General features: G+C 34.2%; 3 protein-coding genes and 1 long non-coding RNA gene across 4 annotated transcripts in view; 3 read left to right on the top strand and 1 right to left on the bottom strand.

Annotated features, from left to right (window-relative positions):
• The window catches only part of LOC128220583 (uncharacterized), a 3705-nt gene extending 2958 nt beyond the window's left edge, over nucleotides 1-747 (top strand). The window contains exon 3 of the long non-coding RNA XR_008258818.1: nucleotides 1-747. This exon is cut by the window's left edge and continues 1839 nt beyond it. This is a non-coding gene — a long non-coding RNA (uncharacterized LOC128220583).
• A 504-nt stretch (nucleotides 748-1251) lies between these two features.
• On the bottom strand, nucleotides 1252-4962 carry LOC128220291 (putative nuclease HARBI1). Its single transcript, XM_052928636.1, has 3 exons — nucleotides 4427-4962; nucleotides 3110-3207; nucleotides 1252-2826 (listed from the first exon to the last, which is right to left on the bottom strand). The coding sequence occupies exons 1-3, from the start codon at nucleotides 4960-4962 to the stop codon at nucleotides 2696-2698; spliced, it is 765 nt and encodes a 254-aa protein (XP_052784596.1). The 3' UTR covers nucleotides 1252-2695.
• A 21269-nt stretch (nucleotides 4963-26231) lies between these two features.
• On the top strand, nucleotides 26232-34032 carry LOC128220292 (uncharacterized). Its single transcript, XM_052928637.1, has 3 exons — nucleotides 26232-26363; nucleotides 32584-32620; nucleotides 32881-34032. The coding sequence occupies exons 1-3, from the start codon at nucleotides 26276-26278 to the stop codon at nucleotides 33119-33121; spliced, it is 366 nt and encodes a 121-aa protein (XP_052784597.1). The 5' UTR covers nucleotides 26232-26275; the 3' UTR covers nucleotides 33122-34032.
• Nucleotides 34033-43476: 9444 nt separating this feature from the next.
• On the top strand, nucleotides 43477-49370 carry LOC128220290 (monocarboxylate transporter 9-like). The gene is made up of 6 exons (XM_052928634.1): nucleotides 43477-43888; nucleotides 46465-46712; nucleotides 47005-47148; nucleotides 47543-48334; nucleotides 48809-48859; nucleotides 48993-49370. The coding sequence occupies exons 2-6, from the start codon at nucleotides 46514-46516 to the stop codon at nucleotides 49277-49279; spliced, it is 1473 nt and encodes a 490-aa protein (XP_052784594.1). The 5' UTR covers nucleotides 43477-43888; nucleotides 46465-46513; the 3' UTR covers nucleotides 49280-49370.
• The last annotated feature ends 22719 nt before the right edge of the window (nucleotides 49371-72089 follow it).

The raw sequence follows: 72089 nt of genomic DNA, 5'->3' as shown, positions 1-72089 counted from the left end.
TGGACCGAGTTAATCCCAGTTATTTAAAACAAATAGCTTCTGAGTGTGTTCCTGTAAACATCACAGGATCCTCACATGCTATTATTAAGTGTATACACACAGCTGAGACAGGGATAGAAATATTTATTTTTTTAATTTATAAGTTTGCTTTTTTGACCTCATACTAGCCCAAATTGATAAATTATTTGGACGAAACATTGAATTGGCTGATGTTGATGAACTTTTGGTTCATCCCCAATTGATCTTATAAACCCTGATATAATATTGATAATTATAAACCCTGATATAATATTGATAATTATCGCGAGATAAAGAGGCGCTTCATTTGAAGTGTTAATTGGGCTCAATTTCAGACCTATTCTGATTATGAAATAAGATACTGGACTATAACTTTTAATCATAGACCAGTTATAAAAACGCACAAAAGAGAACATTCCGTTTTCATATACAAATGTACCTTGTTCTTTTTTCTTTCCTGTAATTGAACTTCTGGTGTTAAGGCCTATTAGTCTATGACAGGTGTGGTTGTCTGTTGATGCATAATTTAAACCAGCTATGATAACAACATCATATGAATACACCACTGTCAGCATTTTTTGCTGCTACACCTAATGAACCTCCAATAGCTTTAATCTTATATTAGCTGACATTTATAAGTCATATTCAACATTTAATTGTTTAAATGTTTTTAATTACATTTTTCCTTTGAAATTCATTAAAACATTTACAACCTCACAATAAAATTTATTTACGTATGCACTACAGTGTTCATGTTTTATGGTTTGCATCTTACCAAAGCCAAAATAGATGTTGTCTTATCCTATTAGTTGTTGCCCAGTTTTTAGCTCGACTATTCGAAGAGTAAGGAGGGCTATACTACTCGCCCAAGTGTTGCCGTCAGCTTAAGCCTCTGGTTTAAGTTTAAGGGCGATTCACTCACCTCTTGCCACGCATATTACAGTTATACTACCAGTTTTAACACTCCTGCTGCCAGCTTTATGCAGTACCGTCCCTCAGCACTTTCAGTGTTTGATTTTTAGAACAACAGTATTGTTAATATTCAATAATACACTGCAAATGTGAGTAAAAACATTTTACCTAATTATCAATCAGTCCTTTACAGAGATTCAACAATTGGAATAAACATATCATTATGATGATCAGCCAAAGTTAAAGCATAAGGCAAGGATGAATTTTTACCATAAAAGTCTGTATTTCATTTCAAACATATGATAAATATGCACTCTTACTCCCAAATACAATTTAGGACGATTATAAATATTGTTTTAATATTCCAAAAAGGTTGTATAAATGTCAAAAACATTCTTCTGAAGGATACGGAGTTTAATTTGAAAGAAATGAGCATAGACATGGTATTTCTACCTTAAAGGGCTATAGTAGACCACAGTAAATCTGTTAGCATTCACAAATAATTTAATATTTTTGCACTTTCTGCTATTAAACACACGGATACAATCTTGTTATCAGTTATTAATAGTTTTAATCAATGCAAACTGAGTAACAAGTTAAAAGCTGTTATAAATGTGTATGTATCGATTTTGAGTAAGAGTTTCAATTCAAAGCTGCACTTTCAGATTGTACGTTTTGACAACATTTTTATTTTTTGTCTAGGAACGAGCCAATTTTTGCGAAGTCCATCGAAACCCGTTATAAAAAATTGCGGACAAAAAATTAGATCGCAGACTTTTACAGTTAATTGAAAAAAATGATGTTAATATATGCAATTTTCTTAAACCGTAATGGTTTGATTCATAAAACGACAATTTTCGAACGGAATATGAAAATCTGCTGATTTTTTGTCAGTAGTCTTTTATCACTAGTTTGCAAATGATATCTAGTACGCCAAAAATTGCTCTTGCCAGGACAAAAAAAAAATAAGTTGTAAAAATGGTGAATCTGTGAGAGTGCAGCTTTAAGGCATGAAACCATTAACACTATAGGATCATGATTAAATATTTTTTATGAGCTGAAATATGTCTGTAAAATATGGGCTCTGATCCCCTTGCCATCCATCGGTCCATAGCTCCTTCCAAGAATCGAAAGGTTGTACAGGACTGCACAAGCAACAATCACTCTGTAGACCTTTGCAGGCTTCATTCGAATCTGCAATAAGAATTATGAATGAAATACATTGTAAAAACTAATTTTTGTATGTATTCTATTCTTAAATGACTTGAAGCTATGAAGACTTTCTTAGATGAATATGAAAAGAGATCAATTAAAAATTATCTCGGTCTATTTTGTTAAAACTATATAATATAACATCCTAGTTTAAGGAATGTTTGCCATGATAATCCCCTACTGTGCATCTTCTGCTAATTGGGCTGGTGTCACAGTAGGGGCCGATTTCCTGTGTATTCGTTTATTAGCTCAGGGCCATTTAGGGTACATTTGTTTGATTTTTTTCTAAACAAACTAAGCCAAAGCAGTACTTTCCAATGTCTGCTAGATGGAACAACAGATGAACTGGAAAAATACAGTATGTGTCCCTATGATGTTAGTTCATAAATACATTTATCAGCCTGCATCAATTCATACTTCTTGCCTAGGAAAAGCCCAATGATCATCTTGATAGGTCACTTACAACTGCAAAACTAAACAAGTTTACTTGATGATTGCCATAACACCATTAGTGAATACCCTTATTCATTAGAAAACATCTTAACTTGGTTGCTTATGCATATGATATTTTATATTTCTCTCCGTGTAGAACATGAAATTTCCTTTTCCATTCTCCGAAAACTATTTCAATGATGTTTCTGGTTTTGACGTGAGCCTTGTCGAATCTTTCCTCACTGCCGTTTCCTGTCAATATAAGTCATTATTAAGGGATCATTTTTATTTCATTTTCATTTGTTTTGTTCATTGTACAACAAAGAATAATCACAGCTGAATGTATAAACAGAGGTTTGCTAATTAAAATATACAATTGAACTTTAATCATTAATGTTGATGATAAAGCAGTTTGCCAGACCTTGATGTTTTGACAAAATGCAATAATATCAACAAAATTATAAAAGTTATTCCCCCAATGAATATTAAAATTGATTTAAAAATAGCTTCTTAGCCAGGGCTAACTTGTATATACCTTGGTGATTCACTTCCATGTGTTTGCATATACTGGAGGTCCTCCACACGTGGGCATCATGACATGACCCTGGCAAACGTGCACTGATGCTTGTGATACTGCCTGCAGTTCAAAAACGAAAAATCAAAATACATTCAAAAGCTTCCTTATTTTGTGATTTGTAATGATTTAAACATGGTTGTATTAGCGTATGCCTTGGTATGCCCCTGAAGCCTTTTCCCTTAATTTCTTAAACATATATCTAGCACTATTTACAGGAAAAGCAGTAGTAAGAATAACACTAGTAATGGATTAGTAATGCACCAGTCAATTGTTACCACATTTTTACCTTTCAGGTGGCCCCGCAGTGCCGGGTGAATGCTGTGGTTTTGTCTTCGCTTTAAATATAGCGGGGAGTTTGCCTTACCTAGGCTCCCTGGGGTGCGGGGGCATTTGGCGGGGATTTTATCATCACTTCATGCCCGCAGGGCGAAGATTTTACCCGGGGTTGGCTGGACCGAAAGTCAAAGTCCCCGCTACTCCCCGGACCTGGGGGGCCGTGGTTACAATTGACTGGTGTATAAAGGCCCAGTCAATTGTAACCACCGCCTCTCCCATGTATGGGGTAATAAAAGGGATAGCGGGGTAGCCCAGCTGTGCTAAGTAAATTCATTGGTTTTGATTTCGCGCTGATAACGGGGAATGAGCAGTACCGAAGATGTCCTGCCGGGGCGTTCGGCAGGGAATTTTTCAGCAGTTTATCACCGCAGAGCAGATTTGACTTTATCAGGATTGGCCGAATTGAAAGTCAAGGTCCCCAATACTCCCATGACCTGGAGCGGGGGAGGGCGTGATTACAATTGACAGTTTGACTTGTGCATAATAATTATTTAGTATTTTGACGGTTTTAATCAACCCCTTCTCGAGAATATCTAAGTCATTAAAAGATAGGTAAAAATATTTGTAAACATCCAGTGAGATTAAATAAGACTGCAACTTTATTGTATATAAACGAACTATGTAACTTGAATAAATGTGTACATAGATCTTCATGTACAATATGTACATTTATGTCGATTATGTTGTGTTGATGTTTCAGCAAACCGTGTCAATGAAGACATAAACTTATCTCCCGATATATAACATTATCAATATAATTACAAATACTGTACTGTACCGTACTATGATATTGGAAGCTAACAATCCTTTAGTTTTTACTGTGTAAACCTTGCTACAATAAAATGAATAGTAAATCGACCGAGTTATGTTTTCCGTTTTAAACAAGGAGGTCAAGGTTGTTTTCGTTCGACGGTTACATACAACTATAGAAAAATAAACAAGACTCTATGGTCACAGGAAGCTTGAACATTGATACTATGTCTTCGTTTTCGATTTACATAGGCACCCTCATCCAACCCTCCGGGAGATTGTATATGGATATGCGTTCCATCTATGCACCCAACGACCGAGGGAAAGTTTGTTCGGGCATAAACTGCCGACTTTGCTGCTTGGAGGTCGGCGGCTTCAGTAGGGAATTTGATGGCCCTGTCCCGTAAATCGAAAAGTGCGTTCGTCACGTCAGTCACTCTCCTCGAAACTGTTGCAATGTCCACACCAAATGTGTCTCCAATAACCTGTAGAAAAGCACCTGAGGCGTAAAACCTCAGGGCTATCATAACCTGCTGCAGAACAGTCAAAGAATTTTGCGTCGGACGTTTCAGTCTGTCAGTCAAAAGGTCCACAAGTCTGTCGATGTTGTCGTTTGAGAATCTGTATCTTCGACATACTTCTTCGTTATCAAAGTCCGTAAACTGTCTGTCAACCCGTCCAAAGTGTCGAGGGCGTCGGTAAAGAGCGTTCATAAGGTCGGCCATCTTGATTCCGGTAACTCACACGGTAAATAATTTACCCACCTCTGGGAGGAGGGTAAATATTACCGCGGTAAATAGCCTGGTAAAATCCCGAACTTTTGTATGCAATTTATTACCAACAATATACCAGAAATGTTACCACTGGTAAAATATTACCCTGGGCAAATCTGTTTATACAATTAGCTGCTGAACAACAAAAGAGACAGCATATATTCATCTGACTCATGGAACAGAATTATTAGAAGTATCAAATAAAAGATAATAAATGTTACGAAGACAATTTGACACAAAATTGCTTCATAATACTTTTAATTTTATTTCTGTCTTTTCCAGACTGCCGAACTTATCATTGAAGCATTCAACCACCTGAATTGATTTGACTACTCCTGTGACACATTCCTATACATAAAAAGGTGTTTCAGTTCAATACGATAAAAAAATTATCTCAGCCAAAATGTTAAATTTTTATTTCACAAAAGAAGATACCACATGTGTTTTATCTCGAAGGCTTTGGTATTAAACTGAAAACAAACATTGCACCGAAAACTGACATATTGTTAAGCTTTAGTTCACTTGATATCAAACAATCATTGATTGGGTTTGGTTTTATTTTCGGTCATAGTTTAGGAATGAAGTCTCACTTCTTCATTTATATGTTGGGGAAATTCGGGGCCTTATTTTTCATCCCTTGTGATTTTGTATTTCATTACAAGCAACCGCACTGTGTTGAATACACCTGTTGTTATCTATCGTATAATAAAATGTACATACTAAGTAAGCCTAATTTATTTAAACAATCTTATAACTGCTATAATGGAACTTGTTTATTTTAATTTATGTTTATAGTTTACATCAACACAACGTCAAAGTTATTTTGCGCTTGATTTTTTCCTGTACAGGGTGTAACCTAATACGCATGTACAAACATGAAATAGTGTTAAATTAACTTAGCCCAGAAGAAGCTAAACGTAACTCAACTATGCAAAAAGCATGTCCTAATACCTCACTTTTCTTCAAAATAATCCCATTTGCTCATACCAATGGAAATATTGTTTAAAAATAAAAGTGTAAGTAAGGCTATTTTGTTAAAAAAAATATTTAAAAGAATTACTTCTAAGTAATGATATGATAAAAATTAGCAAAACAATGCCTTATGTTTTGCATTAAGAAGGTCACGTGATATGCAAAAACTTTAAGGACGTTGTACGCGCTTAATTTAGACTATACCTTGTGTTTTATGGCATGTTTTTATTGCGATAAATTCATTTTTTTATGAAACTGGGGGTAAATGTCAAGAAGTTAAAGATACTGCGACTGGCTTGCTCACTCAGCATTTTTTGTCGGGCCACAAGCACTAAATAACTTGGAACACGATGATAGAGTTTTGTTTAGATTAAAATGTAGTATAATTGAATTAATGCGAATATTGTTTACACTAATTGGATTTTTCACAGTTCAAGTTCACAGAAAGGGGTTTACAATTCTAATCTTAAAATCAATGTGTTTAGACTCAAGTTTTGCATACATATATATTTTATTTTGTACATACATATATGTTTTATTTGTGATGATATTTTGTCATATCTAAGATGTAGAAATTCCAGTAACAAAACATATAGTTGAACATCAAGCTGTTCAAATATATGTTTTATTTGTGATGATATTTTGTCATATCTAAGATGTGGAAATTCCAGTAACAATACATATAGTTGAACATCAAGCTGTTCAAAACTACAGGCATGGTTCAATTGAAAATCTGATTTTTGCTCATTGACAAGTAAATTAATTAAATTTGCATTTAATTTAACTACCTTTTTATCCAAATAAAACTCAGAAACAAATATTTATTTTTTAAAATGAAGTTTAATTTCTGAATAAAGGTCTATCATTGTGCTCGAATATTTTCAGAGCTTGAACTCTCAATATGTATAATATCTGGCCTTGCCTTGAGCGGCCTGGCTCGACACAAAATGCTGAGTGAGCAGGCCGGGCAAGGCCAGGCCAGACCAGGTTTCAGAACATGCCAATTGTTATCACTACCAGTGAGCTTTTTTAAATGATTGATCCGATTACCGATGTTTTAGGCCATACCAAAAGTGTTATATATGATATATGTCAATGGCCTATTTCAAAACAGATCCTTTGCGTGAAGTTAAATTATCTTCGGATCATATTTTTATATCAATTTAAAAAAAACACTCTAAACATTAGCCAATATCAAAGTTAAAAACATATTGTAGAAAATGGAAAAGCAAATTCTTGTTGTAAGTTGTTATGCATCTTTAGATTTAAGATTATTGAAGTAATTACTTAGTTTCTTTATTGAAACAGTATCCCGTCTCGGTTTAAAACAAAATACAGATTAACCTACAGGGACCTTTTTACTAACCAAACAATAGCAACTACCCTGTTTAAAACGTGTAAGTTTAAGGTCAAAAGGACATTGAATAAGAGACTCAACAATTAGCAAACAGTACATTCAAACCACATTCAGCAAAATCTCTGTAAAGATTCTTATTGCACCTTCAAACGGTCCACGAAACTTTATCTCAATGATGCTTTGAATTAATTTAGGACAACTAAATTGTGTTGGATAGTTGAACAAATTTCATGATCGATTTTCGAATCGTAACGGACAAGCCTAATTGTGTATCGGGTTTGCAACAGTTTATATGATAAAAATAATACTAGGTAAGTGCCGTGGAAATTTCTTCATCCACGGCACTAACCTAATTTTATATTCATTCTGTTACTTTGTTAATTAAACACGACAAATTACCTTGAAATTATCAAGAACATTTTAAAAATGTGGACGACTGTTTATTCCCATGTTGACATCGGCACGCAAGGTACCAGTATTTAAATGAGCCCCACATATCGTTCTTAATGCTGTTAAATTTCATTCAAAACGTTTAAAGTCAAAGTATTTTCATTTTAATAGTTATTACATCAGTTTAAATTCTAAACATAAACGTTTTTGAATGTGAATAAACTCGGATTAGTTACCAAAAACTATCTTATCATGTTACAAAACTTATTCCGCAAGTCACAGACTACAAGCACAGGTCAAAATTAATGGAATTTAATGAATTTCATTGAATGTTGCCCATTCTTTAAGCATTCTGAAGCATTATTTGAGCTTTTCCTCTGACATTTCAGAATAGAAAAGAAGTTCGTTTCGTGACAGATGACCAACTGACTGTAGATAAACATAACGTGGTATTCTGTATTAAAAACAAAATAATGTCTCGGCCCATCGATATTAGACTGATTTGTATGCGAGTGACACGATAAATAAGCCTACTTAACATACATGCCGAAATCAAATCAAATTTTTCAATGTCCTTCGTACGTGTATTTCACATAAGCCCAGAATGTTGATTGGCAGAATAATTAATAAAAAACAATGTCATTTTGTTGTACTTAAACAGATCCATCGACGGTATTATGTTCATACATGTATGAACATGTTTATGTTCAATATATACTTTTAAACTATTTTAATTATTGTTAAAGTTTATGCATGCAGTTTCATTTGCTTTATTTTGATTTAAACAAACAGTTTTCGTTTTTGTTTATATGGTTTAAAAACAAAAATACCTACCGACAGAGACACAGGATTGGTTATGTTGATATATGATATATATATTATGTTATACATGATTTCACGCCAGAAAAAAAGTCATGTTCCATTTCTTAAATGAGATAATATTCATATACTGAATTTAAAATAAACTCCGCATGGCCTAACTGAAATCGCGGGGGATCGCCTCTCTTAACGTCTTGTTTTCATTCAATAGTGGACTTTCAAAAGAATACATCCATGAGTATGATGTTGACCCATACTTTAATTGGTTACTGCCTTGTAGTGTTAAGTCTTCACAGTGAGTTTCTAGTATAATATTATGTTGTTTTCTTTTTATCGTGTTTTGTTATTTTTTCAAATGTTATGTTTATATTATAATACTTAAGGTCCAACTTATATATACACAATAAGCTTATTTTGTTGGTGACTTATTAGTGACTCGGATTTTCAGAACATTTATGTGCAACTTTTTATTTATTTATGTCAATATTTGCGTTGGAAAGTTTCCTTTAGGTTTGTGTAATATATGTCTCATCAAAATAACCATTGCGGACTTAAATATATCATGCACTATTCGTAAAAGTAGCTTGTTTGCAACTTTAGCACAGCACAACGAGATAACTTCATTGCGTCCTGTTTCCTGCTGTTCAGTTTGCATTCGGGGGTTGTGGTTTGTTGATGTTAAAAGCACTAAATTTCAATGAAAACTTTTACAAATGTCATCATTTCACATATTTATAGTAGGTATCGTTTTTTAATAACACTTTTAAACAGAACGTTTAACATAAGTGAGAATTATACGAAACGTAGTAAACATTGTTGTGCCGTACATATTTCGACTTCATTATTTTCTGTCACTCACTCAAATAAGACACTCATAGTTGAATACGTAATCATACATGCATGACCTTTATTTGTGATAAGTTGTGTGTTTTATATAAAATAAAGTTAATGTCATTTGTACAAGGATGTTTAATACGAAATTCATAGAATAAAATAACAAGCCTTTAATCCAATTATCCTTCGATTCAAAAAAACCTTTCTGGATCACGCTTTATACTCATTGAAAATTAAGTAAATATTGATAAGAGTGTTAGTTGTCTGCGCTTCAGAATGATTTTTAAGCATTTTAGAATTTCCTTAAAGATCAGTTAGCCCTAGTTCAAATAAACATTCATATGTTTGTATTGATGTAAAGATATGCTTGGAGTAAAGTTTTTCCAATAAATTTTGTCTATGAGATTCACCATTACTAGTTAAAATATTTTTATACAAAATATTAATAATTAATCAAATAAATTGATTAACTATTTACACCGACTCTTTTACTGACTCCTCTTTTCTTCCTCTTAGGAACGATGCGAAGGCAAAAAGCGTCCTCCGTAAGATTTTATGGCTTATATCTTAAAATTGTCCCTAATTAGACAGATTTGCTGAACATATCTAGCGATATACATATAATAATAATGGCGAAACTATTAAACAAAACGATGTTACGAAATAAAGTTAAAATTTGATCTAACAGTTTAACACTTATTATTAATGTAAATGAGATCTCTTATTCTATAAACAGGATACTACATATATATAAGCGATCGTACGAGCATAACTTTAAAGGAGGCGTTGAGAAAATATCATTAATGCATATACTATCTTAAACATTGCTTTGTTTTCGTTAAGTTCTCAAGCCGCCGACGCTGCCATGGAAGGTAGCTCGCTTGGGGGATCACTGTTGGACCTCGGGGCTAACTCCGCTTCCCCTGAAGGAGTACCAGTATGGGGCATCGTCTTGATTTGCCTCGGATCTTTGATCGCTATCGGATGTATCATTTACTTAGTCTACAGGTTCTGCAATCCTGAAGATGACGATAATTCAGACGACAACAAATCGAACGGATATGACAAGAATAAAACAATGATGAGTTAACTGACAATGTAAAGTGTTATTAAATATATCTCTGCATATTGATAATTTGAGAAATAAACACTATAGTGATATTTTCAACCAGGTCAATGACTTGAATGCTTATTAAAGACTTAAATGTCAAATAATCCACGTATACTGGTTAAATTTCTAGAACGTGCCTTTTTGATTAGAAAAAAATGCAATGTACATACAGATTTAAAAAAAAAACCCAAAAAACCTTATTACTCATAATATACTAGTATAATGTTTAAACAATGAAGTTCAAACTTATGCTATTGTTATATATTCTTTATTTGTGATTTTCAAAAATTAATAAATGTCTGTTTTACATAAGTATGTATTTTTAACCAAAATGAACAAAGGCATACTCAATAGCATATGTTTGTATAGGCAGTGTTCTGCAACCTCTATAAAAAGAATCTCATCTGATGTGGCATAATCAATCGAGTGCTTTAACGTCATACCTATAAGTCAACAGTTTTATTGAAATGATCAAGATATATATTTTTTAGCCGCCAACTGAAACACTTTATGATCGACATTCTTTGGTGATTTTAATTTTGATTAAAAATAATACTTTGATTTTTTAGTAACTATGATCTATTTATTTCATTGGTTTGTTTAAAAGTCTGTGTAAATAACATAAATCGGTTTAACAAATTATGTCAGACGTAACTAACTTTTATAAGACAATTAGGATACATACTTGTCAGGAAAGGAAACATTATATTTTGCCGTTTATTGGAGAGATATGTATTTCAACAAAGACCTAAAACTGTGTTATCGCCGGACGACTGGATTATTGATCACTTTCTTCACAGACACATTTCCAGACTTACTTCAACGTCTATGGGGAAGAGAAACACTAGGATATTCTTTCCTGGGTTTAGCCAGCGGACACACCTTGCAGAATGGAACATGCACATGCTTTGTTTTGTGCTAACTGAACTTTGTGCCGATTTTCCAGAAAATGTTTCACGCAGCATCAATGAGATAAGAAGAATACGGGATGACCTTTGTATTAGAAAAGGGGTTATGAGCGACAATGAACTTAAACAAATGGTTTCCTGCATGAAAAGAATATTCAGCTGTCTTGCTCATTATTCTGTGGAAGATGTTCAGAGAGCCATCGATCAAATAAACGTTGAGATAGATGAAGACCTTTTGGCACCTATAACCGAATCCGAACAACGAAGGTTATTTACACAACTTGCTGAGTGGCATACGGATGAGAAAGACCAAAGGGAAAGATTGAGAGAGGTTCCGATGGGTAAGTAATTAGAAACAACTATCATATCGGATTGGCATTTCCGTTATATAAGACCAGGGGTGTAGATAGCGCTCTATCATGTGGATTCATTATTGTGCTCCCTCGGAAAAGTTCGAAAACACAATCTGGTGCATTCTGGGCGTTCTGAGCTGCTTTAATTAGAAGTAGAAAATGGACAGTTTTGAGATTATGTAGTCAAGTACGCATACTGCAACTTTGGCTGATTTCTTTTTAAAATATTTGTTAGAAGCATGGGATTCAGCCGCGTACTCGCGTATAGGCAGCTAAAGACTGTTTAGGAACTTCAAGTTTCGTTACGCACTGAGTCACGCAGTGTGAAATCATATTGATTGAACATGTTATGAGTTGTTCAGTTTTGGCATTTCTGACTAATTTTGACTAAATTTCAACTGAGCTAACGCCTGCATATGCCGCTATTGCAGATGAAATTCCAACAGAGACTATCAGGTGGAAAAACTGTACACAATCCTTACCGGAGAATACAGTAAATCATAGACACGCACAATCGGAAAATATACACTAATACATTAAGTCAAGTGAAACGTCAGCGACATAACACCGTTACAATTGGGTAATAAATACTGCGTTTTGATTCGGGAGGGTTTTTATCAGGTTCGGATTTCACGAGGTTTAAGCCGAGTGAAATCACAATCTACAAAAATCAACAGGAGTCGAAATATACGTTCCCGATCAAAACGTAATACTATTACCCTTTTCCTTTATACATTACGGGTTAAATCACTTAAAAGACACATTATACATTTAATTTCAATGATAACACTATTAGTTTTATGACGTCAATTTAACATTGCGCAATAATACGATTATAATGTGACATCAGCATAATGCCTTACCTTTCAAGATATGTAAATGGCACTTAATTTACTTGTTGCCAGAGACAATACAATCACAATACAATCATAGTAAGCAAGGAATACAAGTCTTTGTAAATATTTGTCGAGTAATGTTCCTTGTAAGAAAGAAACGAGCATTTACGTCCGCTTTGCGGCGCTCTTGTATTTTATATTACAGAACTGAGAACGATTACGGATCGAATCGTGAGTGTGCGGAATACAACAAAAGTGGTTCCTCCCACAGAAGAAGCAAGTCTAAAGCTCCCAGGTAAAGAAATAGTCTTTACAAGATGCGAGCAACATATATCAGAAAATATCAAGAGTTAGAAGGAGTAACGATAATATTAGGGGAAGTGGTAGTTCTCGTGGTAGTGGAAGTTGTAATGGAAGAGGTGGTTGTGGTGATTATGGTAGCCGGACAAGCGATAATAGCATAAGTAGCTGCAGTAGACTAGCGGTAGTATCAGTATTACTGGTAATATCGGCAGTATCAGTAGTCGCGGATGTAACGGTGGAAGCGGTAGTATCGGCAGTATCAGTAGTAGCGGTAGTAATGGTATTAGCGGTATTAGTAGTGTAGTAGTAGTAGTAAAAGTAGTATAGTAGTAGTAGTAGTAGTAGTAGTAGTAGTAGTAGTAGTAGTAGTAGTAGTAGTAGTAGTAGTAGTAGAAGTAGCAGTAGCAGTAGCAATAACAGTAGTAGAAGTAACAGTAGCAGTAGCAGTATTAGTAGTAGCAGCAGTAGCAGTAGCAGTAGTAGTAAACATAATTTCTTATCTGTTTCATTTGCTAAAATAGTTTTGCAACCTAAAGCAAAAACTCCGCATCAAAGCCTTGATGTGTCAAAGCGCCTAGCTACAGCCTTCCAAGGAGCAAAGAGTACAAGTGTAGATGATGTGGATAGAGAAGTGAAAAAAATTATTGAAACTCTCATTTTAGGTAAGTGTTTTGTTCTCTTTTTTAAGATAAACAAAACGGAAAAAGCGAAAGGGTCGTAATTTTTTTCTAAATATGGAGACCCCAAAAGGCCTATACGCCTAACTTTTACCAGAATATGTAAAGTATATGACCTATTCAGAAAGTATTTAATATGATATTAAACTGCATTGGTACAATTCAAAATTAACAAATAACATACACAAGAAATGGATTTTTACTTTTACAAAATATTGTTACGCAAAACTAAATTTAAACGTTTTAGAATTTGACTTTCTCCACCCAATTTTATAATCTTTAAAGTCTAACAAATCCTTGAATTTTTCAGCTATTCTCAAGAACTGTTTAAACTGAAAGTCTATCAATACATGTTGAATGAAACTAGTTCGATTGATAGGAAGCCAAAAGTAAAACCAAAATAACGAATTGAAATGCAACGGGTATGACTTGATCTCAGTAAGATCTATTTAGAATAATATATGAATACACTCTTAACTCTTTATCTCATTTCAAAAACTTTTTTTTTCTAGCGTGAAATCATGTATGATTAACCTAAACTATAGTAAAACATCAAAATGATTTGTTATTGATTAAAGTCAACACACCTTAAGCACTTGATTGGAAATTCCTTTGATCGTCAAAGACAAAAAATACTCAGTTTAATCATAACCAATCCCGTGTCTCTGTTTGCTTCGAGCTATCTTCATTGGATACTTTAAATACATTGGAGTATTCAAATAGTTCTTTCAATAGGTCAAAGGTCAAAATCATACTGACTTTCTTTACTAGAAAATTTATGATATTTTCCGATCATTAGTTTTTCAACGATTTGCTGTATTGTTTTTAAATTTTGCATACACATTCGTCATGTTCAGGAGAACACCCATATTGATTTTAGGGTCAATAAGTCAGAGGTCAAGGACATGATCATTCCTGACAGGCGACACATCTAGTTTCTCTGAAAACGTTTTTAATTATTTTAAACAGTTGACTTAAATTTAAGATGTGATATTTAAAAATGATGAAATAACGTGGTTGTTCTGCGTTTTAAGCTTTTAAATGATTTTGGTATTTTGTAGAAAATTTGCATCTGAATAATGTCGAGAGAGGATGCATCGAACTCCATATACAATGTTCAAACATTGAGAGTTTCACTGCGTTAGTGGAAAACTCACTAAAAGATTTGAACCAGTTCAGCAGGCTATTCGCCAACAAAAAGGCTTTGATGAATACACCCAGGACATTTTTATATATAAAGATGACTTCGACAGATGTATGATTGAACTAGGTAAGTTACAAGCTGCAAACTAAATTCTTCATTCATTTTAATATTTAACAGTACGCAATGAAAAAAGTCGACAATCAAAGGCAACATGAACTCCTTATGTGTCATTTCTGATTTTTCCAGCGAGCAACATTGATGACTATTTGACGGATAATGAAATGGGTTATTTTACGTCCAGCCAACGACAGATCAATATGGAACAAAATCTGTCAACTTCCTGTAGAGAGATTACCTTAACAGTGAAAAGCAACAATACAGAAGATCTGCAAAAATTCAAGCAATTTAACGAGGATGGACGTCTCCACAAAACGTTTGAACGCCTTTCAACTGTTTTAAATACAACGTACGGGACGGATGACATTTCCCTAAATGTAGCCATGGAGCATTTACCAAATATTAAGTTAGTTTAAGATTCGTCCAAGCTAAAATGAATTTAATCTTGCTAGGAAAACAGCAGAATAAAATGAATATTATTCAGCATTTCGGTTGTTGAACTGAAGTCAGATATTATTCTAATTGTAACTTTATAATGGCGATTGCTTTCCAGATTCCTTGCATGCAATCAATATTAAATCTCTCTATATATATTATAAATTGAGAAAAGACTATTGATATTATATTGAAGTACATTTTTTTATTATTTATTGAAGATCGATAGCGATTTGCACAAAGTCACAATCTAAGGTACATAGTTATGTTCATTTCAGGATGATACACGTCGAAACTTCTACTTCAGAAGATCATAAAATTGAATTTCCAAGCGCTGCGTTTAAAATTGTTAAGTCCGGCTGGTGGCTGTACACGAAATGCCTTTGAAACAATGAATCGAGAAATAAGACTGTGTGTTGCTTAAATGATTGTCGGGAGTATACATTATGATAGATGTGTAACGTTTGTTGTCTTGTAGTATTATGGGCTTCAAGTTTGGTATTGGTCTGGCTTTGATCCTTTTACTTTTACCCAGGATCTTGGCTTAAATGAGGTCCTAAAAGTTCCATTATTGTATCAGCTCATTAGTGTATATGGATAATTTTCTTATGATATTTCATTTTGTCAACTTGTTCAAATATATTTTATCAAACGTATAATGTATCGATATATTAGGCATTTAATGGATAGATCAGAAACAGTAAAACGTATTAAGTATAGGTATAAACTCGTTTTACGTGTTCTACCTTTTCGTTTCATATAACACATAATGAGAACTTCAAACCGATAAAAATAGGTAATTTATCATAGGTGCTCAAAATGAAGTAAACATTGCGCCAGGTATACGTTATTTTTAAGGGTTATTAAACACCCATATATTATCATTGTCGATCCCCGTTGAACATTTATAACCTTAAAGATATGTTTTGGAAATAGAGAGATATAAATCATGTTCACCCATAAACGTATGGAACAGGATGTAAATTAAGTCATCTTTGATATTTGAAATCTAAAACTGAAAGAATCTTTCTTCGTACAAATGCTCCTTCACCATAAAAATTCAATCTGTCAATTTGTATCAGATGACTTCCTATTTAAATGGACAGTTAATATCATGACATATATTATTGTGTGAAAAATGTCTTTTAGTTATTTAGTTTATTATTTTTATTAGTATTGTTATTATCATAACGTTGGTGTAACCAGTATTTATTGCACAAAATATTGAACAAAATAAATTACAGAAATGCATAATACACATACCAAATAAGGAGTGATAAAATGTAAAACAGCGAGTAAATCACAGAATTAACCATAAATGGTTATACGAAGTCTCTCTGTTTTCATTGTTAGAGATATGGTGAGTACACATAATAAAACAAATAATCAGGAATGGTTTGATACACTGCTGCTGGTACGAAGTGATAGAAGTATACAAAAATGAGTATTACGCCTTTTTATGGTAGGATGCTATAATTATAGAAATATAATTTCTTACAAAAGTAGATTGAGAAATACACGGTGGTTGGTGGGCTGAACGTAATGATAGGTATAGGGGGAAGAAGGGGAGAACAAAGGGAGGTGTAGTTACTCAAAGTACTCAAGAGATTGTGAGATGAAGGTATGTCTTTGCGCTAAAGCGTTCTGTACTAGATATGTATGTTAAGGAATTGCAGCCAATTATGATGACCACCCATTGTAAAATGCAATTGCAAGCTCATATGTTAAAGATTTTGTAACACAATTCTTTATATAAGCGATTAAATCAAACAGTGCTCACATTTTATGAACATTGGGTTTCTGAAACATTTACGTTTTCTTTCGTAATGGCGTTATTCAACAATTTCACCTCTAAAATAGTTTTATGTTAACAAACTAAGAAAATAAATTTGATTTGAAATAGCTTGGCGTGCTTTAGTTGAAACTGGAAGGTATGGAACTTATCGAGGTCGCTAACAAACCTTAGGTTGGAAAAACAATAATAGCGAGTTATTCTTAGGGCCCGTATCTATACCCATTTACTTTTCACGATTTATGATCAAAATGCCTTTTAGTAAGTCGTAATGAGTCTGTAGACAACTGACATCGGTTTTCTCTTTCCCAAAACTTTTTCAGTTTATGCATATGTCAGCATTTGAACTATTTATTGCTTATCTTGAAACCACTTGAAATGAAATGTAAGCAAGTCAATTCTTTGATTTATAATTGAATATTTAAACGTTACTTTATTGATTTCCAGTTCGAATTTTAAGCTTGATTTTGAACTTAAAATCCTACCCAATGGATCTTAAATCAATTTTTAAGTATAAGACACACATACTCGAATCTATATTTTTAATGTTTGTTGACCTTGTCTAGTTTATTTTGCATTTTAACAGTTATTTATTTGGAATGGAAAGATTTATGGGATATGAACATGTTATTCAATTCCATGAATTTGCAAATTCACAATAGATGCCAAAGTCCTTGTAGTAAAAAAAAAACATTCAAAGTAAATACAAATAATACATGCTGCTGATGATGATGATTGGTGATCGTGATGATGATGATGATGATGATGAAGGGTGATCGTGATCATCATCATCATCATCATCATCATTATCATCATCATAATCATCATCATCATCATTATGTTTATGCTCAAATGGGGATTCCCGCTAGCTAAATCACTGATCCTCAGAAGCATTATGACACACATAAGATATTAAGAAAAAGTTTATACTTATTCTTACCAATATTACCCTTTATTCCCTGTAAATTTTACTAAGCTTCGATATTTTCTTGAACAGTGTATTTATATCTAACATTATTCAACAAAATGTAATATTAATTTTAATATATCTAAATAAAACAACTTTAACGTGTTGGAATAGTTATAACAATCTTCAATGTTTTTCTAGGACACAAGAGTATATCGAATAATCATCATTCATCTATTTATAATCACATTCTCTAACCGGGATGGAAACTGGTACGGGAGGCATGATTGCCAAGTTTCTTTTAGCAGTTGTTGTTTGGTATCTACATATATTAAAGTCAAAATAAGACATCCAAAATCAGTATACGTAGGGCTATTTTCAGCAATATTGGCACCAGACTGTGGCACCCAATTTTAATTAATAAAGCGCCCGCACCAACTTTTACCAAGCCGATTTGAAATGTTTTATATACGGCGTCAAAGCGCAGACAATTGATATGCAACTTTCAATTAATTATATACGGAGCATTAATTGCGTGTAAAATGTACTTAAGAGCAAAGGAAAACAATTTATATGATAACTCCGGTTTTCGATATTGTCAAAGGTCAGGAATGGCATAGAGAGGGGCAGTCCCAATTGTTATGAAGAAATTGACAAATGACAATACAAGTTTTAACAATCATATTATTTACATAAATTACAATAAATAGAGATCTTCTTATGTACTATGGTTGAATGTCACTACTGCCACACTATTACGCTGTTACCAGTCTACCACTCCACTATCTCAATCTCCCGCTAACGTAAACGTCACACAGACGTTACCCGGATGTCGACAACGGCGTCACACAGACACCACATAGACGCATCGACGTCACACAGACGCCGACCACAGGAAATACAGGCGTCACTTAGACGTCAACACTGACGTCACTCAGAGGCCAATCCAATACACGTCCCGACTCTCGACGTCCACGATAGGATATATCAACGCCCACCTAGGCGTATCCGTCCTCAGCACCAGCCTGCGTTACCGGTACAAACACGAGGTCCACTGACATCCCGCCCTGTTAGCGTCCGGAAGCCCAACTACGTTGAAAACGTCCTCTGACGTCATGAGCCCCAAAACGTCAATGTAACCGTAACGTGGCAACCATAGCAAACGATGTTCTGCTGTTTACGTATAACCTGACATTCAAAATTACGACATAAGTCATAATATTTACTATATCATTGCTTACCTAAATTATACACTTTTACTCTCAACAATCATGCAAAGCAAAACAATAAAATGTCGGTTCATTCCCCGTCAAGGCAAAACTGTGAGAATCTAAACAATTATAGTTAAACACGAATGAAAATAGCTCTCTAGATAATTATATGAGCAAATAATGCTTACAACGCTTACTTGCAATATAAAAACCTGACAATTGTACAGGAGACAATATTTAACTGTATTTACAAACCTAAATTGTAATGCAAGAATGTCTATAAAACAAATATAATGTAATGACACTTACCCTGGTATCAGGTGTTAATAATACTTAGTATTAATGCACATTCATTCCCCCAACAGCTTTTCGGCTGCATAACTGCAGACGTGGCAGTTCCGTCCGTCCACCCAGAAAATGTTACACGTCTGTCTTGGTCAAAAACCTGTTCCCAACTAACTAGAGAATTACACACCCAAAACATGTACAAATTATGATGACGTAAAAATGGTCAGAGCAGTGAAAATTGGTCAAGTGTTACCGTATCGTGTCGATACAATACTACCTAATGATTGATTTTAAATCAATGCTTAAACTAGTACAAGCAAATTGTATTAAATAATAATACCATAATATAAATGTAAAAAGAGATTTGTGACATACGCCCCACCTTAAGAAAGTGCTTGCACTTTTGTACAACAAATCCTTATTACAAACTCCCTACAGCCTCGACAACCCGTCGGCAAGAACGTTAGACTTGCCTGGAATCGCCACAATTCTGAAACGATAAGGCTGCAACAAAATGGCCCATCTCATAAGCCTAGCGTTACCTATTTTTGCCCTGTGGAGGTGTGACAAAGGCTGGTGGTCCGTCTCCAGAACGAACTCTTGTCCGTAGAGATACCTCTGAAACTTCAGTATCGCCCAGACGCACGCCAGACACTCTTTCTCCACCGTCGCGTACGACCTTTCTGCCTTATTTAACTTACGACTAGCATAAGCAACTGGTCTACGCTCATCCTCACATTGTTGGAGCAAAACAGCGCCTACTCCGACGTCACTGGCGTCAGTCTGCAAAACAAATTGCTTACCCAATTCTGGTAGCTTCAGTATTGGAAATGAACACAGCGCACGTTTGAGTTTGACAAACGCTTTCTCTTGTGCTTCGCCCCACCTAACCTTGTTAGGTAGTCCTTTCCGGGTAAGATCTGTCAATGGGGCTGCAACAGAAGAATAATGTGGCACAAACTTCTGGTAAAAACCTACAAGACCTAAAAATGCACGAACCTGTTTCTTAGTCTCCGGTCTTCGCGCTTCTTCAATGGACTTAACCTTGTCTGGTAGCAACCCAACCTGGTCCTTACCAACAACATGACCCAAACACTCTACAGACTGAAAACAAAAATAACATTTACTAGGTTTAGCAGTCAATTTGGCGTCACGCAATCTTTCAAACAGTTCTCTAAGAACCTTGAGGTTCTGTTCAAAGGTCTCGGTGTAGGCAATGATGTCATCAATGAAATTGTCGATATTTTCCATTCCATCAAGCAATTTCCTCATAATTCTAGTAAAACTAGCGCTGGCGCAAACCAAACCGAACGTCATAGTGACGAATTGGAACAGACCAATCGGTGTCTGGAAGGCTGTGAGAGGCTTGGACCGCTCCGTCAGTGGTAGTTGCCAGTATCCCTTCGTCAAATCCACCTTGGTGATGTAGCGACAGTTGGATAACAAATATGTCATCAATGTTCGGCATTGGCTCACAATCAAAGATGCTCGCTCTATTTATAGCACGAAAGTCTATACAGAAACGGTTGGTCCCGTCAGGTTTCCTTACAATCACGTAATTACTGCAATACTGATTATCTGACGGTTCAATGACTCCAAGTTGCACCATGCTTTTTACCTCTTCAATAACAGTTTGTTTCATAGCAAAAGGTACAGGATACTGTTTAGACCTTATTGGTGTGTCTGTATTCAGTTTTATGTCATGTTCACCTAAACTTGTACGCCCTGGTGAAGTAGATAGCACATCGGAAAACTCTTCCAACAGATCATTCAGACGCTCAACCTCATTTGGAGACAGTTGTTCGCTTATGTGGTAGTCTTTATCTTTTCCTGTTGACAACGTTGGCGGCTCCACTATTATGCATTGTTCCTCGTCGTTGAGTGACTCTTCACTATAGTCATCGACAACAGCAACACTTGCGACACCGTGTACTATTGCGTCCCTTTCAACATACAACTTTAGCATATTTGCATGAAATGTTTTGACCTTATTGTCCATCTGTATCTTGTAGTCTAAGCCACCTACTTTTCCAGTTACTGTATATGGTCCCCGCCATTGAAGTAAAAGCTTGTTATTCTTGGTTGGAAGTAAGACCAATACCCGATCACCAACATCCAAACGCTTAACCTTGGCTTTTCGATTGTATATGGCAGCGTACCTCTTACTGGCCTTGTCCAGATTGCTATGTGCTATTTCAGCGCTGTATTCTAGTCTGTCCTTCAGGTCAACAACATACTGGTAAACGGTTTTTACCTACTTGGTCTTGAATATCCTTGGTCCACAGCTCCCTGAGTATCTTCATAGGTCCCCTCACCGATCGACAATAGATGAGCTCGAAAGGTGTAAACCCTAAACTCTCCTGTGGAGCATCTCTGTAGGCAAACAAAACTGGTCCAAGATATCTGTCCCAGTCCTTGGGCTTTTCCAAACACAAACGCTTTAACATAAGCTTCATGCTGCCGTTGAACTTCTCAACCAGTCCGTTACAGATGGGATGGTACGGTGTTGTGGTAAGCTGTCTTATAGAAAGCAATCTACTTACCTCCTTCATAACATCTGAAGTAAACTGCGTGCCCATATCTGTCAAGAGCTCCCCTGGTACACCTAGACGGCAAAACATCTCTACCAACGCTTCAGCTACTCGTTCCGCTTCTATAGAGGGTAGAGCAACAGCATCAGGATATCGGGTGGCATAATCCATTAAGGTGAGTATATACCTGTTTCCCTTTGCAGATCTGGGCTCTATCGGACCAACAATATCTACGGCAACTCGCTGAAAAGGTGTTTCGATTAGTGGCATCTTACCTAAAGGAGCCTTAGTTACCTTTCGTTTCGGTATTGTCCTCTGGCATGCATCACAAGACTGGCAGTAGCGCTTCACGTCCGCTTGCACCCCAGGCCAGTAGAACTCTGACAGCACCTTAGCTACGGTACGTTTGACGGCTAAATGTCCAGACATAATGGAATCATGCGCAAGACTCATAACCTTTTCACGGTAATTCTTCGGTACTACCATCTGCAAGTATCTTTTGCCGTGGTCAACAGTAGGCGAAACGAACTCCCAATAAATGATACCCTTTATGATGACAAACTTGGTCTTATCGGTACCTGATTTAGTCACGTATTTTCTCACTCTTTCCAATGTCGCATCACTCTGTTGCGCTTTCATGATGTCGTCTGGTGTTGCAATGCTATCAATCAACGTTGGAGCTTTCATGCGTTTGAACTTCTGACGTTCGTTTTCATCTTTCTTCATCAGTCGAGTCTGCACCGCCGTCACTCTGGCTGCTGAGCCGCCGGTTGCTTGTAAAACTGGAGCCTTAGCATCAGGAATGTTCCCAATAATAACATCACACAGAGGGTTTTCCATACACCAAGCATCAATATCACCAGAGAAGTATGGTGTGTCTAGACTTACACGGGCAATGGAAGCCGTGACCTTAGAACCATCAGCCATCAGACAAGTCTGTGTACGATCTGTAATATCATCTATAGAAACTAGTGCCTTCTTCACAATGACTCCGCTACACCCTGTATCTCGCAACACCTTAACATGACGATTACCAAGCAATCCTTCAGCCGTTGGCATTACATTATCAGACGACGTACATAGAGCTTTTCCAAAATCAGCATTCGAGTATATACTTGTATTTGTAACCGGAAGTAAGGCAGCACAAACCTTTTCCTTTTCAGTCCCGTCCTTTTGCACTGACGCCGTTGCTGCACTCTTCTTGTTTCTATCTGGACAAATACTGTCAGTAGATATGTGACCTTGTCGCCCACAACGGTAGCAACGTCTCAAATTTCCACCCTGAGGACGTCCGACACCGTCACCTTTTCCCTTTGTATCTGCCGGTCTGTTGTCACTCTTGCCACTCTGGTTGCCTCTATGAATATGGCCTTTCTTTCCTGGTGCGTTATGCTCTGGATTACGTGACCTGTTAAAAGAAGAACACAAGGATTTTGTACTTACCGCCCGTGCTTCACGGAACTGATCAGCGAGCGTTACCATTGTAGCTACGTCTTTGGGTACATGCTCTCTGAGGAAAAGAGCCAAATCCTTAGTACATATATTTAATATTTGCTCTCGCAACAAAAGATCATGCACAGCTTCAAACGTCCTTTCAGTTTTGGATAACTCAATCCATCTGTCCGCATACCCTGATAACCTATTACTAAACTGAAGAAATGTCTCACCGTATTCAGGCAAACTGGACCGAAACTTATGTCGGAAACCATCTTCCGTCAGATCAAATCTCTTAAGTAGTGCAGTCTTAAGGACATCATAATCAAGAGAATGATCACAGGGCAACCTTGCGTAAACATCTAATGCCTTACCCTTGAGTAATGCACTCAGATTAAGAGCCCATGTAGACTTGTCCCATTTGTGAGAACTAGCATACCTCTCAAAGCGGTAAAGGTACGAATCCATCTGATCCCTGGTCTCATCAAATGACGGTAACTTAGGTGCCTTAACATAATCTGTGCGCTCCCTATGCTCAGACTTTACATCTCTTACCTCCATTTCCTTAAGTGCCTTTTCATGTGCCATTCGCTCACGTTCCATTTCCATCCGTTCACGTTCTTTATCATACTGGATACGCCGATCCTTACGCTGAATGGCCTGTTGCTCCCGCACAAAGTCCTGCAACTCCTTTCCGCTGTACCCTAACTCCTTACCCTGAGTAGTTAACTGCTCAAGACCATCCATGGTTAAACAAACACAATGGCATAAAATTAAAAAATGCTATTCCTAAAGTACACACAGTAGAGTATATTGAAATTACAGATAAAACTGTATTGTTCAAAACGAACGATAACACTTGACGACGTTTCACTAAGAATTAAATAATGACGTACCCCCGTAATAACGTAACACTCAGTAAGTATTACCGTACAGTCAACAGTCTCCGTCGTCGTGTCAGCACATGTACATACCACAGCGTTCAGTCATGCACCGATGCAGCCGTATGTAAACCATAACCACCCAAACCAACACCCATACAAACACCACCTGACTCCAGGGTTACACAGCAAAACCTTAAATCTGAAAAACCACAAAAATATGTATGTACACAAAGTAATACACATAGTGGTAAAATACATAGACATATAAATGTTACTTGTATGAAAATATTACTTAATTAATATTATTTTACTATCAATATCCCTTCATAACTCTTAGAACTATCCCACTTCTGACACCAATGTCAAAGGTCAGGAATTGCATAGAGAAGGGCAGTCCCAATTGTTATGAAGAAATTGACAAATGACAATACAAGTTTTAACAAATATATTATTTACATAAATTACAATAAATAGAGATCTTCTTATGTACTATGGTTGAATGTCACTACTGCCACACTGTTACGCTGTTACCAGTCTACCACTCCACTATCTCAATCTCCCGCTAACGTAAACGTCACACAGACCTTACCCGGATGTCGACAACGGCGTCACACAGACACCACATAGACGCATCGACGTCACACAGACGCCGACCACAGGAAATACAGGCGTCACTTAGACGTCAACACTGAAGTCACTCAGAGGCCAATCCAATACACGTCCCGACTCTCGACGTCCACGATAGGATATATCAACGCCCACCTAAGCGTATCCGTCCTCAGCACCAGCCTGCGTTACCGGTACAAACACGAGGTCCACTGACATCCCGCCCTGTTAGCGTCCGGAAGCCCAACTACGTTGAAAAAGTCCTCTGACGTCATGAGCCCCAAAACGTCAATGTAACCGTAACGTGGCAACCATAGCAAACGATGTTCTGCTGTTTACGTATAACCTGACATTCAAAATTACGACATAAGTCATAATATTTACTATATCATTGCTTACCTAAATTATACACTTTTACTCTCAACAATCATGCAAAGCAAAACAATAAAATGTCGGTTCATTCCCCGTCAAGGCAAAACTGTGAGAATCTAAACAATTATAGTTTAACACGAATGAAAATAGCTCTCTAGATAATTATATGAGCAAATAATGCTTACAACGCTTACTTGCAATATAAAAACCTGACAATTGCAAAGTACATGTACAGGAGACAATATTTAACTGTATTTACAAACCTAAATTGTAATGCAAGAATGTCTATAAAACAAATATAATGTAATGACACTTACCCTGGTATCAGGTGTTAATAATACTTAGTATTAATGCACATTCATTCCCCAACAGCTTTTCGGCTGCATAACTGCAGACGTGGCAGTTCCGTCCGTCCACCCAGAGAATGTTACACGTCTGTCTTGGTCAAAAACCTGTTCCCAACTAACTAGAGAATTACACACCCAAAACATGTACAAATTATGATGACGTAAAAATGGTCAGAGCAGTGAAAATTGGTCAAGTGTTACCGTATCGTGTCGATACAATACTACCTAATGATTGATTTTAAATCAATGTTTAAACTAGTACAAGCAAATTGTATTAAATAATAATACCATAATATAAATGTAAAAAGAGATTTGTGACAGATATATAATGGCGCTTTTGTCGGAATTTCATATTTTAGCTCATCACCCCAGTATGCCTTCAGTTTTTATTGCAGATTGGCATTTTTATTTTTTCGATTTTCTGAAACATGAGTAGGCCGTAGCCGACACGGCCTATAGGAAGCTACACCCCTTTTAGTTCGTTATTGCACTTCCATTGTCTTCATTCATATTCAAACAAATAACTGCCGGTTTGTTTGTTTTTTTGTATAAAGGCCACAATAAGATAATACTGAATGTAGAACACGCTCAGCATGAAACGGGGGTTACCCATGTTTTTACTTCTTGTTTTCATTCAATGATCGACTGTCAAAAGAATATATTCGTGAAGATGATGTTGACACATACTCTAACTGGTTACTGCACAGTGATTTTAACTCTTCACAGTGAGTTTCTATTATAATATTCTGTAGTTTTCTGTTTATGGTGTTATATTTCAAATGTTATATTTAAGGTAGGACTTACATGTAAAATAAAAATATTTCGTTATTGATTCGGATTTTTAATGCATTTGTGTGCTACATTTGATCATATTTTATGTTTAAATTTGCATCGAAACTTTTCTTTTCGGTTTGTGTATGTTGAAAGGGTCAATATGTTTGCTTGATATCTAAACACAACAATATCAATAATACAAATATTAAGATTAATGCTAATAGTAATACTAACAATAATTAAAATAATAATTGAAATAATACTAATACTTATATTACTTTTACTAATACAAATACTTCTAATAATAATGCTTCTAATAATAAGAATAATAATAATATTTCTTATATAATAAAAATGCAGGAAATAATATTATTGACTTCAAATTCTATCGCTGCACCTAAGTTATTTTTAAACAGCACTTTTAAACAGAACATAAAAGATGGTGATTCTAAAATTGTAAGTATACTTTAAAGGTGCAAGAAAAATAGACTGATTGAAATGACTTTGGGGTATTTTGATGACTGTTTTAAAAATAAAAGGCTCACATGAAGCACACGGTATAAAATCAGTTTGAGAATGCATCAACAACTTAATAATTAAATAAAAAAAGTCGTCGTATTTTTGATAGACCTCGTATAATATTTCATTATTGTCTTTATCATTAGGAAAATGATAAAATAAAATAAGTTGTCATACATGCATGATTTTTATTAGCGATAGGTGTTGTGTTTTATATACAATTAAGTTGATGTCATTTGTATAGGGATTTTATTTCAAAATTCATAGAATAAAATATTTAGCCTTTTTTCCAATAATCCTTCAATGAAATAATACCTGCTATATATCACTTGACGGCGATTACTCATTGAACATTAAGGAAAATATTGATAAGAGTATTAGGTGTCTGCGCTTCGGAATATTTAAAAGATTTTTTTAAATTCCCTTAAAGATAAGCACACTTTAGTTCATACACCCACTCATAAATGTGCATAGATAAATAATGGGATAACATGCTAGGATGACAGTATTCCCAATATATTTGTCTATAAGATACACCATGACTAGTTGAAATAAAAAAAATTATACAACAATATTAATCATCAATTGTAAAAACATGCTTAGCTATTTCCACCAACTCTTTTACTGACTCTAAATTTTCTCCCTCCTAAGAATTGTTTTTTATCTAAGCAAGTAGAAACTACCAATACCCTGTTGGTTGTTCTACAAATTAAAATATTATTGCGTACAAAATAGGGCTTTACAACTGAACAAAGATATATGTCTCCCAAGATAATTAAGGAATATTAACCGGTATCTTAACAATTTACTGGTCTTATAGCAAACTTAATTGACCAGTGATACAGGAAGCCATATATCAAAATGCGAAATTCACTTCCTTATATACTTTTAAGAAGCCGCGCTTATCTTTAATATAATTTTCTCTGAACAAGGGAGGTTTTTGCTAAAGCTTATATGACATTTCTTTTTCAATGAAACAAAGTGCGTGTAATTTCTATGAACTAATTAATTTTATTAAAATTATACTTTGTAGACCACAACTATTACAATAAAACAAAGCATGATTTAATATTATATCACCGTTTCTGTCAAAGGAACAGTAATCAATATCGGTATGCAATGAGAAACCTCGATCAACTTGCGAATGAAATTGTCAATTACAAGGTATGCACTGTGGTAAAAATGTTTTTGTAAAAGTCGTTATGCGTTTTTTTTCTCAACTTTTCATTGCATAATCACAAAGATGATAGCGATCAAATCTATTTTTTTTTATCTTTTTTATGGGTATTCAATCAATATCACACTGATAAAATAACCATATTTTAGTTCTTTTAAACTATTAGCGTAGCTTGTCGAAAATGTATGTGTAGGCAACATTCTAGGGGGTCCGAGGGCATGCCCCACTGAATTTATTTTTATTTTGAGCTATGTGGTCGTAGATGCATTTCAGCGTATATTTCGCTGTTGTAAAACATTAATGAGAGCAACAATATCATTTTATTTTTCCTTAAATTAAATTTGTATGTATCTTAGGAAAAGAAGACAGTTCGCAGAAATAAAACACTGAACATTTTATTAATTAAAAGCCACTCAATATTAATGCATGTTGATGTTAAAACCAAAGCTAAACATATTTGCATTTGCTCAATCAATGCAAAATATATTATGTCGCTTTATTTAGCACACTCGACTTTCAGGGATCATCAAAATGACTCAAGATTCCGGCATTTTTGCGGCGCAAACACATTGGTGACGCGGTCAACATCAATGATCATGCTCTTGTGGCTGTAAGTTTGGGTAAATGATGACAACCTGTCGCTTTTCATGCCGTTCGGAGGAAGTTAGATTCGTTTTATTACACAAAACGACCTTTCAAAAGATTCTGATGTAAATGGCTTGAAATGAAGAACCTCGAATATAGAAAATATGCTAGGAAACAGGTCCTTGTTGGTCTGCTTGCGGGTCTCTTTTAGACTCCATCTGACCTTTCAGCGTGCAATTTCTGTTCTTTAATGTGTCAAATGTTTTGTGGAGATCAGGGGCATTAGCAGCATACATTGATGGCAGCATGTCGTCCTGCAGAGTGTCCAGTTTTGAAGGCAACATATGTTGTGCACTGTGTCTATCATCATTTCTCAGGATACGGATTTCCATTTGCGGAACAAAATGATGAGCGAAGACATTGTACAAGGTTATTCTAAAGTAGTCAGATGGTGTTTGCAACTCAGGATTTTGTCAGTTTTATTGTAAACCAAGTCTCCTTGGCATTGATGCTTAAATGTCGAACCATGCGCTTATATCCCTTGCTTACATGTACATTCTATTCCACAAATCTTGATCAGCACTCCAGTCATTGCACAATTTGACAATGAAATTTGCTTTTTCAACAGCATGAAGAAGATCATTGTCTTCCTTCTGAAGAAGATTTGTCAGCTTTACGATAGTACCCAATATGTGTTTCACCAATACAAGTGAGATTTTGAATTCATAGCGCAGTACAGCGGCCAATACTGGCCGGCCTTCTCGTCTCTGTCTTTATTAAAAAAATCAAGTGCGTGGAAAACAACGGGGACTTGCAACGTACATATTTTGCATGCAGCGAAAGTTCACGCACGAGAGCCTTGAGCTCACGATATTTTCAAGAAATGTTGGCGACACGGTCGTTTCACTGAGCTCTGATCTTCAATATATAAAGGTTGGTCGAGATGGCGCGTTTCATTGGCTTGCCGTTTTACGAGCATTGAAATGTTCTTACAATCCGACATTCCGGCTGTAAACGTTTTTTTCCTCTCGTCCTTGCAACCAAACAAACAGCAGTTAACACAATATACCGCATCTCATGTCATCGAGTACCTAAACCAAGGTGTTTCTACCAGTTTTCGTTGTTTTTCTTGTGCTCCAAATGCCATGAAAAATAACCAAAAGTTAAAGTACTAAACATAAGATGTTTCATTCAATAGTAAACAACTAAATCGTTATAATAAATATGTACAGATGGGGATTTGAACCCCGTCCCCGCATACCAAACTACTGATTATATGAAGCATCATGACACACAAACGATAATAAGATATAGTTTATACTTATTCTGTTACGATATTACCCTAGCCCTTTAAATATTAATAAGCTTCGATATGTTCTTGTACAATGTCGCCAGATCTAACATTATTCAATAAAATGTCTCATAGTTTTAATATATTTCAGTATATCTTGATAAAACAACTCTAACGTGCTGGAATCTATAATGTGTTTCTAGGATATACTAGTACATCAAATAATCATTCATCTATTTATAATCACATTATCTGGCTGGGATTGAAACTGGTAATGGAGGCATGATTGACAAGTTCCTTCTAACAGTTGTTGTTTGGTATCTACATCTATTAAAGTCAAAGTGAGACATCCAAAATCAGGATACGTAGGACTATTTTTAGCAATATTGGCTCCAGACTGTTAACTATTTCAAATAATAAAGCGCCCGCGAACATTTACCAAGCCGATGGGAAATGTTTTATGTACGGCGTCAAAGCGCAGACAACTGATATGCAACATTCGATTAACTATATACGGAACATTAATTTCGTGTGAAAATGTATTTTACAGCAAAGAACAACATTTATATGAAAAATCCGATTTTCGATATGTTAAGGCGCATTTGTCGGAATTTCATATTTTAGCTCATCACCCCTATATGCCTTCAGTTTTTATTGCAGAACACGGCCTATAGGAAGCTACACCCCTTTTAGTTCGTTATTGTACTTCCATTTTCTTTATTCATATTCAAACAAATAACTGCCGGTTTGTTTGTTTTTTGGTTTAAAGGCCACAATACCTACCGGCAAGATACTACTGAATCTAGAACAAGCCAGTATTACCTGTATGTAATAACAAGGGGGTTCCCCATTTGTTTACTTCTTGTTTTCATTCAATGATCGACTGTCAAAAGAATATATTCGTGAAAATGATGTTGACACATACTCTAACTGGTTATTGCATAGTAATTTTGAGTCTTCACAGTGAGTTTCTAATATAATATTCTGTAGTTTTCTGTTGATTTGTTATTTATTTCAAATGTTATACTTAAGCTAGGACTTACATGTACAATAAAATATTTCGTTATTGATTCTGATTTTCAATGCATTTCTGGGCTACATTTGATCTAATTTTATGATTAAATTTGCATTGAAACGTTTCCTTTCGGTTTGTGTATGTTAAAGGGGTCAATATTTTTTCTTGATATCTAAAAACAATAATATCAATAGTACAAATATTAATACCAATGCTAATAGTTATACTAACAATAATTAAAATAATAATTGAAATAATACTAATACTAATATTACTCATACTACTAAAAATACTTCCAATAATAATACTTCTTAAATAATATTAATAATATTTTTAATAGAAATACTTCTAAATTAATAAAATAATAATAATAATAATAATAATAATAATAATAATAATAATAATAATAATAATATAAAAGACACTGTACATAAATCGCCTAATTGAAATTTGTTCTCATAATGTACCAAAATGCATTTAAGTACATAAGATTTTTACAACGGAGTAATATATTTCTTATCAAAATAACCACAGCAAAGTTACATCCATTATGCAGTATTTGTTAAATTAGCATGTTTGAACATTTAGCACAGGGCCTGGGGATTTTAGTTTTGTTGATGTAAAAAGGCAGGAAATTATATTAATGACTTCAAATTTTATCGCTGCACCTAATTTTTAAACAGCACTTTTAAACAGAACGTTTTACATAAATGAGAATTATACAACAGTTACTAATTTAAACGTTGTTGTGCCGTTCATATTTGGACGTCTGTCTTGTTCTTAATTCTCAGAAAGTTAGGTTCCAATTACTTTAATGTTTATATAATGCACCAATAATACATTTATGCAATCAGTCACAACGTTTGCATACATGTTTAGTCAACCTGATTTTATACCGTGTGCTCTGTGTGAGCCTTTAATTGTTAAAACAGTCATCAAAATACCAAAAAGTCAATTCAATCAGTCTATTTTTCTTACACTTTTTAAAGCATACCTACAATTAAAAATTCACCATCTTTTATGAGCCTGCGTCAAAAACTTAATAATTAATTATATAAAGCCGTCGTATTTTTAATAGACCTCGTATAATATTTCATTATTGTCTTTATCATTAGGAAAATGATAAAATAAAATAAGTTGTCATACATGCATGATTTTTATTAGCGATAGGTGTTGTGTTTTATATACAATTAAGTTGATGTCATTTGTATAGGGATGTTTTTTTTCGAAATTCATAGAATAAAATAATAAGCCTTTATTCCAATAATCCTTCAATGAAATAAACTGTTATATATATCACTTGACTGCGATAACTTATTGAAAATTAAGGAAAATATTCAGAAGGATTTAAAAGATTTTTAGAAGTCCTTTAAAGATAAGCACACTTTAGTGCATACACCCATTCATCAATGTGCATAGATTAATAATGGGATAACATGCTAGGATGACAGGATATTTTGTCTATAAGATAAAGCATGACTAGTTGAACATTTTTTTATTCATCAATATTAATCATTAATCGTAAAAATTGTTTAACTATTCACACCGACGTTTTTACTGACTCTTACTTTTCTCCCTTTTAAGATCTGTTACCACGATGTGAAGGCAGGAAGCGTCCTCCGTAAGATTGTATAGCTTCTATCATAAAATTGTCAGACAATTTTAATGAACCTATCCAGCGAAATGCTTACCATGATAATGGCAAAAAAGCTAATAACAATGATGTTAAGAAAGAAATATAAAATTTGATCTAACTTTTTATATATTTTTACATTGTATATATATACAAATAATCAATCATAAAAGCATAATATTGAAGGAGGCGTTGAAAAGATGCCATCATTGACTATAATTTCTTAACCATTGCTTTTTTTCATTAAGTTCCCAAGCCGCTGACGCGGCCGTGGAAGGTGGTTCGCTTGGTGGGTCACTGTTGGACCTCGGTGCTAACTCCGCTTCCCCTGAAGGTGTCCCTTTGTGGGGCATAATCTTGATAGTCATCGGTTGTTTGATTGCTGTCGGAGCAATCATTTACCTAATCTATTGGATCCGCAGTCAGAGAGATGGTGTCGATGAAGAGTCGAAAGAAGATGAGGAGAACGTACCTAACAATGCGAAGTGAGAACAAATATCTACCCTCACATTGAGTATTTTTAAGCATCTCCTATCAGTAAAGGCAATATATAGTGTAGCAAGTGACTTTAATGCGACAATAACCTATAACATCATTGATCTCCATCCCTTTCTATATGTATTCGCTACAAAAGGGAATTTCCTACAAATACTATGCCCTATGCCATTTGGAAAATTCGAGAATCAACCTCAAAACAAAGATACTTTGACGTCGAACGTGTTTTTTTTTCTATTCATGTTGTTTTAATATGTGTTGATATAAGGAGACTGCTTTAGAAAAATTATAAAATGATTTTGTAGGTAGATAAGTGTTGTGCAGATTATAAAATTACTTACAACTTAGTTTTAGTTATCAATATTGTGTTAATATTGTTTGTTAACTTATATTTACCACTAGATGAATTTCATTTTCACACCTGTTCACACCTATTGTCTGGGCCTCTATTCACTATCGCCTTGAGCCTGAGTTAAAGGCTCAGAATTAGGAAATAAAAATCAAAATATTATTGTAAAAAGGCTTAAACAAAAGGATACAGTATATGGTGAAAATGCTGTATCAGTTACAAATACATTTTGTATGCCGTTCTGCAATTTTGCGTAGTATTCAATATGCAAGAAGTATTCAAACTCAGACTGAAGACTTCAGTGAATTTGTGCCGTGCAGTGCCCTGCAGTCATTTTAAAAGATACAAGACAACTGTTTCAGCTGTCCTCTTTTGTTTTAATATTTGCGAACGTTATACAAGACGTTGTACCATATTTGAGAGTAGTTTGTTTGTTTTCGTTAAAACATTAACTCGAAATGTGAACAGGTTGCCGGATATCAACCGTGCTATAAGAAGCATGCGGATATATTTCAACGCTATTTTATTTTATGCTAGTTATTAAACATTATCCTTGACAATATGTGACAAAATCAAAGCACTCAATGCGGCAAAGCGTTCATGAAAGACGATGGATCGAACATGAACCATATGGATTGATTTTCAAGTGTGTTTCCCCTAGACCATAAGTCCGTCACTCTTCATTATTCGAAATGGATATATGTTTGAACAGCCGGTGCCCGGTGTGTGGCTCCGACTTGGGATCTGACAAGTTACTAATTGATACAGTTATAACGTCGTGGTCCGGGCTTATCAGCCGCCACTCGCCAAACCTTGCAATAGCAATTCCGCGCACCAATACACCTCATGAATAATTTTCCATTGCTGGCACTCTTATATCATGTTTGGTATCTCATAACTGTTAACTGAATAGAGGTAATAAAATGATAAAAAGAATGAATATCTCGATTTTGATTCTGAAATATAATCATCACCTTCTTTGTCATCTACATCTGTAATCTGCAACAAGTTTCAACAATATGCTGCGAAGTGAACGTATACAAAACGTATACAAAAAACATTACACAACCTACAGGTTATAAGTCACAGAGCACACAATATACCCATTGCGTCCTGTCATTTACAGTTTTTCAAATACTCTCCTTCTTTACGTACACACTTTCGATGGCGTTCAACCCCTTGCTTGAATCTATGTCCGTGTCATTTCTTCTGAGATCGTGCCACTGTTGATCTCGCAGTTGAGCGAAGGTCCTGTAGAAGAAGATAATATTGCAAAATCGAACGGGGCCTGGTCCGAACTGTAAGGTGCGTGACTGATCCTCTCGAACCCCCCAAAGTAAATCGTCATCAATATCTCGTGGCATCGAAGTGGAGGGGAAATGTCGTTGTGAAAAAGCAGATTTCCAACTTCGGCGTCCGGTCTCTTCTTATGTATGGCGTTCATCAGGCCCCTCCGTATCACATGTAAATATGAATGCCGAATTGTAATATGTGCTTGAAATGTTTACAATGGATTGTAACTTTCAGATACATCTACTGAAAAAGAAAACAGCATAATGTATTGCAAATATATATATATATATATATATATATATATATATATATATATATATATATATATATATATATATATATATATATATATATATATATATATATTCCCAGTCGATAGAATAAATGTATTTCCATAGATTATTTGGTTATTGATATTTGAATGTTTGTATAGATATTAAACATTGAAATACCTTTTAATAGTATTGTTCAATTCAAAGTGCAGTTTGGATTATTATTCTTGTATATTATGTTTTGACATTTCACGTATTAAAATTTACCCAGGTGCTAGTTGATTAGCTGTTTATGGTCCTATGATATTTATAGAGTCGGACACTATTTCTCCACCACATGATCAAACGGAACCTTGCCGTCGGCTGAAGCATGCTTGAAGGATTGCACAAAACACACTTTTGCTATAACTACAGCAACAATGAAGGACACTGATAAAAGTTCCCCGATGATTATTGTTGCAATAATGCAGTAGTATTATAGACAAGGTTATTATGATTAAGTGCACATTTCTTTTATATGGCTATATATATATATATATATATATATAAGGCCTAGTCAACTGCTAGGAGTTATGCCCTTATGGTTAAGTGCGCAATAAAATTGTAGGCTATTACCCAATGTCTAGTCAAATTATACGGGTTATGCCCTTATGAATAAGTGAACTGGAAATTTATATGGTTGTTAACAAGGCCGTATCCAATGTTATGGGCCATGCCATTATGAAATAAATGCACTGTAAATGGATATGGCTATAAACAAGGCCAGGTCCAATGTTACGGGCCATGTCATTATGAAATAAATGCACTGTAAATGGATATGGCGGTAAACAAGGTCAGGTCCAATGTTACGGGTCATACCATTATGAAATAAATGCACTGTAAATGGATATGGCTGTTAACAAGGCCAGGTCCAATGTTACGGGTCATGCCATTATGAAATAAATGCACTTTAAATGGATATGGCGGTAAACAAGGCCAGGTAAATGTGTCGGGTCATACACTATGGCAATATCTACTGTAAATTGATGTATCTGTAAACAAGGTCAAATGCAATGCTAAGGGTCATGCCATTATAACAAAAGTACTGTAAATTGATATGGCTGTAGCTAACGCCAAGACCAATGTGCCGAGTCATGCACTATGAAAATGTGTTCTGAAAATTTATATGGCGGTAACCAAGGCCAGGTCTAGTTCTACGAGTCATGCAATTATGATAAGTATTTTATAACGGATATGGTTGTTTCCAAGGCCATACCCAATGTTACGATTCGTGTCATTATGAGTCCGTACACCGTAAATTGATAATGATGTAAGCAATACCAAATATAATGGAACGGCTCAGACAATTGTGTTTTTGAATATAACAGTACTATTTTGAGCTTCAAATTTTGTAACCAATTCATGACTAAAGCGAGTAGCTTGTACATACAAATTACAGCCACTACATGGATCATAACGAATCGTTTGTGTTTTACTGAATTTTCAAATATTTGATAATTATTGAACTCAAATAATACAGTCGTACCGGCGTCACAGAGTGCAGTGCCGATTTCCCACCCGTATTATAAAGGCCTTAATCGTGATGTATCGAGAATTATGGCCCTAATTATATCGTTTATATGAATGCTGATAACATAACCTGTGACAGATGTACGCATACTGTTGTTTATCCGAAAACAGGAAATCGAAATGTATAGTGACACGTGTTGGATTACACCTTGGGAAAGACAGCGTAACAGGAGGACAAAGAAGAAATATGAGTACAAAGAAGCTTTTGACATAAATTATGTCGACATTTTACCAAGTTTAGTTTAGTTTATTTTGTATAACTCATGTCACAAAACATGACATAAAGAGTATTGAAATATATAAATATAGAACTATATAAAGAACGAGAATAGTCTCAACATTTTAAGACATATTCTATAACAATCAATTAATTCAGTGTCATCCAATATTAACATTATACCTTAAAATGAAGGAGGCATTTAAAGGGAAACAAAATGCATCAATGTATGTATCATTATGAGAATCTAACCATTATCTCTTTAATAAGCTTATAGAGTTTTTCAAAATATATACCTGAATCAGGTCTTATTTGCATTACTTGTTTAAATTTAATAGTATTTGGATGTCTAATATATTTATCATCAAGACAACTTTTTTATTTTACCAACAAATTCTTGACATTCCAACAAATAATGATATTCATCTCCTATGCTATTATCGTTACAAAATTAACATTTTCTATCGTTGTATTCTACATTATTCCAGCTTCCAATTTCCACAGGTAATTTGTTATTCCTTGTTCTGAATTTTATCATATATCGCAAGAGTTTGTAAGGTGTCTGTACAAGATAATTTTCAGTTTCAAACTTTTCTTTATACAATCTGTAATTTATACATTTTCTAGAAGTATTTATAGTAGAAAACCATTCATTAATAAAGAGATCGGACAGTTTTTGATAAACAGTTTTCTTTAACCATGATCTGTTTAAAAAGTCATGGCTCTGCCAAATTTTAATAAGACCGCATTTAATCAATATTACCTTAATATTACGAATCCACTGGAAATGGGACTTTCGTGGATTTTCGGGAAAAAATATATCTACTTAGAACAATATTATATAAAGATACAGTAAGTGTAGGTGACGGCGGGGTTATTAATTTTGACCAAAAGTCAGTCAAACGAGTATTAATGTCAATATTAAGAGGTTTAACACCAGTTTCACCATATACAATACAGTTTGGTGTACTGCACTTGACACCTAACACATATTTCAAATACTTAAGTTGCACTTTCTCGAGAATATTAATATTACCATAACCACAACATTCACATCCATATAACAAAAGAGGTTTATTTGCAATTCAATAGAAAGACAATGATATCTAGCTTTCTTCAACAAAACAAACATAGCTTTAGTGGTCTGCTTTGCGATATATTCTTTTGCTTTGAAAAACGAACCACTTCTACTAAATAACACACCTAAATATTTATATTCGTTTACTATTTCTAATTTATAATCACATAGAAGGAATTCGTGTTCAACGCGTCTTCCCTTCGAAAAAATAAGCACTTTTGTTTTAGTGGTGTTAACAGTAAGTTGCCATCTTTTACAATAATTTTCATATATGTTTAGAGCATTTAGCAGATATGTATATGATTCTGCCAATATGACTGTGTCATCTACATAGCATGTGTTTTTATAAAAATTAAATTCAAATTGTCAATTTCTAAAAAATCTAACATCATATGACGTGGTGAGGGGAATAATATTTACTGCATACCTTATGAATTACTTAAGTGCGGGAAATGTGTATTGGTTAGACAGCGAGGAGTCTATCATACTAAGACCAAGTGAAATATAGTGATGAGTTTTGGTTTTAGTTCTTGAATTTAAAAACTAAATATTAAGCAAATATCATACCACTTAGAATACCACAAACAAAGCGTATTTATTCTTGGCTTAAGCATGCACATTTCATGGTGATATAATTTATTTTTACCGTACACATGCAAGGCATGGATTTTGATCTATTAACCGTATTGTCTTTAGGAAAATTCATAATAATAATTCCGCTCAGTGTTCCAGGACAAACTGGTTTTGAAATGGGTGGTCGAAGGAATACGTAGAATATAAGTTCTCAATATTATTTATGATCATCAAGTATTATGTTTTCAAGTAAAACCCTGCTATTTTTACTCATACTTTTAAACTTGTGCTGTGCTGTTTGAAACGACAGTTCTGTTGGTTCTGTTTTCCTTTTAGCTTTAAATGTTCACAAACGCGGCATTGTAGAAAAAGGTACGTGCTCGTGAATAATTTCATCACTCAGGTAGCTGATGTTATAGAGATTTCTTGGCTTTTTTAATTCGTTGCTTGTTCGTGAATCGCGTTGTTTACCTTCCATCGGCCTTTATTTGTTTGAAGAATCACACTTGTTGGTTGACCTAACATGCCGGATCACTGTGAGTTTCAGACATGCTATGGCATCTTCTTAGGAAGTAAAAAATTTACCTTAATGTTTCATTAATCAAGGAAGTCTACAAAATTTTATAAACCAATTCAGATAATTTCTTTAATGTATTCAAAATTATTTTTTTATATCATTAACCGTTCATGCCATCTAGCACAGATAGCGCACACTCATGTGTTTTCGTTATAACGTTGAGAATTGTTAAGTCAAATCTATGTTATCAGACACGTATCAGAGGATTTGATGTTGAAAGGGGCGCAATTCGGGGGCACAACTTAGGAATTTAATACCCTCCCTCAAGGAAACGAGCAAATCGGCTCCGAACGTAACAACAGTAACACAATTCTACCCTTTTGCATATTTGAAAGTGTCCATTTTTGTACAAAACAACTTCAACATATAGACAATTGTTTGGATATCCTACAAAATAAGGAATATTAAAAATGTCACTTATGAGATTGTGCCTATGTTAATCGCGTTTGCATTTTTCACTGCAAGTATGCCACCAATATTTATGTGAAAAACTACATGAACAATCTCAGTATCCAAAAGTTTAACAATAAACCCCGTTGAATGGCACTGGGTAAACACCAAAGACATAGAACACAAAAACAAAAAATCAGGAACAAGAAACATGGAACGACAGCACAAAACTCCTAAAACAATACAGTGCATATATACCATATAAAAAAAACTAGGTGTGTTTATCAATGATTGTAAGGCACCGCCTTGGAACGGTCAGTAAAATGCAAATTTATTGGGTGTTTTAAACCAGTTTACGTACACAAACCTCACTCTTATCTCATAACACACAACATAGAGCTAAATACCTATTTACACTTATTTGTTTTTGAGCTTCACTAAAAGCATGCTACACAAACAATAAAAATAAAGCCAATGAATACTTTCTTATCCTCGGTCGGCGATCTTCACTGAAAATACGCCAAATAAACAAGAAACATAGAGCCAATAACTGATTCCTGTAATTATGTTGACCACCTTCAATTAAATGATGCCTAACAAACAAGCAACATTAAGCCTATAACATATTTTGGTTGCTAATCGGTTGATCAGCTTCATTTAAAGAATGTCACACAGACAAACGACAACAAGCTTATAACCTATTTTTTGCTAATCGGTTGGTGACCTTCATTGGATATATGTCACACAAACAAGCAACATACAACCTACCACATATTTCTGCTTATCGGTTGGCCAGCTTCCCTAAAAGATTGCAAAACAAACAAGCAACATCAAGTATATCATATATTTTTGTTAGGGATGCAAACGAATATTCGAATATTCGATCAAACGTTTTGTATTCGAATGTCAAAATCGGTATTCGAATATTCGAAAAAAAAGTAATAATACTAATTCTCAATAAAGAGAATAAAAAACCTTCTGCCTACAACACTGCTGTTATTTATAAAGTCCGTTTGTTTTGTTTTTACAAAGATTGGCCCTAATGCCAGAGGTGTGAATGTGATGACAATACACTAAACACGTGTCACATGTCATTAAGGGACATATCGTCGGATACTGTAAAAAGTCCCCATACTTTTACAATAACTGATTAGGAATCACCAATGTGTTGTTTTGGCTGCAAATTAAGCTGTGCAACTCAAATCGCCGTGATGATATGAATGCCATGTGCTACAATAATGTTGTAACATATATGTGCTTTAAACTGTTGTCCATGTTTCGATACAATGTTCGTGCTTTGAAATATAAATGTATAGTATAGCGTTTTAGGATATATTTCCTCTATTGTTGAACACTGGAGGAGTCAAATCAAGATATGTTTAGGTTTTATTATTTTACTAGTTCCCGAGTTGGTTTGGGTTTTCCATAGTTATATTTAGTCAACTTAGAGGTCAATCACAGAACGAGGCTGCTTGTTCTACGGAAAGACCCTCCGTTGGCGCAAAACGTTATTTGGCCAGGAATCCATCTAATTTCACATTATGTATACATATAAAGGCAGTGGTATTGAAATTATTCGATTTTGTTGTTTGTCTGTTTATAACGAATTGCGAATTTCAAAGGCTCATTTGTGGAAAATCGGGGTCCACCGCGCGTACTGGCTACGACAAAGTAGGATAAAATTGCTCCGGCTATTGCTTAATCGAATAATAATAGTAGTTTACTATATCTTCCAAAATATATATTTCGGTAATCGAATACTCGAATATTCGATCGAAAGAATTACGGAATATTCGAATATCAATTTTGCCATTCGTTTGCATCCCTAATTTCTGTAAATCGGTTGGCCAGCTTCACTGAAAGAATCTCACACAAACAAGCAACATAATACGTCTGCAGCAAAAAAACTGACGTCAACCGTTCACGTATTTGTGAAAATACGTCCGTATCCACACTATATGATATCAATCGCTCACGTATCGGAGAAAGTACGTACGTATCGACAATATATGATATCCACCGCTCACGTGTCTGAGCAAGTACGTACGTATCCACAATAAATGATATCCACCGCTCACGTATCTGAGCAAGTACGTACGTATCGACAATAGATGATATCCACCGCCCACGTATCTGGGCAAGTATGTCCGTATCGACAGTATATGATATCCACCGCTCACGTATCTGAGCAAGTTAATTTGTATCGACAATATATGATATCCACCGCTCACGTGTCTGAGCAAGTACGTACGTATCGACAGTATATGATATCCACCGCTCACGTATCTGAGCAAGTACGTACGTATCGACAATAAATGATATCCACCGCTCACGTGTCTGAGCAAGTACGTACGTATCGACAATATATGATATCCACCGCTCACGTATCTGAGCAAGTACGTACGTATCGACAATATCCGATGTTCATTAACAGTAACGTAATTGTAGGTGTATAAGTACGTTTGTTACTGAACTTGTTATGCTTAAGTGCACGAAAGAGAACGAAAAAGTTACATCAGCAACAACATAATGAATAAATATGTCTTCATACACAATAATTACAATTAAAAACGAGATCGAAATTACAAACGTCTATAATTAATTTGTCATGAAAACACGGTATATAATTTAGGTGACTACCTTCATTTACACACAAGTTAAAGTCCACCATTTACCACACTATAATCTAAGTAAGTAACATGTAGAGTAAAACCTATGACCTCGTAGGCTCTGTATAATTAGAAACAGAGGAATGAGTGAAGTAAGTATTGACTCATTTGTTATCTACGTTAGCGCTAGGTAGTGAAAACGGATTATATTTTATTAAGTAAGTTACACTCAAAATGCAGGAATCAAGAAATAGTTCATTTTCAAGTAGAAACATAAACAATAAAACTATAAAAAGACATGGGACGATTGTTCAGAGTTTTTTTAAGTTAATAACGTTGATAACGGCATCATTTTTATTTTTGAAAAGGGGAAATACTTTGTTACGGGCGCAAATATTTGAATAATAAAGTAACGCTGAAACAGGTGAATCGTATAAGAAATATTGGAGATAACAATTGTATTCACAAACTCCAGTGCAGTTAAGATTTGAAAATTTACAACGATTACGTTTACAACGTTGTTTAACTTCTGAACAATTTATCCTATTTAGAAGTGAATATCTATTGTTGATAACATACAATTCTAGGTTTTCTCTGATGTCTTGATTATTATACATAATAAGTGAAAATGCAATCATATGTTAAATCATTTAAACACTCAATATTAGTTAAAACATATTTAGCATGCAATGTTTGCAAACGAAATTGATGAGCATTACAGAGTGGCCAAAAAAGCAATAACATGAAAAGAGATTTTTATTTGTTTTCTTTTGAATACTTATCTTTTATGTTTTCTTTTCCTAAAAGAAGCCACTGGAATCGATTTTAACCCGGGATTATTGCCCTCGCATAAACATATACCTTTATAAAGGCGATGTATTAACTACAGAGCGTTTAAAGGCAATTGATAATCGCTGTTAATATACTGTGGTCGAAATAGGAGAAGCATGTAAATAGATCAATAAGGAGTATATTTAAAGAGCTCACTAACCGGCGAGTGATGGTGTAGAGGTAAATGGTCTAAATCGAGCGTTATATAGTTGGTTTAAACAAGATTGTTCCATTAAAGAGCAATTAAAGGATACACAAAGTGAAAGTATGATTTTTGATAAAGGATTTTCTGAGATGCTGTAATTATTTGTATTTCTATACCAATATAATGTGATTGAGAAGGTGAAAGTTTAATGACAATTGTAGAGTACTAGATGGAAAACAATGCGTTTGAAGTATCGAAGTAGCCAAAGAGAGAGAAACGTAAAGAAACGGGAAGACGAGGAAAGGCATGGACACCAGTAAAGTTGTAGAATCATGTTTGTTCATTTTTTCTTAAGTTACCAAGATAGTTTAGTTTGGTAAATGTAGTGCTGAACATGATTGAATATCTATTGTTTGGTCAGGTACGTGCTTTTGATGGACTCATACAGTTGTACTTAAAAGTCATAGGCCTAATAGCAGACAGTTGGTCGAAAAGGTAATGCGTGTGTGCAACATATAGTTTAATAATAGTGATAATAGTTTAAGAGAATAAATATTCATTAAGATAACTAGAGTGCATTAAGCAGCGTTGAATGGGTGACATTCAATTTTCTCTCATATAAGAACTGATGAACTAATCGTTTATTCATGTTAAGATATTTACTTGAAGAAGGCCAAAGGTTTAGGGGAACCTACTGTTTCCGGAAGTTTAGTCCATGGGAATATTGTAGTTGGCCAAAATAAATTCCTTTACAACTAAGTTTTACAAGAAACATAAGGATTGTGAACAGAAATACGAAGATTGTAAGAGGTTGTATCACCAACTTTGGACGGAATAAGTGTAGTGAGATATGCTGAGGTAAGAAAATGAACATCTTGTAATACGTTCATGTCATAAGCAGTCACTGAAGAGAGTAACGCCCAGATGTTAATAACTAGTAACTATTTGAACATTATCAATAAATATAGATTGATGTGCTTGTCTATTTGGTTTTTGATGGGTTGAATGATAATATATTTAGCTTAAGTATCGGTTCAAATCCCACTGACTTTCTGTGTTTACTTTTATTTTACAATAATATAATGATTATAAATCACTTTGATAGCAGTTTCATTAACGTCCAAATATATCTTTAGAAAGATGAAAGACCTTTACGTATTGTTTCTGAAACCTTTCTGTTTTCACTTTATTTTACAATAATAAAATGATTATAAAAGGTTAAAAACGGATATGATGTAAATAATGTTTTCTTAAATATGCGTTTATTAATTTGATGGTTCGAGTGATATACTGTTTAGATAGTACATACATATATACGTATATAGTTACTACGCTTGCCTTTTAAACATGTAAACATGTCATCAAACAAAGCAAACACAAACAGACATGATTCCAAGTTTAAAATTCAGACAAATTTAACACAACCATGAACTGATCTAAACATCTAGGATGTAATATTTTAGGTTAATTCAAAACATAAACAAAAGACGAATACCTTGTCGGGGTTTGATCGTGTTCACATGATAACACCCCTATTATCGTACCGTTCAGTCAACATGTACATGTTTTGCCATACCTATTGACTACTGATGTGTTATCATTACGAGCTCTTGCATACTGCAGGAAACAATCATAATCATGTATTCAATAGTATCAGAGCACAAATATGTTCAATATTACACAATTCGTACTTAAAACAAACTTGACTCTGATAAAAGCATCGTCATCGAAAGAAAAGCGATATTCTGTTTTTTGCCTAACATTGACTTTGATTCAAAAATCTTCCATTGCGACCACCAGGTTGCGCATTGGGTAAGCTCCATCTCAATTAAGACTCAATAGGGTTGCAAAACAATGCAGAACACATCGGCTTTCCGTTCAACCGCCACCTTCATCCCAAGTTATCGACGCGCCTATACAATGGTGACGTTAAAACTTCATTTGTGCTTTGTTCGGTTGAAAGTAAAAAAGTAAACTATCCTTCATATATCGTTATGATTTAAAAACAATAAATCACTCTGATGGCAGTTTGATTAACGTCCCAATATATGTTTGAAAACATGAAAGACCTTTATGTATTGCTTTTGAAAACAAGTCGAAGAAAAATAATCATAAATTCCTAATCAAGTTCTGACGGAATGAGTGCACGCATTGAGAATGTAAATGCCAAGCAAAATGAGAAGGTGAAACGAACGTGGTAGAAACATATCAAATATTATTCTAGGTACTGAAAACAAAACATTTAATCAATTTCCCTGTGACTGTATGTTTCATATTATGCAGAGTAAACGAAAACAAAGCACACTTTAAACGGTGTGGTTTGCTTTTGACAGACTCTTCATATCTGTAACACCTGCTTAAATGAACCTTATACTATTTCGGATAAAAACACATCTTTATACCAACGCTATTGAGCATAATGGTTGTTACAGTGTTCATTTGTCAGATAAACCCCCAAAAAGTTAGACAAAATCAATTTATTTTCAAACTTACCTCTTTCAATGTCACTTGGGCGAATCGTTGAAATTAATGTAGTATGTAAAGTTGACTGAATCGAAATACAACTTTATCATCTAACATATAAACGGGTTTACCTTTTATAAGCAAATGTTTTATAGTATACATATACGTCTTTTATGGTTTTCATTAATAACTATTTTAGAGCGTTTAAGCAGTTAAGGATTTAAAGTGACTAGTGCGACTGGGAAATTAATTTGTGAAGGTAGAGTAGGTGGCTTAAATGCTGTACTGATATTTAAGAACAAATCGACGCCATGAGTACTATACACTCAAGAAAAGTAAATGTTTAACGCATTATTTGAAAAACAGAAAATTTATTTATGTGTCATATTAAATACATGATGTTTAAGTATTTATCCGAGAAATTAACACTGCCGTTTAACGCGTCAGTTTACAGAGAATGTTTGGTTGTTTTGTATGTGTTTCATATTTGGTTTTGTCTTTTTGGTATTTTGTTACAGTAGGCCTTTGGACCTAACCCCCAAAAGCGAATTACAGTTTCAGATACTGAGTGTTTCATTGTTGTTTTAATTGCATACATTATTACTTGAAAATGTGACTGTGCGTGATTCAAACCATCAATACAATCCTAAGTCACATCTTAAAGGAACTTATGGTAAACGACCAAGTCACACACATAACATGCATTTAAACCAAAAGCCACTATCGTTTGAATTACGGGTTAAATTGACGTCAGTGAATATTTCACTCTTTATGTTGTGAGCTTTGATCGTGTTATATGCTGAACTTGCTCATTTGCGTATTGTAATTATATTGTACCGTCTTTTCTTCTATATTTTAAAATATAATCAGGGTCACACTACCTTGATGCATTTGGAAATCTAACACACTCTTTTACATTCAATGTATCAAGTGTTCTTCTCTTTATTTTATCTTTTCATTGTCATTTCTAGGTGCGTGAATGAGTAAAAGAGAAAATAACGTAACTCTACAACATCACTCATGACTTCAAGAACGCATGATATTGACGAGGGATGGGCGTGGGTTGTCCTTGCAGCTGTGTACAGTGGAATACTACTCGTGTCGACAGTGATACTCACAGCAGGAGTGTTGTATATTGAGTTGCTAGATTATTATCAAGACGATGCAACAAAAACGTCGATTATTGGATCCCTAAACTCAGGACTTTTATGTTTGCTAGGTATTTTTTTATTCAAATAATGTGAATATCATTATGAACGGCAACTCTTATATACGTTTATTGCTTCAATAGTTTTTGGAGTTTGGCGTGCATAGTTTAATCATATATATGTATACTTCATATTTCCGTACGTAGAACGTAAAGGTATTTTTTTTCATTTTCGTCATTGTTGAGATAATTTTATATACAGTTAATTAATGTGTTCTATTAAATACTCTTATACTATCATAATATCACATTCATTTGTCTATCAGGGAGCTAAATTCAATCGGAATATATTGGTCGTTTTCAGGGCCTCTTGTTTCCATATGCATAAACAAGCTTTCCTGCCGAGTGACAATATTTTCTGGTGGAGTGTTTCTCATGTTGGCATATTTGACCAGTGCCTTTGTCAGCAACATCAACCTTTTGATATTCAGTATTGGTGTCGTTGGTGGTAAGTTTGCTTTTAACATTCGTTTGGCTAACAATCCTTGATAAACATACCATTGTTAATATATAGAATGTATGCACTGGGCTGTTTGTGCAGTTTTATGATGTTCTTGTACTTTTTCGCATAAGTACTGTCAGTTATTTCCGTTCTTAGTCACAAATATACTTCTTTAGTTATGTTCCTCCGGAATTATTATGTAAGTCTTTATGTTTTTGAAACAGACTATTGTAAATATTACTGTGGAAAACTTAATTTCTACTTCGAGAAATTCGACTTTATGTTGTCGGAACACTTAAAGAAAATAGAGACTAGAATTGGTATCGCTCTGCATCGTAATTGTTATTTGGCAATATAAGTTTGCTGTCAAAGAAAAGCTCTATATGTTTTGTCGTTTCAGGAATTGGAAATGCACTTTCAGGCGTACCACTTGCCGTTGTGCTGGTGTATTATTTTGAAAGACGAAGGAATATTGTTTTAACGTTAAGTCAGGCTGTCATTGGAGTCGCTATATTTCTGGCGTCGCCATTAGCCTTGTGGCTACTTGAAGAATATGGACTAAAGGGAACATTTCTGATACTTGCAGGCATTTGTGCACACCTGTGCGTTTGTGCTGTGATATGTAAACCATCAGTGGAAGAAGAAAAATTAAAGATAAATGCATTAAAAAGCAAAGACGTTACAATGAATAAGCCATATACATATTGTAAATGCGATTCTTTGCTGGATTTACAAGTTTTAAGATCCTTACCATTTGTTTTATTTCTGATGAGTACCTCAACGTGGAATTTCATGTTATCAGTTTGCCTAATGCATTTACCAAACTATGTCATGACAAAAGGACTAAATGCGACAGATATAACAGTTTTGATGACCATTTTTAGTATAAGTAATACAGTTGGTAGGTTAAGTGCAGTGTTTATTGTTGATTGTAAACATCTAGATAACATGGTGGTGCATATTTGCTGCCTGGTAATTGCAAGCATATTTGCCCTGTTTTTTCAACTTTATAATCACTTGCCATCTGCAGAATATGTCTTTGTTGCTGCGACAGGAATTTTGACTGGTTTGCCAAACTCATTAGCAACCCCCCTCACTCTCGCACTTATTGGTGTTGAAAACATTTCAATTGCTCACGGGCTGGTTTATTTCTTTTGTGGTATTGGATACGTGTCAGGTCCACCTTTAGCAGGTACGAGTTGAAATGTTGCCATACCTTGTTTGGACATTATAAAGAAATAACATTTTCTTCTATTGTTCATGTTAAATCAATATACTTTTTATATCATTAATAACACAAAGTTTCCCAAGTTTAATTAGAACATACGTTTAACGACGCTGGGAGAATGAAAAATAGAATAAATCAACTGAAAATTGTTCTGTCATACGGCTCCTGATTCTACTTAAATGCAGCTATATGTAAATGAGACATACATGGAAATCACAAGCAAAACCAACACAGGCCTTGTTTTATATTAACAGCATTAAGTCCATAGAAACATGAAAAACAAATGTTCTTGATCTGTATGCTTTTAACCATAAACTAATAGATGAAACAATATAACAGTATAAAGTGTAGGGATGGATTAAGTGTATATATGATATTTCCCATTGTTTGTTATTTGATTGATGTAACTCGTTCAACATTTCCTGATTTACATCACAGCGTTGCTGCTGGAAAAAACAGGCTCATACGAGAACAGCTTTATCATGTCTGGTAAGAATTATTACAGTTTAAACGTGTTTTCTCAAATACTATTCCTTTAATGGTTTTATAAAGCTAGAATGAGATGTGTAAACGGCAATGCTCTGGAAATGGAGCTGTAAATACTATTGTCACAATATTTCAGGTGCTGTATTACTATTTGGGAGCGTTATGGCAGTTGCTGCAAAAATACGTCAAAGAAAGGCTCAAGAGGAGCGGGGAAAACGAACGCTGAACGCGGCGGTGAAGAAATGCAGACGTTTTTTGAAAATATTCAGCAGTGATTCTATTGCGTATATAACATTTCGGCAATTGCTTATATTTTCAGATGAACACAACATGTTTGGATATATTCGGACCGCTAACCATCACGTACTATCCACGACATTTTTAACCAGCATCTGGAAAAGTGTAAATTTAAAGATTTGTTAAATATATTGTTTATTAGCGATTCAATTTAGGTTATATACAAACAGACATAGCGGATGTACTATTTTAAGTTGTTGTCATATGTGCTATACCATTTTCTCGCAATGTACAAATGTATGTTATTGTTGTTTAATTATATATGTTTTGTGTAATCCATAAAGGTTAACTATATAAATTTGACACAAATGTTTTCTCTTTATTTTTCAATAATACGTTTGCTGTTATCGCGACGGTAAAAGGACAGTTCAATTTCAGAAGTAGGATGGCGGCAATAAATCAAACTCAAAAGTGTTGGGATTGGTGATATATATTTTTGAAATGCGCATGTGTCGAATGTTCGTTATCTCGACCTTTTTCCCGACAAAGTCGACATAACGAGTATCAACTGTATGAATACTTTTGGCTTAACGCTAAACTATTTCTACATTGAATAGAAAGTATGTTTCAATATTTTGTAATACACTATGTATTAAACTATTTTTTTCAATTCAACTTTAATTGCTAAGGGCAATTTCACAAAATATCGCTGAAACTAAGTATTTACGGAATAAGATTTCAAATATATTAATCCGCATTTCACGCTAGAAAAAAGGTTTGAGGAGACCATTGAACGCCATTTTATTTATTTGAAAGCAGCGCCATATAAGCCTAATTAACTCGTGTCAAGGTGAGTTTAACTGAATTGCATTCCGTAGTTCTGATTGCTGAATGTTCATGTGCATTAATTTGAATCAGTTAGTTGTTCAGAACAATGTCGAATAAGACGAACAGTAAAAATGCGTATGCTACTTACAATATGTCGCGGCACCCGTGTACAAGGATTTCGGCAAAGGTATATTGACTCTGAGAGACAACCAAGACAACGAAACAAATCTCGCCGGTCACTTTTTAAGCGCGAATACCCGTAAGTGCAAGTTAAACAGTTCAGTCAAACGGATATAGATAAATACAAAACACAATTACCGAAGGACATAACTAATACAATATAAGGCATAATAACAAGGTGAGTAGAACAAAAATAAGGAAACTTGTTGATAGGCTTTCGGCATGAGTCCGAAAGAATAAAAGATACCAAAGATTCAACCATACCACGCATTCATAAACAATTTTCAATGAATGTATGCCACACAAACAAGTAACATAAAGCCTATCACAAAATTCTGCAAATCGATAGACCAACTTTACTGAATAAACGTCTTACAAACAATCAACATAAAGTCTTTCACATGTTTCTGCTAATAGGTGTACTAGTTTTACTAAATTTTATGAAACCCTGTATTGGAAGTTTTTCTGTCATAGTTTTTGACATCTGTACATATTCTTGCAAATCTTATCAACTGTGCAATACAAACACCATATGACGGTGAACTAGGAACATCTCTAACTAAGGAAGGGTAATTAATTATTTTAAAAATTAAAATCATCACGTTTATCATAAAGATTGATACTCAATATATATTCCTTTTCTTCGAGTTGCAGATCTAAATAGGATGCTTTTATTTATAGAAAAAGTAAATTGTATGAGTGAAATCAACACTGAGTGACTAGAAAAACAAAAGTAATTGAACTGCTTTAACTCTTTATATTTAACCTCTTGTTCCACGGTTTGCAAAGTTTGCTTCGTAACTGTATTATTAAGTTATGGTAAGTTTAAAAATAACGGACAGTACTGTACCTTATCTTCTATAGAACACCGAGGCTAGATAACAACTGATTATTCCATCTGGACTGGCGTAAGAAATTTATATCCGGATATATTACCATATATACTCAACAAATTATTATATTACTTGTTAGACTATTTAGAAATATGTCAGTTTTGTTCGGCGTAAAGTGTTTATACTTCTGACATCGTTGAATAATAAAAGGGGCGTATGCAGTCCTATCTCAAGAACAAGTATCTATGGTCAGTGTCAAATGTGGCATTTTGGAGCATGCAATGTATTCTAATGTTATGTTTTATACATATGCTGAGTTATTAAGCGCTTCGCCTTAAGATCCATTGCAAGACAACTGGACCGCCACTGCGTATTGTCATGATTTTCATGGGAAAAAAATATTATCAGATATTGGGGATTTTTTTGCCGTTATGTCAGACGTTCTTTTACACCAATAGTTCCTACATTGATATAAAAAGTTATAATTTATTTAGCACATAGAAGAGCAGAGCTAGAATCATATTCAAATGTATCTGGTAGGTTAGTTTTAATAATACCTACGGGAGACGCTTTTATTGAGTAACAAATTGCCTTTTGTTATAATTATAACATGTGTTACTACTCATGTCTAAATGAGACTAATATTAACGCACATCTCTTATAATTCTGCAACAAACTAAACTGCATAAAACTTCCGCGGAAAACATAAAAGGTGTCTAAACAGTAAACAATAGCCATATAATATCCATGTTAAGTGCACAAGCCCTTGTTAAGAAAAATGTGCAATCTCAATAAAGTGTAGCTAAGATAGGTCAGAGAATGGTATATTTTTACTTAAAACACAGTTTTAAGTCAGACAATTTCTATTTACACTTTGTAAAAAAACACGATCGGTCAGCTTATACCTTCAATAGATTTTGTGTTAAGGCGTCTAGAGAATGATATGTTTAAAAGGCTTACATGTCTGGCTTCGGGTTGGTGTATTTATACTGCGATGAAGTGATATAAACTTACTAACCAGGTCAAAATATCCTTCAAACACATACAAAAACTCAGACATTCCGCCATATTGTTCCGCATCGACAATGTTCCTCACTTAAGAATACGCAAAATTAATTTACGTTGGACCCCCTGATTACGAGTCCTCGAATTATGACCTATGCTGTCAGGAAACATCCATAATCATGTGTTCAGTTATATCTGAGAATAAATGTTCAATCCACAATGAAGTCTTGCTTAAAAACAAATTGAATCTGATAAAATATCGTTATCGCCCGGAAAGCGATATTTTGTTTGTGCATTACTTTGACTTTGATCCAAAGAGCTCTAATTGCAACTCTTACCTTTCGCACTGTCTAAGATACATCTCAATCAAGACTCAAGATAATTGGATACAGGCTAAATAAATTATTGCTATAACAATGCGAAAGACATCGGCTATCCGTCAAACCGCAACCTTCATCCCAAGTTTAGACGGGCCTATACAAGGGTGACCTTGAAATTGCGTTTGTGTTTTGTTCGGTTCAAAGTAAAGGTAAATTATCCTCATTAAAACTTTAATATTTATAAACAATAAATCACTCTAATGACAGTTTAATTAAGGTGCAAATAAATGTTCGAAAACATGAAAGACCTTTATGACTTGTTATTGCAAACAAGTAAAAAAAATGAATTCCGAATCAAGTTCTGACAAAATGAGTGCACGCAATAAGAATGTGAATGCAAATCAAGATGAGTCGGATACAAGACATATCTTTTCACCATCAATGTGATATTAAGGGCTGTTTCAGTGTTCATTTGTCAGATGAACCCTATAGAAGTTAGCCAAACTCAATTTATTCATTAAAACGTTTCAATTTCAATATCACTTGAGCGAATCGCTAAAATTAATGCAGCATGTAAAGTTAACCGAATAGACGTAGAACTTTATCATCTGCTATAATTCAAGAAAACCTCGTGTGTAAGCAAATATAAGTACTCTACCGTAGCATAACACCCGGTTAAATCAACTTGAAATTTAGATTGAATTAGACCTTGATGGAAACATATCGTTTGTTTAAAGGGTTATACTGACGTCAGTGATTTTCGTATATAAATGTATCAATTATTCTTTATATTAATAAAAAATACGTGTTTCAATTTATTCCAAACTAGGAGCCTCAATGAGTAAAAATAGGATATAACGTAACTGTACAACATCAGTTATGACGTCACGAACGCATGGCATTGACGAAGGATGGGCGTGGGTTGTCCTTGCAGCAGCGTACAGTGGGATTCTTCTCATGGCCACAGTGATGTTCACAGGCGGAGTGTTATATGTTAAAATGCTGGATTATTACCAAGACGATGCAACAAAAGCATCGATTATTGGATCACTAAACTCAGGACTTCTATGTTTGCTAAGTAACATATGTCAACATGATCATATTCAAAAAATTGTGAATACCATTACTTTTATCAATTGCAATTCCAATAACAGTTTATTCTTTCAAGATTTTTTTGAGGTATGGCGATTATAGTTTAGTCATATATACAATCAATATTTTCGTACGTAGAATGTAAAGGCTTTTCTGTAGTTGTTTTTCATTCGTGTCATTGTGTCATAGGAATATTTTTTTTTTGTTTTCAGGGCCTCTTGTATCCATATGCATTAACAAGCTTTCTTGCCGAGTGACAATATTAACTGGTGGAGTATTCCTCATGCTTGCATATTTGTCCAGTGCCTTTGGCAGCAATATTAATATCTTGATACTCAGTATTGGTGTCGTTGGTGGTAAGTTTGCTTTTTACTTTCTTTTGGCCTTTCAGCTATTTCTGTACTGTCACGAATACACTTCATTAAATATGATCCTCCGATATTTTTATATATGTCGTTATGTTTTTAAAACAGAATATTACTAAAAGTTACAGTGGAAATATGAATTTCTACGACGACGAGTTCGACTATCTATTGCAGGAACACTTAAAAGGAATAGTGGCCAAATTGGTATTTCTTTGCCTTATAACTGGTAATCGGCAATATAAGTTTGCTGACAAGGTAGAGCTAAACATGCTATGTCTGTTTCAGGAATAGGAAATGCCCTTTCAGCCGTGACATTTACCATTGTGCTGGTGTATTATTTTGAAAGACGAAGGAACATCGTTTTAACATTAAGTCAGGCTGTCAGAGGAATCGCTAGGTTTATGGCTTCGCCATTAGCCTTGTGTTTACTTAAACAGTATGGATTAAAGGGAACGTTTTTGATGATTGCAGGCATTTGTGCACACCTGTGCGTTTGTGCCATGATATGTAAACCATCAGTGAAAGAAGCAATAGTAAAATTAGATGCATTCAAAAATTAAGTCGAAACACTACGGAAACCATATAAATATTGTAAATGGTATTCTTGGCTGGATATGAATGCTTTAAAATCAGTACCATTTGTTTTATTTTTGATGAGCACCTCAACGTGGAATTTCATGTTATCAATTTGTCTCATGCATTTACCAAACTATGTTATGACAAAAGGACTAAATGCGACAGATATAACTGTTAAGATGACCATTTTTAGTGTAAGCAACACAGTCGGTAGGTTAAGTGCAGTGTTTATTGTTGATCATAAACATCTAGATAACATGGTGGTGCATATTTGCTGCTTGGCAATTGCAAGCATAGTTGCCCTGTGTTTTCCTCTTTATAATCACTTGCCGTCTGCAGAATATGTCTTCGTCGCTGCGACAGGAATTTTGACTGGTTTGCCAAACTCATTAGTTACACCCCTCACTCTGGCACTCATTGGTGTTGAAAACATATCAATTGCTCACGGGCTGGTGTATTTCTTTTGTGGTATTGGATACGTGTCCGGTCCACCTTTAGCAGGTACGAGTTGTATTGTAGCCATACCTTGTTTGGACATTATAAAGAAAAATCTTCAGTTTTCTTCTATTGTTCATGTTAAATCTATATACTTTTTATATCCTTTATAACACATAAGTTCCCAAGTTTAATTAGAACGTATGTTTAACGACGCTGCGAGAATGAGACAGTCAATGAAAAAGAATATATGTCAACAGAAAATGTTTCTGTCATACGGCTCCTGATTCTACTTCAATGCAGCTATATGTAAATGAGACATACATGAAAATCAGAAGCAAAACCAACACAGACTTAGTCTTATATTAACAGCATTAGGTCGATAGAAACAATAAAAACAAATGTTCTTGATCTGTATGCTTTTAACCACAAAAAATAGATGCTACAATATGATAATGTAAAGTGTAGGGACAGTAGTTCGGATTAAGTGTATAATATTTTCCCATTGTGTGTTACTTGACTGATCTTACTCGTTCAACATTTCATAATTTACATTACAGCGTTGCTGCGTGAAAGAACAGGCTCATACGAGAACAGCTTTATCATATCTGGTAAGATTTATTGCACTTTAAACGTGTTTTCTCAAATAACATTCCTTCAATGATCTGTAATGATTTAACAACGCTTAAAATCATAATTTTTTGATGATTTTGTAGAACAAAAACGCACTGTTCAAATCAGGAGTACACTATAGTTTTTACTTTAATGTAAAGCATTAAGTTTAACTATTGTTTAAGTCCGCGTTTCTTAATATGATTAAATAAAGGAGAAATATATTAGGTGACAGCTAGAATGAGATGTGTGTTAAAGCATTGAAAGGCAATGCTCGGAAAATAAATGGAGCTGTAATGGTACAGCGGTTGCTGTTTGGGAGCGTTATGGCGGTTGCTTCAAAAATACGTTAAAGAAAGGCACAAGAGGAGCGGAGGAAATCGAACGCTGAAAGCGTAGGTGAAGAAATACAGACGTTTTTCGAAAATATTCAGCAGTGATGTTTAAAAAATTTAAACAAAGGACATCGCATTATTAAATGATATTGAAGTCGATGGATGAATGCGATTAGGTTCTAAGTGCCATTTGATATTAAATATGGGAAGAAGTGCTCATAAACTAGTTTAAACTACCACCATGATCAGAATGCAAGTAAGTGTATCATATAACACACTGGCTTAATCCTTCTATGTTTTCTTATTGTTTCAAATCTGAATTTGGGTAAGATCAATGTGTTTCCATCTAATGTGGTGCCAAGTGGTGAAAGTCAGAAGGAAAAACCATTACAGTATGTCATTAAGACATGTCTGACATGTTTTCAGGTCAGTTTTGCATTGATAGATTATGTCAGTGCATTTCGTCAAGCCTCAAGGTCAAGAATGACAATTCTAGACAGTTCGATACCTCATTTTTTAGCTGGTTGATTGCCTTGGCTTATCGCAGTCTAGGTTCTTGATGTCCGTTCTGAAGTCCAGGATTTAGCTAGGTGATCGCTTCTGCTAAATCCAGGCAAGGTCCTTGATATATAATGTTAACACCTGAGTGAGACTGGTATCATCATTGGCTCACATTTGTCAAGGACTTTGATGTCCGTTCTGAAAACCTGAATTCAGCTGTGTTGCCTGTTTTGCCACCTGAACTCACTGAATTGGTAACGTACTTGATATCCGCTGCCAGTTATAATATTATAACTGATAAAATGTATTTAATATAGTTAACATTTCCAGTTTTGTTCACAATGTTTCAATCCTTGCATTTAGGTAAACATTAATGGATTCATAAAACTTTTAGACATACATTTGAAAATGACATTTTGCAATATGTAAACGTTGACGGATATAACTCAACTCAGGAATTAACGGACATTTGCCCTGTCCATGTAGCTGGTATACTACTAGTTTGCTTTCTATAAAAGTACTTTTCATTGTATAATAGAAGTTCAAATTTAACAAAAGCTGTAATAGTGACGTACGTATTGCCCAATGTCATCGATATTTGTTTAGCATTGCAACAGGTATATGCGGAGAGGTTCATATTATACTATTTACTCCTCAACTTCCATTCCGTCATTGAACAGTTTTTCGGCCATTGCTAATATTTTATGATGAACACAACATCTTCGGAAATATTCGGATCGCGAACCATTTTTTAGAAGTAAAATGTGTTAACCGATCGGGCCGTTCTAGTTACAGTATGGGTGAATTAGAAATACTGTTTTTTTAAATGAAGTTACGTATTTGATGAACAATTCTGGAAAGAAATAATGAACTGTTGGTGAAAATAAAAAGTAATGAACTGAATGAACGCAGTTGGGATCTTTAAAGTACGTGTGGAGTCATTCGGACTCCACGCACTTTAACCAGCCCAACTGCGTTCATACTCCGATAAAGACATATATCACGCAATTCAATTTTTAAATAAAGTATAAATATATTATATGATATTTTCAATGTTTCCCTTTAAACTAGGATATTGTCACTGAAATAATTATACATATATTCAGTAGTTAGATCAACAACATGAACAAACAGTGAGTTAAAACTGTCAATAATGGCAGATCATAGCATTTCAATACAAAGGTAAAATTAACACCGACTTATTTAACAGACGATATACATTATATATGTATATATATGCATTGTTTTGAGAAATGATCTGTATCAGTCATTATTACTTGAGTGCCATACTTGCCTTATTAATTTACAATGGTAGGAACTCAATTCAGAACATTGCTGGTCTCAGATTGGCTACACTCCCTTTATGAACTGTCAGTGTTGGTCTTAAATTAATGAATTAAACGAATCAAGAAATTTGAAATCCAAAAGTATTATGTAATATGTTTAGATCAATTTCTGCGGTTAACGTTATACACATGTTTTCATATTTGTATTTAGGTTATGCACTGACATTACTGTTTGAATATATCTATATATCAGAGTATCTCTGTACATTCTCATTTTAAGATCAATACAAGATTTTAGACGGTCTTGGTGATACGGTTCGCATGTATGGACAACTATATCTTTTTTTCTTCTTTTTGTGGGGGTGGGCACACTGAACAATTACATGGGAACCAAAAAAGCTTCTGATTCATTGCTCATACAAGGCGCGTGCAGGCCAATAAGAAAACCGTACATATTTTGGCGGGGTCTGACCGCCGTTAACCAATGAAATTCAAAACGGAAACGCCCGAAGTACATGTACATTTTTAGATCGGCAATTTCCATAATGTAGCAAACTTGGCTTTGTCATTTCAACTTTTAATGGTAATGTCAATTTCACAAAATATCGCCAAAGCTAAGTATTTATGGAATAATATTTCAATTATATATAAATAAATCCGCATTTCACGCTGGAATAAACTCGATAAACTTGAAGACGCCATTTTATTTATTTGAAAGGAGAGCAAAAAAGCCTGATTAATTATTGTCAAGGTGAGTTTAACTGAATTGCCATCCGCAGTTGTGATTGCTAAAGGCTCATTTTCATTCATGTGAATTGGTTATTTGTTCAGAACAATGTCGAATAAAACATTTCTTTCGTACGGTATAAATGCGTATGCTATTATTTTCGCCATTATTTGACTCGGCGTTTAATGGGTTGGTCCGATAAACGATTATCAGTTTGTAGAACTGATCAAATCAATTTGAAATCAGATATAAATCTTATTTAAACGTTCTAATGCTCAAAATAGCTGTATTAGAGACAAAGTGTTGCGAATACCGGGAACAAGGATTTCAGCAAAGGTGTGTTGACTCCGAGATAAATAGCACCGCAAAATATGAGTTGAAGACAGCGAATAAAAACACGTCAGTCTTGTTCAAAGCGCGCATCCCCGTAGGTGAAAAGTTGAAACAGTTCAGTAAAGTAGATATAGATGAATACGAAAGTGAGAGTGATGGTAGACAAAAACGATAATGAAAATGAAATTAATGATGAATGAACAACAAAAAACGTGTGAGCGTCTTATCAACAATCGTAAATTGTATCGTACTTAACGATCGTAAACACTAGTTACGAAAACTTGCGATATTTGTTGCGACTGTCTTATCAAGCGCATCGTAAATTTGATGATAGATCGAAACCTACGATGTCGTAATCAGAATAGTACGCATGCGCACTACAGTTGTTTTGATCTTCAAAAAGGAGGTTTTACATCAAAAACTCTGTCGTCTGTAAGTCAACAATCCCAATGGCGACGTCAAGGAAAAGGTCGCAGAATTGAAAGCGAAATGCTTTGATTGATATGGTAATATCCGCCAAGACACCCCTGTCTGTATGCTGGAATGAAGCGGCGTTAAGTGTAAGTCCTTTTCAAGTAAAATGAATTCAAATTGATATGTAAACTTAAGTGATGTTCGAGGACAAATAATGGAAATGTCAACTGAAGTTTCGATGATATTTTCATCACCTTTAAATTAAAATAGAGTAATTGATACATAATTTGAAACTACAAAAATAAATAACAATGGCAGGCGTGTTGGTGTTTATGAACGCACCCTTTCGAAAAGGACAAATATTTCTGTGAAACCTAAATTCAAAATTCTTTATTTCTCCCCCACCTTTGGTGAGTTAATCAGACCTTGGATACAATGCCAGTTACTGTGCAATCGTGATTTCCAGCATCTTGTCCAGCTAACCCGAATACATGTTAAATATACAATGTACTTATAAATATTTCCTGTTTGCATGGAGTGATACTTAAATTACCAAATTTGTCCTTTTTTTGAAGAAATATATATGTTGGTTTACCATATTTCACCTCAAGGTACAAACACAAATCCACTTGGTGTTATTGGCTCAATTCAATGTAGAATTTTCATGAAACATTTGACCTCACGTTTAGGAAAATGTTAGTCTAAAATAATGGACGTTAAAAACGGGATTATCCTTATCCCTAAAGGTTTTGCCATATAAAAAAATCAAAAAAGCTGTCCACGTACAATTATTTGGACTAAGAAAATTGTTATACCTTTATATATTAAACAGTGTTGGCGGGCATGCCCGGGACACTGGAGATGTTAAAAAAATGGATCGATTTGAAGGTACAATATAATTCCTTACAACCACTTGAGGTATTTTGTTTATTTAAAATTGAGGGCACTATAAATACATGGCTAAATGCCATGTTTGAATATTTATTTTCTCAAATAATGCCAGTATGCATATGGTCATACATGTATAATGCTCCATAATTAACCCAGGTAATATACATCTAACTAGCATACATGTTATATTTTTCTTGTAGATGGAAATCTTACCTTATCATAAATGTAAAAAATATTAGATTATCTCCATTATTTTAGGAACTATGTTCTATTGATTAGGTCTGTTTGGAATTGATGAATTTTTTCACATGTTCACCTTATATATATATATATATGAAAATATTGACCTCAACACTGTGAGTTCAAGCGCTCATTGAAATTAATTGTATATATTTGTTTGAATGCATCTATGCATATGAGGTGCATATATTATCAACCCATGTATTTTATGAAACATGTCAGTGTAATAAAGAAGTTTAAATGGCCAATTCTAACCTTTTGCCCACAATATAAGCATATCTTTCCATTGTGAAGTAATCAAACATTGAACACAGTTTCAGACACGGTATAATAAGGAGGTCAAATGTGTTTTTCTGTCTTTAACGAAATAGCACCGTGACAATTTTAAATTGTAAATTATTTACTGTGATGTGGTTTTTATATAGAAAATATAACCAAAAAAAGTAGAAGCCCTGATGGAAATTCCTCTTCACTTCAAAGTTTGACAGGGCTTACGGATACACAGACAGTCAAAATCTACATTTATGTACTTTACCAAAGAAAATTCGGGAGCATTAAGATAAATGTTACAAGTGTTATATGTTTCAAAAAAACAGGTCTAAGAATTGATTTTAGAATCAGTCCTGAAAAATATCCTTCTAATTCCAGCTATGCCCGTTCGCAATAAGCAACGGATAAGTTTGACTTCTTGCACTGACTGCCAGATATCTTATGTTCAGATTGTTTTCTGTTTTATCGGAAACACACACTATGTTATTTTTACATCATTTTCAGTATTCTATAACGATTTAAATTATATTAAGATTATATATGAATACATATTTAAATTATGTGATACAATGGAAAACGGCTACATATTTAAAACAGCAACAACAATGACAACAAAAAACATGCATTTAAACGTATTTTGCAACAGTTATTTACAACCCAAAACGTTTATTTTTATTAACCAATTGTTTTAAAATGAAAATATCAGTTTTAGAATAACACTTATTATCATTTGTTTGTTGCCATAACTAACAATAAGGTACTCAAATCTCAAATAAACATATGTTTACAATGTATAATGTAAACATCACCATAGTCAAACAGATAATCCGATATGATCATGTAAACATACGTGTATAATTATATACTGTATTGCTCACTTGATGAAGTGGAGTGTTAGCGAGGCGTGTGAATACGAACAGATCACTTGAGTGTCACTCCCCATATTCCACTCAAGTGATCATTTGAGTGTCCCTTACGAGAATGTGGTTGGAGTGTGAGTGAGAATGGATGTTCTGAATTCGGCCCTTACAATTTCACCATCAAAATCCAGGTTTAGATCCCAGACCGAACTTTGTCTCCTTCATTAAACTTAATTTCAGATGTTCTATAAGCCACATACATGTTCACTACTTATGACGGATAAGAACTTTCGCAAATTGATTATAAATGCGTTTTCCCAGATTTACACCCTCCTCTTGCAGATACTGCCGATGGTGAAGCTTGGATGCACCGAGCCGGTTTTCCAGCCGTGTGGAATCTCCAGCTGAACTGGGGCCGGGAATTATATAAGACTCCTTAGCAGCATGGTGAGCTTTTGCGTATTTATTTCCAGGCTCATAACAGCCGCTTAAGTATGTAAGAAGGGGGGGGGGGGGGTACAGATGTGATAGTAAACAGTGTTTAATAAGGTATATTTGTTTTTATTTTATCACCAGTTTGAAGGTAATGATTTTGTTAAATCAGGGTTAAGTAACAAGTTTAACACAAACACTGTAACATGTTCTTTATTTCAAATAAATCTATAAATTATCTCTGGAGAATTTAGTCTGATCTCCATTTCTCAGAAAATGTAGCTGTCTAAGTGCCTATTCCATCAATGAGTATCACTGTCTTTAAATTGCTGTTGCGGTACAGTTTAAATAGCAAAAGTTTTATGGCCCTGCTTGTTTGCAACTCCTCATTCATTTTTGTACAGCGAGAAAAGTAAGGGAATTCTAGAGATTTACTAGAATTATGGATTGTTTTTCATGAGTTACACAGTACATAAGGAGGAATAAGTGTGTACACAACTCCTCATTTTATTCCTGTTTATTATTTATATATGTAACATAGATGTGTACAAGACTTAGAAACATGACATAAAAGAGCTCACTTTGATAAATTTTCTCAAAAAAAGATATCTTTACTGTTAAAGTAAGAACTTTTACTGCATAGTAAGTAATGTCTTCTGCTCATCTTTATGACATCATTACATGGAATGGAAACTTCCCAAGATACATTTCCACATGGCGCAGCTCATTTATATATATTGCTGATGGATTGTTTAGAAAGGGACAGTTTTAATTGGACAAAATGTTTTAATCGCCATTTTACAGAGTGCCAGCCAGTCATTGCTGTTCTTGCATTGCTGAGGAGGACAGTCCTGCCAACATAACAGTTTGTTCAATAACAGGTAAAAAACTGGTCTCACTTTACATTTTCAACCACTGCCAGATAATATAATCTTATATAATGATAACTCCTTCTTCACAACTGGTGTTAAATATACAATGATTAAACAAACAATAAAATGAAAATTATGCTCTTTAAACTCAGAACCATTATTGACTGTCAGATGCTACTGGTAAATGAACTGGTCTTGATGTCCTTTTCTTGAGATAATAACTATTTGCATATTACCCCGGTACTACTATTGTACATTCAATAGAAAATCGTCTTGTTTGTATTGTTAAATGGCTTTATAATGTTCCCCACTTCCTGATTCTTGAAAATTACGTGAACAAATGACAATCCTACTACCATTTAAAGTTTGATTAAATTTCGTACAAATGTGTTTGTTTTAATTTGCCTTCTGCTTAAAGTAAGGGTATATATACTGGGCAAGAAGTGCTGAATTTCATCGTGAATGACAGTGATTATCCATAGTTTGAATTTGGTTCGGACATGTTTGACGGGAATTCAAAGACATTTTTTTGTCATCATTTTCGCATACATTGGTTCATTCTAAGATACAAAATATAACCTTTTTCAAAATGTTTAATCTGTGAGAGTGCAGCTTTAATAGACCTGTGAAACTAAACTCTCAATCAAACTTTGGTAAAAGATCAAATGCGGGGCTCCGTGTGCGGCATAGACTGTGTTAATTTTTATTTAATATGATGAAGAGCTAGTTAAGTTATCTTTGTTAAAAGTCTTTATTTGAAGCAAAATATGTTTCAATACCCTGTATGAATTTTCTTCACTGGATATTGATTTATAAAAAAAATTGTAATTTTTTAAACAAATACATTTTTTTATGTCTTTGTAAGCCCATTATTAAGGGACTTTTAATATTTTCACCAGCTGCATTATAAAGTCAGACCAAAAGTGTTCAGTAAGTGTCCAAACAATAACTAAGTTAGAATCCTTTCTCAAATCAAGTGAGCGATATAGGGCCATCTCTGTGTTTGTCTGACTAAAAAACAATAATCAATCTTTGAGTTAAATTGACAAATATTGTTGTAGAATGTTTTGTGAAGACATACAATTGGATTACTTTTGTGTCAATAGGATTAAGGTTTCTGCACATAAAAATTATTTAGAATTGCATTTCGGTCAGTCGGTTCACGTTCAATATTACTTGCAGTATAAGTGGAAGCAGTGACTTAAAATTAATTACCAAACAGTTTCTGCTCAATTGCTTTGAGTTAACATACGAGTTATGAAACTTGGAATACTAGTTCTTGGTGGCATAAATGAAAGACCTTGTTTTGTCACATTGACTTTTTATCAAGCACTAACTTCCTCTAAATTCTCTTCAGGTGATGGTTGGGCACACACAAGAAGACATAGATCACAGGTGTCTAGCCATATGAGTAGATAGGAGTGTCACACTCTGCCAAACTTACTTCATCAGACGAGCAGAAAGCTTCTCAAGATCCCGCACTGCACACTAAGACATAGTCTTTGACTACAACAAGGTGATGAAAGTACAGAGGTCCAATTGAAATCAATTCTGTGCTGCTGTCATTTCTTCATTCTGGAAGTCGATGGACATGATTTATTATGGCATCAAACGTGCAGTTTGCCGACTATCAGCAGTCTTGTTCACCAGCTGTGCAACTTGAGCTGGTAGCTTTATTGCTTGAAGCCACTGCATAAGAGGGGGAAGGTGCAGGCTCATCAAAAAGTCTCAAAAGTTGAAACTAGGAAAAGAAGTTTATCAAGAGTGTGAATCTATTTTGAAAACAATCGTTACAATGATTTGGTTTCCTTTGAAACTTCATACATACTATGAATTGAGATGCTTAAATAAAAAACCGCTATTCAAATATCAGGAAACTGCCTTTTTCATACTAAAGGGTAAATGATGTCGCCATTTCCTGTATGTATTTAAATAAGATATGTCTCCACAATTAATATTTTTAGGGAATTTTTCTCAACCTTATGAATGAGATTAAATTGTACAGCTTATATGAGCTTAATATGTTTTCTCATTCTTTAAAATTGGTGAAAAATTGTCAGAAGATAATTAGACCAGTATCCATTACTGCAATCATACAATCAAATATACAGGGACAAGCCCACTGGGCATATAATATAATTAAACCCTGTTTAGGGGCACGAGGCAAACAGAGTTACTTTCAAACGTTAAAGCTGCACTCTCACACTTTGGATGTTTTGACAACTTTTTTCATTTTATGTCTTGGATTGGAACCATCCAATTTTTGCGAAAAATTAAATCCCAGATTTTTCTATTTAAGTTAAAACATTGATATTTTTTATGCACTTTTCTTAAACCGTTAGTAACATTAATTTTCGAACGGAAATATGAAATCTGCGATCTGATCTTTTGTCAGCAATCTTTTATCATTGGTTTGCAGATAATTACGCAAAAACTTGCTCATTCGAAGACAAAAAAAGTTGTGGAAACGGTATATCTGTGAGAGTGCAGCTCTAAATGTTTAATTTCTTGATTTTACTACTGTATTATAAATTACAGGGATTGGGGTATATTTTTAGTGTTTTTATTGCTTGTTTTTGATTCATACAGTCATACTTTATTCTTCAGGGCACAACTTACAAATAAACAAAACTGGAAAATGGTCATATCAAAAGGTCAAAGATAATGCAAGTTGAACAATCATATTGTTCATGGCTTGTATTTTTGGTATATTTTGTTGCATATGCTATAGAAAAGTTGAAAGTTAAAAATAAATTCATAGTTGAAATGATGGCTTTGAATGATATTGTCAGATGAGAAACGGCACTATTAAGAAATAGGTATAATGGTACTTTATTTATTTTAATCAATTTTAGATATTATGAAAATTATTATCTTATTTTGTACATGTATGAGACCTTTTAAACAGTTATTGACAATATAACAATGTGTATATGAAGCTTTAGATCAACACTTAAAGCTGCACTCTTACAGATTGTCAGTTTAGACACAAAATTGTCTCAAAATCGGCTGATTTGGTTATCATTCCTTTAATTCAGTCATATTAGATAATTCACAATAGAACCAATCAAAAATGTTTGGTAAAACTGCCGAAAAAGTAATTTACATTAAATTGTTTGTAATGCTTTTAGTCATTGTTCGTAATGCTTTTAGTCATAAAACATCATTTTTTTAACATAAATATGATGAACTGCAATCTGATCTTTTTTCAGCAGTCTTATATCACTTAAAATTGGGTCTAGACATTTCTGCAAAAAATACTCCATTTAATGACAAACAATAAAAGAGTACCGGTAGTCAAAATGATCAATTGGTGAGATTGCAGCTTTAAATACACCTTTTAAGACCGCCGTAAAATTCCAATGGTTTGCCTAAATCTTTAAAGCTAGCATACTGTTTAATTGACAATCATACTTATTGTTTAAAATATGTCATGATATCTTTGTACAATGTGTTTATATAATTCATTAAAGAAGTCAAAACAAATTTGTTTACCTTGTAATTTGTTATCTGTTATTTAAATGACTCAGACAAAAATGGGAACGTCAGTGCTAGTTCTTTTACTATTAACATCCCATGAAGTTTCTATTGGTGTAGCAGCAAGGAGGTGTTACATTAATTATGCATCATTAAAACCAAATTATACATTCATATGCACATCATACAGGCGTGTAGCCGCCTATACGTGAATACGCGGCTGAATCCACATGATTCTGACAAAAAAAATCAACCAAAGTTGCAGTATGCGAACTTGACTGCATGAATCTTTTTCCAGTACTAAATAATGCACTAGATTGCACCATGGTTTTCAAAATTTTCTGAGGGGGCACGCCCCTGAACCCCCAGCACATGAATTCACATGAATAGAGGGGTAGCTACGCCCCTGACATAATTGAAACCACAGTGTGGCTAAACAACACTTGTATGTTTATCATACGCAGTGATCTCCCATGGAAATGCAATCGTCAAAGAATCTGAAGGGGCTGTTTATATGGACTAGATTTGAAATGCACCAAGTGTTTAAAAAAGTTGATTTCAGTCACGAAGAGAATCAACCATACCCCACACTTGTTGGAGTAAGATGAAATGTCCACTTTCCGCGAGAAAGAAAGTACATTGAAAATGGTCATTTGATTCAATTGACTTTATCTTTTTATAAATATGTTGCAATACATAAAATACGTTATTTGTTATAATTGTTTACCCATGTTGAATTTTATTTGGCAAATTTATAAGAGATTTAAATATTAAGAAACTCAGCCGCTAAAGAGCATATGATTATGACATACTTTTTTTTAAATCTTTCGAACATGAGTTTTTGAGTGAATATAAGCGAAGCGTTAAGTGTTTTAAAAATGCATCTTTTACTTGGATTTTATAGATTGTTATTACGAAATAAAGTATGGCGAATCAAACGAAGTGCTAAAGCCAAGCTATTGATGGCTGAAACCCTTCAATAAATGTTGATATGTGCTAAAATATAGTCTTTGAAGTCCAAAATTTTGACATGCGTTACTAACCCGATTCAACAAAAGGCTGTTGCACAATCAGTTGATTGACATAATCACGTAATAAACCAATAACTTCCATTAAGGTTAAAATATTCAACACCTTAGTATGAGTCCCTGTGGGCGAGTGGATAAGCGATCCGTTTTTTATTCTATGTGTTATCTGCACCCCCATGTGCTTGCTCCCAACTTGAACAAGATTAATTTTTAATACTTTAATCGGTTTTTTAAAAATGCAATTGAAGTATAAAAGAAAATCAACCTGGTCACTATTATTTCTGCAATTTCAGTACCAAGGAGTAAAATAAATATACATGTAAGTGTTTTTAGATGCATTACGAGGAAAAATATGTTTGGTGCCAAAACATGAGAGAGTCTCTTTAAACGGAAAAGTTTTGGCAGTTACTCAGTCAGTCAGATGATGATAAATATAATGCATAGCATCATCGCTCTGGAGTACGAGAACGTTGTATACAGAGTATGTTTTTACTGAACATGCGTCTGTTTATTTTGATGCCATAAAAGGTTTAAACTGTTTAAAGGAACTATAACATTATGAAACAACAAATCTGATTACATATATCAGTGGCAGATCCAGGAATTGACTTAAGAAGGGGTACGTGAAACTCATGGGCTTAATCTTTCCACATCCGCCCCTCCCTCAGAACAGAAATTGAATGGCTTAAAATGTTGGACCGGGGTGGGGGTTAGACTCCCCTAATTTATAGTCCGAAATAGTGCATTTTTATCTTAATATTGTATTTTTTCCCGATATTGACTGAGAACGTATTATAAACGGACGATTCAAAGGGGTGGGGGACGGCGCGCGCGCTGGGACCGACCCCCCCCCCCCCCTGAATCTGCAATTGAGTACATGCATTAAAACCGTCTCCGTAGCCTATTGGTTAAGGCGTTCTATACCCTTCATTCAATTGACTTAATACTTCACACAATTGTTCAGGACCATCAGCCAATGAGGTTACATAACTCCATAATACAAGTTATGGCCCCTGATTGACTTAGGTTAAAGTTTTAGGCAAGTAAAATTTAAGGGGAAGTTGGAATTTAATAAAAAAAACTTCCATGGGTCACAATGAACCCAATGAACAATGTTCTTTAATCATGAGCTAACTGTTCAAGCGTTAACAGACACATTCCTGTGCAGACAAAACTTTTATTGTTTTTACAAGCACAGAACTTGTATTTAGAATTTACAGTTTCTATATAATTCAACTGAAAGTTCTATTTAACCATAATATATCAAATATTAAGTCACCATTCACTAGCGGATTGAGAATGGGGCGCAATCGGCGTGCGCTGCCTTTCAAATCGTCCAAGTTTACTGTTTGTGTCAATATATGAGAAGAAAATAAATACGCACATAATGCATCATTTCCGACTACAAATTGTTAAAAAATTCTTGATTGAGTAACCCTCAATCCTCCTGCAAACGCCCCTTAGTAACGCCCCCTTCTAACGACAATTCCTGGATCCGCCCCTGGCCATTATATTTTTTGTTGATCAAACGGTACACATACCAAGTGACTGAAGCTGAATTTCATTTAATGAATGAGATGGTCTGTAAAAGATTTCTGATGAATATCCTATGAAATTTGCAGTCCTCCCGTTTCGACCGGTCAATGTTTGTGGATTTATTACACACAATTATATAAAAATACTATTACAAAGTTGTCTCTTAAGGTTACGGGAGCCTTCACTGTCAAAAGTAAGATATATATAATTTGTCCCCCTAATGCCATAAAATATGGATGGTCCCCTTAATGCCTCAAAAATAATATTATATATACACTGGTCTCCATAAACCCTTCGACATATATACCGGTCCCCTTAAAACCTGCAACATACTTACAAATTATTAAGGAGACCGCAAATTACGTATATTTTTTGTTAATTAATTTAAGAAGCCTAAATCTTGTACACATAATAAATGATCATTTCAATACTAAATTATCAACAAAAAAGCAAAATAAAGTATAAAACAAAAAATATACAAATTGTCTCCTTAATGCCGTAAAATACATACGGTCTCCTTAATGCCCTAAGTAGATATATATATATATATATATATATATATATATATATACATATATATATATACTAACTTTTTTTATAAAAAAATGTGGAATATTTTTTTAAAATGATATATATTTACTATCTTGACCCAACAAAATAAATAATGAAAATAAAAAGATATATAACTGTATCCAGGCAATGTGACGAGCACCTGTGCTACAACTACTATTTCTTGTTTAGTTTTATTAAAGTTATATTTCTATTTAGTAGATAAGTTGTATAACCTGTAAGTAACACATGCATCTTAATGTAAATACTGGAAACAAATTGTTTTCTTTATCCAGTCTGTAGTGTAAAATAAGGTCATGGGGTAGCTTCACGGCCACAAACAAACCGGAGATGGTGAGCCCATTGAGATGAACCTTAAGGATTGGGAGGAGAAGGTAATACATGTTCATCATTGTACACTAACTGATCAAACTGCACTTAAATGGACATTTTGAATAAAAGGGACCCATTCAAAGATTTAAGGTATGATGTGTACAAGAAAGTGATTTTTATGCATGGTGACCCCATGCTAATTTGGTATAATATGAGGAATTTTCATGAGTAGAGATATGATATGTATAACATATCATGAAACGTTGTAAACATTCATTTTCAGCTCGACGATTCGAAGAATAAGGAGAGCTATACAACTCAACCTGGTGTCGTTGTTTGCGTCACACCTTGGTTCAGGTTTTGCGTGCAAGTACCAATTACATTAAATTTCAACTATTTTCTGTATTGCATAGAAACTTTAAACATGGCTTCCCAACCATCACACAAACTGAAGTAAGCAAGTTAGAGAACTCTATCGTTCATTTAGTGGAAATCATGGCCCTTTATTTCTTGACGTGGAAAATCTTGTTTAAGTTGTGTGTGCAACTGCATTAAATTCCATATCTCAGTAACAATGTTTTCTATTTCATTGAAAATTCCTACAAGGCTTCTCATCTATCAAACCAACTGTATGAATTAAGTAAGATAACTCTTTGTTGCATTTAAAGTAAAATTTTACCTTTTTTATAGACACATATCACATCATCATGCATTCAATTCTGAGACAAGGCAGCGTATAGTCTAGCGCGCTACCATACCATAGCTCTTGTTGGTATTTAAATATTGAAAAACTGTCATTTATCTCCAAGTTTAATAACAAAAGTATGGAACTCCATAGCTTTATCAATGGTGAATAGACCCTTGTTTACTTGACATATTTACAATGAGGAAGCGATACCCTTACAACTGAAACCAAAAATGTTTGGGGTCACCAGGTAATAAGATGTTGCATTACAGTAAATGGTAGAAAAACTCACAGAATATTTATACATTTGAAACCTTAAAGTGTTAAAGAATTCTTTATCTTAAACATATTTATTGTTCCTGTTTTAAAAAGGTACTGGTAATAAAGATGTAAATGACCACGGCGTTGTACTCAAATTGAATGGTTTAAATATTATCAATCCTTTAATTGTTCACAATATTTTTGGTAAGACAGGGCATATTCTGGCTTAATTTAAATCAATGTTAAATTAGAATTGTACTGTTTTTGAAAAAAAGTTCCAGTGCAATGTAGGTTACCCGACAATATGTGAATGAGTTCCTTTTAAGCAAACGTTAAAGTAGCAATATTATAATTAATTCTAACTGAATATTTTCGTGAAAAGGTTTCACTTTAAAAAACGGATTTCTCCTTTCCAGGTCCTTTGCAGCAATACCAACGGTGCCTGTTTCTGGGATAGAAGGGGGGGGGGGGGGCGACACTAATAGTAAGTCTGTGGTACAAAATAAACAACATGTCTGAACTGATAAGTACCTCAATCAAAAACGGAAACACATAAGCATGTATTTGCAATGGTGACAACATAATTATGGATTTATTGTAGGGTACAAAAATGAAAGCATTAGTCTGTTTTATTTATTTCTACAAATTACTGACAACCACTTATAATTCACCAAACAGAACAGATGAATGGCATCATATAATCAGAGGTCCCGGCAACTTCACTTGAGGTCAACGCAGGAGAGATCACACCACCAGAAGGAGCAAGGAGTGGTAGGTTGAACAGTTCCAATAAATGAATTCAAATCAAAAAAACATTTGCAAAAAGTAACACCAGTTGTCATCAGTATTTGTTTACTTGTACAGATACAATTGTTTAATCTCTCTGTAATCACTTGCAATATATTTTGGTAACACTTTAATTAATTAGTATAGGAACTTTCATTATTTTAAAATAGGATGTTTCAAAATAGGAAGACTAAAGTAGTTCTATTTCTTATGATGTTTTTAACAGAATTTAAAGCTGCACTATCACAGATTGGCCATTGTGACATATTTTTTTCTTGGAACAAACTAATATTTGCGTAAATAACTGGAAACGAGTTATATAAGACAGTTGACAAAAGATCAAATTGTAGTTTTTAATATTTACGTTCGGAAATGGATGTTTAATGGCTAACAGCGTTACTAACGCATTTAGAAAAATGTTATTTTCCGGCAGTTTTCCGAACAATTGAGATATGTTCTTTTTTAATTTTACATTTATGAATGCATTAAAGGCTTTGATGCCAAAATTAGCTGATTCTGAGACACAAATTAGAAACATGTCGAAACTGCCAATCTGTGAGTGCAGCTTAAATACAATAATTGAGTAAAGTGCAGTGTTAACTCCAATACTAATGTTATGTACATAATTGTAAATGCATTCAAAAATAAATCATCGTGTTTTTGTAACTAAGACTTTTAAGTATGAATGATATCATGTCATAGAACTGTAAATATCCTTTTTGCAGACACAACAGGACAATCCTCAACCACCAAAAGAAAGTTTGAGGAGCCTGGAAAGAGTGAAAAGAAGAAAAAGAAAATTGAGGAAGACGATTAAAGTTTGCAGATGGTGCTTGCCAAGGGCAAACCAACTCCATCGTAAAAGAAATAAGCAACAGCTTAAAAGATATTGTTAATCTTAATAGAGGAGAAATACCATTTAGTATTTTTGAAC

This window comes from Mya arenaria, chromosome 15, assembly GCF_026914265.1.
Source record: "Mya arenaria isolate MELC-2E11 chromosome 15, ASM2691426v1".
Lineage (NCBI taxonomy): Eukaryota > Metazoa > Mollusca > Bivalvia > Myida > Myidae > Mya > Mya arenaria.
Note: the sequence above shows the minus strand (reverse complement) of the source record. Positions and strands in the feature narration are given on the sequence as shown.

Excerpts from the sequence above, each read along its gene's own strand:
- LOC128220292 (XM_052928637.1), top strand. The coding sequence starts at position 26,276 with ATGATCGACTGTCAAAAGAATATATTCGTGAAGATGATGTTGACACAT. Across the intron at positions 26,364-32,583 it reads AGTGATTTTAACTCTTCACA|ATCTGTTACCACGATGTGAA; the intron begins GTGAGTTTCTAT and ends CTCCCTTTTAAG. Across the intron at positions 32,621-32,880 it reads GAAGGCAGGAAGCGTCCTCC|TTCCCAAGCCGCTGACGCGG; the intron begins GTAAGATTGTAT and ends TTTTTCATTAAG.
- LOC128220290 (XM_052928634.1), top strand. The coding sequence starts at position 46,514 with ATGACTTCAAGAACGCATGATATTGACGAGGGATGGGCGTGGGTTGTC. Across the intron at positions 47,149-47,542 it reads CAGTATTGGTGTCGTTGGTG|GAATTGGAAATGCACTTTCA; the intron begins GTAAGTTTGCTT and ends TTGTCGTTTCAG. Across the intron at positions 48,860-48,992 it reads GAACAGCTTTATCATGTCTG|GTGCTGTATTACTATTTGGG; the intron begins GTAAGAATTATT and ends ACAATATTTCAG.
- LOC128220291 (XM_052928636.1), bottom strand. The coding sequence starts at position 4,962 with ATGGCCGACCTTATGAACGCTCTTTACCGACGCCCTCGACACTTTGGA. Across the intron at positions 3,208-4,426 it reads TCCTGTGACCATAGAGTCTT|TATCACAAGCATCAGTGCAC; the intron begins GTTTATTTTTCT and ends AACTGCAGGCAG. Across the intron at positions 2,827-3,109 it reads CATGGAAGTGAATCACCAAG|GAAACGGCAGTGAGGAAAGA; the intron begins GTATATACAAGT and ends TTATATTGACAG.